The sequence below is a fragment of the Acipenser ruthenus genome, chromosome 48 (assembly GCF_902713425.1).
Source record: "Acipenser ruthenus chromosome 48, fAciRut3.2 maternal haplotype, whole genome shotgun sequence".
NCBI classification, from domain to species: Eukaryota; Metazoa; Chordata; class Actinopteri; order Acipenseriformes; family Acipenseridae; genus Acipenser; species Acipenser ruthenus.
This window is the reverse complement of record NC_081236.1, coordinates 2,036,381-2,108,469: the sequence shown is the minus strand read 5'-3', so window position 1 is coordinate 2,108,469 and position 72,089 is coordinate 2,036,381. Positions and strand designations below refer to the sequence as shown.

General features: G+C 41.6%; 4 protein-coding genes across 5 annotated transcripts in view; all 4 read right to left on the bottom strand.

Annotated features, from left to right (window-relative positions):
• The window catches only part of LOC117967932 (claudin-7-B-like), a 10,583-nt gene extending 6,875 nt beyond the window's left edge, over positions 1 to 3,708 (bottom strand). Inside the window, exon 1 of the mRNA XM_059014464.1 lies at positions 3,136 to 3,708. Within this exon, the coding sequence (XP_058870447.1) occupies positions 3,136 to 3,358 (223 nt within the window). The 5' untranslated portion in view covers positions 3,359 to 3,708. The remainder of the gene's footprint in view (positions 1 to 3,135) is intronic.
• Positions 3,709 to 18,926: 15,218 nt separating this feature from the next.
• On the bottom strand, positions 18,927 to 32,402 carry LOC117404522 (acetylcholine receptor subunit beta). Its single transcript, XM_059014489.1, has 11 exons — positions 32,339 to 32,402; positions 32,003 to 32,136; positions 31,705 to 31,749; positions 30,576 to 30,685; positions 29,104 to 29,212; positions 28,136 to 28,283; positions 26,481 to 26,666; positions 24,213 to 24,436; positions 21,388 to 21,563; positions 19,507 to 19,633; positions 18,927 to 19,140 (listed from the first exon to the last, which is right to left on the bottom strand). The coding sequence occupies exons 1-11, from the start codon at positions 32,400 to 32,402 to the stop codon at positions 19,000 to 19,002; spliced, it is 1,464 nt and encodes a 487-aa protein (XP_058870472.1). The 3' UTR covers positions 18,927 to 18,999.
• Positions 32,403 to 38,936: 6,534 nt separating this feature from the next.
• On the bottom strand, positions 38,937 to 57,521 carry LOC117404620 (acetylcholine receptor subunit beta). Of its 2 annotated transcripts, XM_059014656.1 has the most exons (11): positions 57,411 to 57,521; positions 55,752 to 55,885; positions 53,305 to 53,349; positions 52,225 to 52,334; positions 51,755 to 51,863; positions 50,676 to 50,820; positions 48,348 to 48,533; positions 47,068 to 47,291; positions 43,968 to 44,140; positions 40,648 to 40,795; positions 38,937 to 39,580 (listed from the first exon to the last, which is right to left on the bottom strand). In XM_059014656.1, exons 1-11 carry the CDS (start codon positions 57,460 to 57,462, stop codon positions 39,434 to 39,436), a joined length of 1,473 nt encoding a protein of 490 aa, XP_058870639.1. In that variant the 5' UTR covers positions 57,463 to 57,521; the 3' UTR covers positions 38,937 to 39,433. The 2 variants fall into 2 exon arrangements, with proteins under 2 accessions (XP_058870639.1, XP_058870640.1); XM_059014657.1 differs by lacking the exon at positions 53,305 to 53,349.
• A 13,805-nt stretch (positions 57,522 to 71,326) lies between these two features.
• Positions 71,327 to 72,089, bottom strand: part of LOC117404621 (fibroblast growth factor 11) — a 56,775-nt gene continuing 56,012 nt past the window's right edge. Inside the window, exon 5 of the mRNA XM_059014691.1 lies at positions 71,327 to 72,089. This exon is cut by the window's right edge and continues 292 nt beyond it. The gene's annotated coding sequence lies outside the window, so the exon portion shown is untranslated.

Below are 72,089 nucleotides of genomic sequence, written 5' to 3'. Positions count from 1 at the left end.
ACAACACTGAGTTCTCTACACTAGACTGTATTGAATTAGCTGGCTCTCAGATCCCCAGTACAGCACTGAGTTCTCTCTACTAGACTGTATTGAATTAGCTGGCTCTCAGATCCCCAGTACAGCACCGAGTTCTCTATACAGATTTTAAACTGCATCAAAGACAAACAAGTTCTGATATTGGCTTATAAAAGCAATCTGCTTCCAGACAGAGATGTATTTGCCAGCTCATAAAGACAATGCTGTCTGCGACTGCCACAGCTACTTTATCAGAGGTTATCTGCTCCAGATAGTGTAGGTCACATTTACAGTATAATAATTCAATAACATAATCCAGCCTTATCACAGCACTAGATATACTGTGCAAACACAGATACCCCCTTATCTCACCAAGCGCTTGCAGAACAGTTAGACTCTCGCGACTGGGTGTTCTCAAATTTAAATTGCCCGTTTTCGATTTCTGCTGGTGTTGTACCAACTTGGGACCAATACAGAAGGGTCAGGTATGATTAGGTTACGGAATCCCAATACTCAAAACGTTCTTATCCAACTGCCTGACGGAAGATTAAAATGGGCCCTTTTAATGCAGTGCCACATGTATCTGGTGTTAAATATTTCATTCAAAAGCAGTCTGTTCATTTTATTATATTCAACGTTGGTCATGAACCTCATTGAATTCCAAGTTGCCATTACTGGACAGCTGCTGTGTCATGGCACCACCCTAGCACACAGCTCTACAGATCTGTCCCATATTAACTGACACTAACAGCTCGAGGCTTTACAGTCACACCTAAGTTGCGTTCTTTGTTTGACTAAGAGCATACAGGTCTAAAATCTAAAGCACTAGGCTATACAAACCAAAAGATCATTGTGCAAATTGGGGACACCTGTACAGACTTGTGGGAAGGAAAGAAGGAAGGAGGAAAAAAAAACAGACACACCACGGTAAACTGAAACAATTTAAAAACACGTAGGGCAACATTTTAGCCAACTCTGACACATGATTAGCATTGATTTACAGAACCACAATGTATTTGTATTTAATAATAAAGCCCTCTTTAAAATCAGAATTACAGTGTGTGTAAAATAGATCCACACTTTCATAAAAAAAAAGTTGTAAATTAGCAAACTACTTATTTGCAAAGTTGAGGAGTTTGGCCGAGAAAGACCCATTGTTTATTTCCGGTTTTGTGCACGTATATTTGTTGTGGGGCTAGGTAGGTCAGCCACAGTCGATAAAGATCAGCCTTTAACATGCATTCTGTAGTGCAGAACTACATATGCTCGTTTTTTATTTTTTATTTTTGCAACCCCCATAAGATAATGGAAATAAACATTGCCAGACATGTTTGAACAGAGTCCGTTCAGAGAAGGTTTGTGTTATTATACCACAGTACGGTTCAACACACTTCCTTCACAAAGTATTTAAACAACCGTCTCCTCCACTTTGGCCCACACAACCATTACGCTCTGAAATATACTTTCACTCCTGCCTAATACTTTTGGGCTGAACCCAATTCAAACGTGCTGTGTCACGTTACTTTACTAAAAACAGCCAGCCACGCTTTGCCAAATATCAAGTTCGAAAGCAGACCTTGTTTGTAGTCCAGTTTGTTTACAAACATTTATTAACAGACTTTTCCGTTATCAACGGCATGCACGAGCTCTTAATTACAATGTACATGTGCATTTTGTCTCGTGCTGTGGGTGCGAGCTAAAATTTGCCTTAATTACCTATTCTGCTTAACCGACAAATATCAAAATGCACCCAACGCAAAATTACCTTTACAGCTCCCATCCCCCCGCTTTACAGCCAATTGCATTTAAAAAAAGAACACCTCAGGGCGATTAGTCACAGTGAATTCAGATCGGGAAAGGGCAAACGAAATGACCCGCGTTGCGCAGCCAACTCTGGTGAGCATAGTCACTAATTTAGCAATGATTCGCCATTAATACATAACCAGGTAGCTTAATTATAAACGGTGCCCGTGGAAAGGGAAGAAAAAAAAACAGGTGTGTAATTTATATTATAAAGTCAATTTTATAGTGGTGCCCTTATTTTAAAAATAATTTAAACCATTTCGTTTTAAACTGCATGCCATTTTGTAGAAGGGCGTGGCGCTGTGCCATTAAACGGGAAAATGGACGAGTCAACAGGTGAGGTCACAGCCCCCCTCCCCCGCCCGTTTGAAAAAGGTACCCATTGTTAATATAAATATTAACCATGTAGCAGGGCGGCATTTTAACAAATCCTCTCCAATTACACATTACAAAATAAATGGGAAAACAAAAGAGTTAATCGGCTTTCAAAAACAGGAGATGAGGAAAGACCGGACCTTGATAAGGAAATAAGATACCACGCGTGCCAAGAAACATTTTTAGCAGGCTGTTGGAAACACAGCACCGGTAGTTACATTTTTTTTGTTACCAGGGAAAAAAAACAAAACAAAAAAACATCCGACGGTTCTATTATATTAAGTTTGTACACCTGTGTTGGCATTTTATAGGCTACTTGACCAGAATTCATTCAATCCGTACAAATTAACCGTGGGCCTAATGTCAACCTGAAATTCGACAGTGTAAACCCAAAATGTGCAGTTAACAGACTTTGAACACTTAATTTGGTTTTATTCATTTGTTATATACCCTTCAACTCCAACATCCATGTAGTTGGATGATAAAGGCTAGCAACTTTGTCACCGCCTAAATCAGTACATTTTGTACTCCAAAAAGGCGGTGTTTACATCATGTGTCTCCCCCACGTCACCTGTGCAATAGTTTTGTTCTCAAAAACACATTTATACACCAGTTGTTTATTTAGACATTTATTTTAAGATTATAACTACAAAATAAAACTGTACAAAGCAGCACCATTTTATACATTGTCTAAATTTCAAAACAGGTACAAAAGAAAACCAAGTAGCATTCAAACAACGCGATATCTGTACCCGTTCCAGGTAACCCAGCATAGTCTTATTGAATACTATAGAACGCCCTTGAGAACAAGGCTGACCTTCCCCCCCCCCCCCAAAAAAAAAGTGAGAAATCTATAATAGAAAAACTATGATTTTTAAAATCGTGGTCTACACATTTGCAATGCATTTCAGATGTATTTGTTTTTCAGAGAAGAGTACTTACAGTCCAGCTGGAGAATGGAGTCGTACACTTTGCATTGAATCTGCCCCGTGCTCTGAAACGCACACGACATCCACAGCCCCTGGTACATGGCGATGGCGGTTATAATATTATCCCCTACATAAGCCGACATTTTCCACTGAGGCAAAATCGTGCCGACGATGAGTCCGATCCAGCCGATGACAGCCAGGAAAAACCCTAAGATCTGCAAACCCGAGTTAGCCATCTTGAATGAAGCGCGGACAAACAACCAAAAAGCAAAAAAAAGAGAAATAGGCTCTTTTTTAAAAGCCCTTCAAGTAAAATAAGTTGTTTTATTTATATCGATAAAGACTTCTTCCCGTAAGAAGTCCTTTTTATTTCTTCAGATGTCGGTCCGCACCTGTTGTCAGGTAAATCGTTTAGAAACTTTGTCGAGGAACGCTTCCCTCTTAGTTTACTAAAGTGGTAAAAAATACAACCCTTTGTTCTGGTTAGGCTTCCTTTTTGTCTGTAGCGCGTAAAATAGACCAGTCTCTCTGACACGCATCCACTTTTAAACTGCGGTCCTTTCTACACCTGCCTGCTCAACCACACCCTGAATGTATTAATGATGCGCCGGGGACGCGGGGTTTATTCTGAAGCGCGTACGGGGGCGCGCACGGGAGTTTCACCGGAGTTTCATGATGTCATCATCTCTCCTTGCTCAGTTTTGGGAATGGATGGGGGGGAGGGGAGGGGAGGGGAGGTATCACCTTATCGATATTAAAAGCGACACACCTTCAGTTTTGCAATGCACGTGATAAATATGTACCGTTTTGTTTGTCATTGCCCAAAGTAAACATTAAGAATCCATAGGGAACACTTCAAGAAAAAAATAAATAAAAAAAACGACAAAAACATTGCCAAATCTTAACCACAATTCTTCCCCTAAGGCAGATTCTCACACTGACAATAACACATATTCTCCCAAGGCAGAGGACAGCCATGACCATAATACATTTGTAAACATAACTATTAATTATTCCATACCTGTATATAATTATATGCTGTCTATATAATATTACTGTTTAAATGAATGACTTCTTCTGTTAACTCCATTCATGCAGTAAATAATAGCAAAACAGTGTAACATTGTGAAAATGTAGGATGAAATTAATCTCTGATTAATACTCAAAATAAGAATATTCTGTAGAAAACCCTGACATACTCTATTGCTAGCCTAAATTAAGTAAAACATGAAAACGATACCTTCCTTATAAATGCTTTATTGAATAAAGGAGAAGCTCTGATAACGGAGATGTTACAAAATAAAGCTTAAAAATAAGATTACTTAATTCATGCTGTGAAAACACGTTTTGTTAAAATAGCAAGTCAAACTTAAGTTAAATGTGCAAGTGATGTAAGTCGGCCATTTTATCTTGAGTTTTGTTGTTATTTTTCTAAGGAGCACCTCTTACAAAGCGTTCTAAGTCGAAAAGTTTGTAAGTTAATGAACAACTTCCTTCAAATCAGTGGCTTCTTTCAACAGTCAAAAGTCAAAATACCCCCGCCTCCAAATCAATTGGAGAAATGTCATTGAAACAAAACCCCGCCTCCTTTTCATAGTAAACCAATCAGATTGGAGATGTGATATTCTGCCTGCGGGGCAGATCTGCCCTCAGAACAAAATTCATCCTAAATAACTGAACTTAGCTTAACAAAACGAAAGAACCAGAAACTACAGCGAGGTACCGTTACCATTGAATAAACCATAAGGAACAATATGCTGTGCTATTTGAGTGTGGAGATGAACTGTTTTTATTAGACTAGATTTCACTTGATTTACGCTTTAGTTGTTTAAATACCCATTCGCAGCCTTGACTTGTGCCTTGCTGATACAAATTGAATACTGCCATAACTATACAAAATAAACCTTCCTATTTGAGCCTCAGCACTCTTTCTAAATAGCCAGTTTGCACAGTATTTGTATATTGCCAGTTTGCACATTGTGAATGCTGCTAATTTGCACAGTAATTTTAATATGTATTGCTTGTTTGAATAACTGCCAAACTTTCTTTGACCCTTGTCATTAAATAAAAGCTATCGACACTTTGAATAATCGTGTCTCTATGCCTGGTACTTAACTTGTGACCAACTCTGGGTTACATAAATGATAGACTATAAAAACATGTCTTCAGCCTGGTTTTAAAAGCTGTCACAGTTGGCGCCTCCCTTACAGAGGCTGGTAATTCGTTCCACAGTTTAGGAGCCCTGTAGCCAAATACCATGTGTGCTCTTAATTAAAATGTTTGGAACAGTGAGATAGCCAGAATCTTGAGATTGGAGAGGGTGACCAGGAACATATGGGACCAATAAGTCACTCAGAGATGTTGGGTAATGTTAATACCAGGTTTCATTACGATTTAGTAAACGGTTTTCCAGATCAAATTTAACCGTGGCGTTCAATATCTGAAACCTTAAAGAAACCGAGACGATTTCCACTTCGCATATCTGTCTGTAATAATGACGTTGCTGTGGTGAAATGGAAACCTGAAAGTAAGACATGGAGCTTTCTTTACCTAGTATGAGATTTGTAGCAGTTGTATAGCTAACAAATTATATATTTAAAACAATTCACTCAGGAAGAGTCATTGTCTAAAAAAAATGAAACGTTCCGAACTGTTTTTCCTACAAAGACTCAAACTCCCAGAAGCCACGCACGTGTGTCAGCTGCGAGAAACATTCACCAGTTTTATTAATTATAAAAACATTAAATAAACATCATTCAAAATCAAATACGTGTTTAACACAATGTGTGCATATTTCATATAGGAAAATGTAAACTCTGTGAAGTGATGGTAATACATATTACTAGGATTATTCTTTGTGTTTTGTGTAATGGGTAGACTCCCCCTGCTAGCTTAGACTGGGCTCTGAAAGATGTTTGAAGGCAGTGTATGAGAAGGCTGAATCAGAGACAATGACAAGCTGTTCGTACAGAGAAGGATGTGGCAGAAAGTGCAGGTGGTGCCAGCCTCTGTGTGTGTGTGTGTGTGTGTGGATCTCAATCAGCTCTGTGTTCAGGGATCTGTTGGAAGCTTACTGCAATTCTCAAGGGGACACTTTCTGTATCATGCACAAATAAGATATTGTATTAGTGCTTTAAAAACAAAGCACTCCCTTTCACTGAGAGTGTGAATGTTACTCCAGGTCACAGGGTTAAACTTGGGGGTCCCATGAGGGTCTCCCCTGGTAAAGGCCTGGTGTGCAGCAGGAGTCATACAGTCAGGGGTGCGCAGGTGTGATGTCGCCGGTCTTCGCTGGGGATTCCACAGGGAGCGACTATGGTGCTCCCACAGATTAGAGAGGCAAAACTGGCAGCGACTGTTTCTCCTCACTGCACTACAGCGGACCCCACTGGCCAGGTGCCTAGTGAGCTCAAGCGGGCACTTCAGGGCTGGACTTAGTCCTCCAGGTTCTGGTAGGTCACCTCCGTTAATAAATAAAACCTCTTGCAGGTGTGGCTGGTGTATAAGAGACATTGGTTTTCATTACCCCAGTTTGCTGTTGTTATTATTATTTGTTTATTTAGCAGACGCCTTTATCCAAGGCGACTTACAGAGTCTCCATTGTCACCATTCATGAGCGTCCAGCGCCCAGAAGGGGGGAGCACGAGTGTCCAGCGCCCAAGAAGGGTAAGGCCACGTCTCCAGTGCACAAAGGGGGGGAGGGGGCGAGCATCCACAGCCTAAGAAGGGGAAGCCTGCATTTCCAAAGCCCAAGAGAGAGCCGCACTGGTATCCAGAGACAGAGGGAGACTACCTGCAGCTCCCACCTCCACCACCAGAGGGAGACTACCTGCAGCTCCCACCTCCACCGCCATGGGAGGACTACCTGCAGCTCCCACCTCCACCACCAGAGGGAGACTACCTGCAGTTCCCACCTTCACCGCCAGAGGGAGACAGGTTTCTGTTCCAGCCTCCGCCACCAGAGGGAGACTACCTGCTGTTCCCGCCTCCTCCACCAGAGGGGGTGGAGCCGTTGCCAGTGCACTATTGCCTGGAAATGCCTGCCTTGGAGGTCATTTGTTGCTGACCTCCGGCGATTTGCTGGGGCTGGAGGAGCCAGCCTGAGAGCCGTTGATGGCTCCGCTGACAGCATTTCCACTGTCAGCTAGGAAGATGCCAGGATTGCAGGCCATGGGCCCCTTAAAACCTCTGTTCTTGGCCCAGGACTTTGTATGAGACTTTTGGGATTTTAAGGGGGGGGGGGGGCATTGATGCCATGTGTGCTGCGCACAAGGGGGGGGGGGGGGGGTATGTGACAGGGTACACCCCGCCCCTGGGTGCATATGTATTTTGTATTTGTATTTGTTGTATTATTATGTAGTATTGTTTGGCAGGACAAGCAAGGTGCCGTTATTATTTGTTATTATTTGTTATTATTTGTTATTTTAAACGCCTCATGAGAAAGCGTGACTGTCAGCTACTGATTGTTTAACTGGCTGACAGTCACACAGATTAGTAAACTCGTGCAGACTATGGCCGAGGGGTGTGGGTGTGAAAGAGAGAAACGGTATCGTGTTACTTCAAATCTTTCTTTTTATTTATCATGACTTTTTTCCCCTATCTGTAGTTACTGTATGCGTGTAGCTTTGAAAAACTACTCTGCTGAAACCCGTCCTTCTTCATATATCTATATATATATATCTATATATATATATATATATATATATATATATATATATATATATATAGTTTTTATATTAACCCCATATACACATATACACATACACACAGTAGTATATTTCTACCTATATTTACCCCAGATTTTCTAACCAATTTAGAATGCCCAATCACGTTCCTTCACCACACCAACTCCCCACAACAGCTAATAAAACTGCAGGTCTACTAAACATTCAATAGTGCTGAACTTCTGAAAGAAAAGTCCTCAAAAAACACAGTCCTTATAGTTCAGTGAATAGGACCTCTGATCTTAATAACATTAGTTACCAAACCAGTCTAATTCTCTCTGAGTCCTGTATTATTGCTTCATTAATAAACCAGAGCGTTGCTTCACACAAAAAAACAGGAATTTCAGTTAATTAATTATCAACAATAATGACATCACACTCGCTCGTTAAATGTGTTTCAACATGTAACGTTTTTTATTTTTACTGTCCCCTTACCTTAGTGATCTAATCCTTCTGAGCGGTTCTTATTGAAATTACTCAGATACATTTATTTTAAATTTCAGATACATGTTCAGGAGCGTTCCCCTGTGTTCAGCAGCTGCCATAGACTGCTGTATCACAGGCTCAATCAGCCAAAGTGTGTTTATCGCTGGAGAGCGCCATCTAGTGAGCAGCTGTTTTGGAAGAATGTTTTTTGGTGGCACAGGACACAGGACATCCCAATCCAGGCAACCTACTTGCTGGACTCAACCAACATCGCGGATCTACTCAGCACAGAGAGGGTACCCCATGAGCAGCTGATCCCCCCCAGATGTGGTACAGGGGGTATTCAACCACTAGGTTTACAAAAGTAGACCTATTAGCACTGCAGAAGAACACCAGTTGCCACTTTATATTACACATGGCCATTCCATTCCAGGGTCTACCGACCTACTGTATGCATACCTGCCTCTGCTCTTAGGCCAGCAATACTCAGGTAGTATATTGAGACGAATCCAGTATTTAGTGCTATGAATCTCTTTGAGGCTGTGAATCTCACTCTTTGGGGCTGTGAATCTCTCTCTTTGGGGCTGTGAATCTCTCTCTTTGGGGCTGTGAATCTCTCTTTGGGGCTGTGAATCTCACTCTTTGGGGCTGTGAATCTCACTCTTTTGGGGCTGTGAATCTCTTTCTTTGGGGCTGTGAATCTCACTCTTTGGGGCTGTGAATCTCTCTCTTTGGGACAGCCAACCCTTGGCATCTCTGTCTGGCATATAAAAGCGTGTTAATATTACCTTGGATATTACCTCCTAAATGTCTGCAATAATAACATATTAGGCTACTGAAAAATAAGCAAACCCATTGTTCACTGTATTCCGAATATGTCTGTAGGTCTCCTGTGGTTTATGTATATTTACAGTAACACAGTCCCGTCACAAGATAGCCTGTTTTTAGTTCATTAATTGAAATTTGCTAAATGTCTTATGTAATTCTCTGTCAGAACACAAATCACAAATTCTTACTAAGTATCGTCACAGCCTCAGCGTGGGCCGGTGCACTTTATAATGCCAGGGCTGATTTTTAGTCCCAGTCCGTCACTGTATGTTTATTTCTAGAACAAAACAAACAAAAGACTAACTCCGCCAAGGAGCACTAACTAAACTGTTAACAATTCTATCTACGTTCCGATTTACAAAACACTTGTCAAAAAGACTTAAGCTACACACAGTTATCACAGTTCCCTTTATCTTAAAGTTACACGGCCACTATCCACAGGTCCACACCTTTACACAGGCCTCTCAGATCAGTGTACCTGTTTAAAAACCCGCCTGCTTAATCACAGGCAGGTGTCTCTCATTACTGCCAGGTGTAAATCATGCTGGCTCGAATTCCAACCCTCAAGGCATCCTGGGGGATGTAGTCCTGTTTCCTTCTGGAAACCTCCAGGACTACATTTTCATTTTTCCTCACCCTACTCTATCACAATATACATATATAGTAAACTGGAAGTTCGCCACACAGGCTCACCCTGGGTCTTTTCCCTTCTATAGGCACGACTTAACAGATTGTTATTCCCAGCACGTTTACAAGTACAGGCAGCTGGCCATGATTTACAATTAGGCCAAATGCCAAAACAATTAACACATTTACATATTAAGACGTGTAATAATGTTGACAGGGAACGTTACCTTTTTCCTGCCAACCAAACAGATCTTCCCATGTACAGGGCTCTCTTGCCCTGTTATTATTATTATTATTTATTTCTTAGCAGACGCCCTTATCCAGGGCGACTGCTAAGAATTACATTATTTTTTCCACATTATTTTTACATACAATTACCCATTTATACAGTTGGGTTTTTACTGGAGCAATCTAGGTAAAGTACCTTGCTCAAGGGTACAGCAGCAGTGCCCCCCACCGGGGATTGAACCCACGACCCTCCGGTCAAGAGTCCAGAGCCCTAACCACTACTCCACACTGCTGAGATATATATACACACACACACACACACACACACACACACACACACACACACACACACACACACACACACACACACACACACACACACACACACACACACACACACACACACACACACACACACACACACACACACACACACACACACACACACACACACACACACATATTTAACTGAACTAAATAAGAACAATTGGTATGTTTACAACGTCTGTAGACACCCAGAATGGAACATTCATTTTCTAGAATGCTGCTGTCATCATGCTGTATTTTTCTAGATTCTGGAAATGCTTGTTCCAGCATGGAATGCCTGGAGGGGGTAGGCCAGTGCCAGATTGGTTTGATTCAAGGGACAAACAGAAGAATCAGCATCTTACTGCGACAGAAACACACTTACTTATCTCCTGCTGTCAATCTCGTGTTAAGAAATGCATGTTGCACTACATCAAAACAAATAACACACAGGCCAATGAAACTACACCAGTGCTTCCCCCACGATTGCCAAAAGCACATTCAATAATTTATATATTTTTTCCCCTTGTGTTTCCCCACAGTCCAGGAGTTCGATTTGGAAAAATAATATATATATCTCCAAAAACAATATCGTTTCACAGTCTTTTGAAAAAATAAAAGCAAGCTCAGTTCAATTTCACAATAGAAAATGGAAGGCAGTCCTATACATCATAATGATGTTGTGTGGATTTGAATATGGGACACTGCTTTAGCAAGACAGAACAATGAAACTCGAGTGACTCACAGCTCTCTGGTGACTAGTGAACTCGGCTAGTTTCTGTCAGCCTTCAGTGAGGCAAGAGAACACACCACACACACAGACCCAGGGAGATTGTACATTTGCAGGTTGTTTATAGTGTAACCTGATCCCTGCTAACTCATCTGGCAGATATTTCAGTGGGGAAAAGGTCTACAGTGGTGTCTTGAAATGGTTGGTGCCTTTTTTTAAAACATTTTTTATGGTGTTTTTTATGCTAGCAATCATTCTTAATGGTTCTTATTGCAACTACTGAAATGGCATAGACATAAGTAACATACACTATATCAGACTACAAAAAAGATGGCATTCAGAAAGACTCCTAGTCTGAACGTTTGTCATCGAATTGAAGTTTCTTTTAGTAGTTGTAAATTCCGCTCTGCTGAGTGTTTAATAGTTATGGTGAAGTCTACAGCAGACAGCTAAAACTCAAGAGCAGCTCCTGAACTTATTATAAGATTTCTGTTTTATATTTAATACAGTCACCAGCTTGTTATACCATTGGGGACGATCTCTGAGCAAGGTGGAATTTCTGTAATAAAGTCTATATAAAAATGACATTGCTCAAAGTGTTAAAAGTGGTGCAAGAATGATTTTAAAGGAACACAACATGTTGGTAACAGTTTACAGTATTTTCTGTTCACCCCCCTCCCCCCCACCCCACACACTGGTTCATGGTGCAGTTTACTGTATTTTGTGTTTCTCTCTCAGTTTCTGTATTGCAGGGACTGTTTTTGGGTGGAGCCAGTGACTCATCTTTCACAGTTAAATTCTATTCTTGTCACACAGGGAAGATCAACAAAACTCCCTCCCTCACCCCCTAAGAGAAAGGGTGCTCCCTCCAGCCCAGGGCAGGTTTGAGGCATGGAGACTGAACTGCTCCCTCCCTCCCTCACCCCCTAAGAGAAAGGGTGCTCCCTCCAGCCCAGGGCAGGTTTGAGGCATGGAGACTAAACTGCTCCCTCCCTCCCTCACCCCCTAAGAGAAAGGGTGCTCCCTCCAGCCCAGGGCAGGTTTGAGGCATGGAGACTGAACTGCTCCCTCCCTCCCTCACCCCCTAAGAGAAAGGATGCTCCCTCCAGCCCAGGGCAGGTTTGAGGCATGGAGACTAAACTGCTCCCTCCCTCCCTCACCCCCTAAGAGAAAGGGTGCTCCCTCCAGCCCAGGGCAGGTTTGAGGCATGGAGACTGAACTGCTCCCTCACACCCTAAGAGAAAAGGGGCTCCCTCTAGTCCAGGGTAGGTTTGAGGCATTGTGGCAGTCTAGCTCGCAGTGGTGAGGTGGATGACGTCACGGACCAGGAAGTAACTGACACCAAAACTGTGGATGGGCGGGTGAAGCTGAATGCTATTGCACTCAGCGTGGATTTATTAAGTAAATAAACAGAAACAAAAGATTTAAACAAAACAACAAAACACAAAACAAAAAGGCACAAGGGCCAAACGAATAAACAAACAAGTAAGTGTCGTGCTGGCTAATCCAGCACATTTTAGCAATTGTTTTTAACTGTCCTTCTTTCTCTCCGCTCTCCGTACTCTCCTCTCTACACCCAACCCCGAGTGCAGAGAGCTGCAGGTTTATATACTCTGGCCGAGGGATTAACCCCTTAAGAGAAAGGGTGCCCTTATAAAACTCTAACAGGGTAAATTTCCAGTTTTCCCTTGCTTTTCTCATTATTATACAGTACCATGCATGCTTTAAATGTGCTTTACTATACCTCTCTGTTATTTAAAATGCTTTCTTATACTTTAAAACGCTTTCACTGTGCTTGATTACACTTTGCGATGCTTTTACTATGGGACCCTTCATGTCTTTCTTTCTTGCTTTTGTAAACAAGGATAAACAGAGTCAGGCTACATTTCCTAAAAAGTTCCCCTCTAGTTAGTTACCTGGTGCTGTAAACGAGACAGTTGCAGTAATTATAGTCCTGGTTTTAAACTTGTTTCTCTGCAGGGTGAATACAAAACAGCCACTCCCTGAACAGAATCCAGAAGGCTTTGCATTATTGACACTCACAATCACATGACTGTTGACTATTATATTCAGAGTTGTGTAACGTGTTCTAAAGCGATGGTAGATAAACAAAATCATTGCAGAAATCGACCCTGTCATGCACTACAATTCACTAGAGAGCACTCAATGTGGAGTTTTGAAAGAAACACAAATATATTCATTTTAAAACAGGTCATCAGGTGCTGCACTAGGTTAAAGAAAGTTCTGTTTGCTTGCCTTGTCTTCCAGGAGTCCTGTTAATGCTTTCCCGCCTTGGTCAAGCAGCTGTGTTCTGGATCATGTTACTGGCTGAACGTGTGTCAGTCAACTGGGCACAACACAGTTCTTTTTTTAAACGTTAATGACCACTCACCCTGGGATGTTCACGGGCCTGGCAGAAAGTTGACCGGTTTCATTTTGGCCGATGGGTAAGTTGAGTGTGAGACCCCTGACGTTACTTATCAAATTTTGACGTGATCTGATAGAAATATATATATATATATATATATATATATATATATAAAAACACATTTTAGCTTTATGAAGCAAGCAAGAAACTTAAAGGTTATATAAGGATCTTTTTATTTTATTGTGTTACATGTTCCCACGTGTTGCTACAACTGTTTGCACAAGGTGTGTGTATTGTTATAATTATATGGTTTTTTTACATCGATTTTGAAATATAATTGGGACACAAACACAGTAAAACCTGTAATACCAGAGAATATAATTTTATTGCATTGGCACTGTACTCTAGGTCGTGTTCTGAATAGATTAATAAAACACACCTGGTTTCAAGCAGTGAATCATGTTAATAAAATCAAGCCTGAAGATGAACTTCCCTCCAGGACAAGAGATTCCTCCCACTCCCCGCTCTGCTCTATATAGTTATTGGCCTGGCTTTTGAAAAGGGCTCAGAAGGCTCTGCACAGGGTTAGAAAAACACACCAGCCCTGAACCCTGTCCTGTGTTTCCAAACTGCCATCAAGCAAGTATATGATTGAAATGATTCTGCAGCCAGGAGATAGAGCAACACTTGAAACATATTGTTCCTTCCTTATAGCAGCATGATTAACAGTCCTAATAATCACACTACAGACACAGGAAAGACTTATTCCAGTGTAATCAGTCCAGAGCTGATTTAGCAGGGGCCTGATCGTTCAAACTCCTGACACTTGGTTAATTCAATAAAATACTCCAACAAGGGGAGTGCTGAAACCCAGGACTGTGTGCAGGACATGTGAAAGTTTCTAACTCTGCTCCTACACCATTCACCATTCCAAAAATTGAGAGAGAGAGAGAGAGAGAGAGAGAGAGAGAGAGAGAGAGAGAGAGAGAGAGAGAGAGAGAGAGAGAGAGAGAGAGAGAGAGAGAGAGAGAGAGAGAGAGAGAGAGGGTAAAGTCGCCACACACACATATTCAAATACCCCTGTTATATTTCACGTATTTATTTTAACAGTCATTGTTCGTGTTCAAACATTCTTGTGTTTCGTCTTCATTAAAAAAAATAGTTAAGACGACAAATTAGGCAAATTTAGTGTTTTGTTGAAACCTTTTGTTTTTTTTTGTGTAAAAGTAATTGTTTGTTTTAAGCAATATGACCGATCATTTCCTAGTTCCGTTTATCATCAGCTGAACAAAGTAATGTATTTATTTACCGGTACTTATTTTATACGTTAGCATTTTTCTCACAAACTGCAGCACCACACTGTTTTCAGCTAAGGATAGATCTTAATAACAGATTAATACATACTATAGCAGTATAGCATATCTTATGCAACTTTTGGTTGCTTTTGTAAAGTTTTAAAATTCTGATTGTCTTTAAAAAAAAAAAAAAAGTTAAATTGCTCTGCCCTTTTCTAGCTGTTTGGAGTAGTAAAATATAAAATGCCAAAGTTTAAAACGTTTCGTGGAAGGAAGTGTGAGTTATTTTTGTGAATGACAGTGATATAAGTCATTTGCAGTCGTGTTGCTCCTTTTTCATAAGCCTTCGTTTCATAGCTTGCATGATGTACTGTGTACCGTGATAGTAAGGCTGCCATGGTATTGTTTTTGATGGGTATCATACCATGCACATGGTGAAGACCTCTTCTATGGGGTATATTGCTTAAGTCAAACCTAATATAACGACCATGCTTTTTTACCATGATTAAACTATGAGCTTGTTTCGTTATTATAAAGTTACAATACAGTGTCGATTATTTTACTTTATTATCATTATATATTATTAGTTTATTTAGCAGACGCCTTTATCCAAGGCGACTTACAGAGACTAGGGTGTGTGAACTATGCATTAGCTGCAGAGTAACTTACAATTGCATCTCACCCGAAAGACTGAGCACAAGGAGGTTCAGTGACTTGCTCAGGGTCACACAGTGAGTCAGTGGCTGAGGTGGGATTTGAACCGGGGACCGCCTGGTTACAAGGCCTTTTCTTTAACCACTGGACCACACAGCCTCCTATACAGCAAACTACACACAGTAACATACAGCAAACTACACATACAGCAAACTATATAAAAACTGAAATACTTTGCTATGCTGTTAATGTACATTAATTGAATTGCATTTTATAAATACATTGCATTTTGAATTGTATTTTTGACATGTTATGTAGGATCTCAAAAGGAAAAGTGATGTTTCACAGACTGTAGACACAAATGCTTGGAGCTTGGAGCTCATAATGGGTAACTGGAAGAAAGAACTATATATCAGATGGGTGTGGGTGTGGCTGTGCTCGCACAGACACACGTGTAATTAGTTTATTTAATCTGTGTCACCTGCCTGCAATTAGCAGGCAGGTATAACAGGGCAGAAAAGTTTGTTCTGGGCAGTCTCCAGTCTGTGTGAAGAGAGGCCATCACGGAGAAGAAACCTGTGTGGGTTAGAAACAGGTAGTGCGTCAACCTTTTTGTTTGTGTCTGTAAAAAAAACTGCGTGCTTTGCAACTGGTAAACATTATATATAATGTTGCAAACAAAACTTTATGTTTAATCTCCTTTTTTTTTTTTTACATTTCTAACTCTGAACACTAGGGGTCAGATCAGTACCGAGTAAGCACGAAAGCACTGAGAGAGAGTTTTAGGAGAGTATTGAGAGTGAGAATGAAGCTAATGGAAGTGGAGACGGCATTATCGTCTGAGAAAAAGAAATAAAAAGTAATGAATACCAAAGTGACTGAATAGAGGGAGTTTGCCCGCAATGCTGGTCTCTACCTGCTGCTGTGCTTATCGGTCGTGAGCAACCTGAATGAATCTCTGTTCTTTTCAAAGTTTCAAATGAAAAGAACTGTCAATACTTTCATACAAAACAGAGTTTTTTCTTAACAAAAAAAATAACCCAAAAGGCATGAACATGTTTTAATGTAAGCGTCCAGACTTGTTTCTTTTGCCGAAGAGGGCATTTTTGACAGGATCACGTTCAATACTGCAGTGACGGGGCAGCTGCACAGGGGGAGACAGCGGGTAATGGACTGGGGGGTTCATTAAATGTACATGGTTTCATGCTGTTTTGTGAGCACCAAGGGTGTCTCTGTTTTGATGTCCTTGTATGCTACTGTTTTCTTTCTGTGTCACTCCATCTGCTTGTCGTCGCCTCTCGCTCTCGCTCTCGCTCTCGCTCTCTCTCCTGCTTGCCTGTCAGCTCTGCGTACGTGTGTGTGTGTGTGTGTGTCTGTGTGTGTGTGTGTGTGTGTATATCTGCGTCACTGAGGAGTATCCAGGTGTCAGTGGGGTAGAAGGTGGTTAAGGGAATTAAAGAGATCCTTTGTATTGGCGGGGGCTATATTAAGGCACTGTCCTGCCTCCTCTCGGCAGATTTGTGTTCTAAAAGAGCCTTACTAAAGGAGCGTAATAAACAGCAGTTGTAACTGCTTTAAACCCACACGCTGTGTACTGTCTGGTTTGTTTGGCGCTATACAGAACAGGAGGAAGATGATTCTATAGCCTCACTCGTGCAGAGCCTACAGTGATGAGGCTACCAGCTTCAGCTAGATAATCTCCCTGGAGGCTGTCACCCAAGCCCAGGCGATGGAAGCAGGTACACCAAGACCTGGAACCCCCACAACACCGCACGACCCCCAAGCCAGTCCGATCGACCGGCTGGACCCAGGAAGAAGCCGTGGATAGAGACTGCGAGTCAGACTCCACTCCGAGAGAGAGAACCGCCGCCACCAACCCTAGCGAAGCAAGATGCTGGAGATGCGGGCAACCCAAACACATCATGGCTGAATGTCGCCTGCTTGAACCCAGGGAGAAGACCACTAGAGGGTCGTTGAGAAATGGAGCCCAGCACCTACACCCAGCTGCAGCAGAGTTCAACCCAGGCCATACGGTGGTAGTTTGACGAACCAGAGACGGCACCTTCCTACATGCCCCCGTCTGCATAGAAGGAGTCCCTTGGACTGCCTTGATGACATGGGGGTCACCGTGCTTTGGCGAGCGAACCCCAACTAGAGAAAGTGGGATCATCCGACCTCCCCTTGCAACTTAACCCTCTGGAAGGCAGAGGCTGGCTACAAGTTGAATACGGAGGAAATATCCAGCAACACAAAGTCTGGCTGCAGTCACCACCAGTTGACCCACGAGTGATGCTTTTTGCGACTCCCAGAGACCTGCCCTCCCACCGCTACAGCCAACCCAAACAGAGACTCAGTCTGCAGTGGAAGCCGTCTGGCTTATCTGTGGAAGCTATTGACTGAGTTCCGTGAGCTTCATCGCCCGCCTGGAAGAGACCGGCCAAACACGCCTGGTGCAGCACACGCAGGAATTTAATTTCTCCATCCAGCACAGAGCCAGGGAACACCATTCCAATGCTGGTGCTCTGTCTAGACACCCCTGCCTGCCTGAGAACTGCATCACTGAGGGAGAGGAGAACAGCAGGAGCGTGATGCGAGGGGAGCGAAGCCACCGAGTGAGGGGAGACCTTGGAACAGGACGAGTCAGGAGACTGCGAGCTGGCTGTGGAGTGCAGGGAGATTACCACCGAGCTGCAGCAAGAGCAGGACCCAGACCCAGCTGGTGTTTCAGTGGTTGGCTGAGGGCAGGTGGCGCCCATGGAAAGCGATTACGGCCTGTTTGGACTCCATCAAAGGGCTATGGGCACAGTGGGACGGCCTCGCGCTCCGGGAAGAAGTGCTCAAGACGGAGCACAAGGAGGTTCAGTGACTTGCTCAGGGTCACACAGTGAGTCAGGATTTGAACCGGGGACCTCCTGGTTACAAGCCCTTTTCTTAAACTACCGGACCACACAGCCTCCTATGCTTCATAAAGTGGAATGAAAGCTTCTGAATAATGTCACGTTAACATATTGAATCACACACCGCTTTAGTAGTTTTCCATATACATTGAAGAACTGACAAAAACTGAAAAATGTGACATTTTGAAATCTAACATGAAATACTACTGTACTACTATTATGGCTTCCGCTAGACTTTTGCAATATCATGTTGTAGTTTCTTTGATTACATGATGTTAAATAAAAGACCTAAACTGTGTTCTTTTTTATTTATGTCTCAATCCTAAAATTCTAGGTGATGCAAAAATTTTGGCCATGGTTGAATTGTGTACCCTTGTGCTGGAGCAGTCACGTGCATTGAGAAGTATGTCTGAAACTCCCCAGGTACTGTGCTGCACATCGGGGGCTCCCGTCTGCAGCTGGCCATGCTGTTCAGTCCCAGGACAGGGCTTCTGTTTAGGGGTTTGAAGTTGCCTCTGCCCCACAGGCTCCATTCAATGGAGAGCATGTTCTTAATGCATTGCGCTGGCTGCTTCACCCATGTCACCCTAGTTCATTGTCTTTCACAAGGAGAGTGGCTCAACACACTATGGTCCTTTATCATTTTATTCAACAGCTGAATACATACAAGGATCAAGCAAAAAAAATACACTGCAGGGCTTTCACCTCTGGAGGCCTGGGATCCAACAGTGTTTTATTGAGAGGTACAGGGGAGTGATTGAGGGGTACAGAGGGATGCAGGGTGGTTTTCTGTCTCAGGCAAAGGGGCTCTCAGGGATGTAGTTGAAACTGGCATGCAGGAATAGGGCGAGGGTCCCCAGAGAGGTGATGAGAACAAAGAGCCAGAGGAAGAGCCTGTCCACTACCATCGCTATGTACTGCCAGTCCTCTGTCAACTAAAGAGGGAAGAGTGGGACAAGGGGAAGAGAGGAGAGAGAGATAGAGAGGGGGAAAGGAAGACAGACAGTGGAGAGGGAGAGAGGGAAAAAGAGGGAGTTTGATTTTAATTAGTTCAAAGAAAAAGCTCAAAATGTAAACATTTTTCGAAGATTAAATAGTTTGGGGTTACTGTGTTGTTATACTTTTTCTCAGCATTTTTCTGAGACAAACCTATAGATGCACGGACAAAGAGACAGAGAGACCAAAAGACAGATTCATAGATAGAGAGTTTAGGTCAGATAGCTGGTGCTGGGGAGGCCTCTGACAGGGAGCTAGAGTTAGGAAGGCCTCAGTCACACAGGGAGCTAGATTTATTCTCTCACCGTGTTTTGGCTCTCCTGGTTTTTGAGCTGCTCTGCCATGTACGTCACGGCCTTGATGGCTGATTTGAGGTCAGGGGGCAGGATAAGACAACGACTGTGCCCGTCGAAGTGAGTCTCCACAGAACACCTGCAGGAGAACCGGAGGGGAAACCACACTGAGCCTAGTATTTACAAGCGATAGTAACCCAAACCAATACTGTAGGAGCAGCAGAGAAACCAGGACCAGAGGGCACAGCTAGATATTAGGGGTCATAAGACAGATGGTAGGCAACACTTCTTCCACAGAGAGTGGGGAGGATATGGAATAGGTTTATGAGCCATGTTATTGATGCTGACTCAAGGGGATCCTTTAACAACTTGACAGAGTTATGAGATCAATCAGCTACTGGGAACCGGACAAGCACTGATGGGCTGTATGGCCTCCTCTCACTTGTACAATTTAATATGTTCTTATCTATATGATTGTAAACATGTATCTTTATTTGAAAATATCTGGAACTACACTAGGGAAATAAATCTGCGTTTCCACTTATTTGGACTGAAATTGTCCACACCCTTTTCTTAGAATGCCTTCTTACCAGCAAATCAGCTGCTTCCCCAATTAACTGACATGCTTTCGGCCAATAACAGGCTCTGATGCAGGAGACGCTGCAGAGGTGACCAATTAAGTGAAGCCGTAATAAACTTCCTGAGAATAAGGCATGGAAACTGAGCACTTTCTTAAACCTAGTGTAGAACCATGTTTTGTAATGTGTGTTTCTTTCAAAACTGCACATTTGAGACCTGCATAGCGAATGAAAGTGCACCAACATAACATATTTATAGAATTATTTTGTTAAGGACAACCACTTTACAATAGTGATAAATGTGACTTTACCAAAATAAGAATTAAAATACAGGTTCAAACTATGACTAAAAAGACACAGGGAGAGAGACTTGGTTGGGCTCCAGGGATAATATTGCTAGCGTTAATAAAAAGAGGTATGACATGGATTTTACAGCCTTGGTCTCCTCTAATGATTATTTCTCACACTTTGCCTCTCAGATAGTTGTCACAGAGCCAGTGTTGCAGTGTGTTGTCACTGCAACATTCCTGTCATTGCACAGGCCTAGTGCAGAACAGAGGGGCTCTCCAGCCATTAACAAGGCTACTGACAAGAGGCTGTTAACACAGGCCTATAGGGGCACAGGGACTGTTAATAATGCAACAAGATTATTCAACATCAGTATAATAATATTGCACACCCGCATTAATAAGAAGACAAATGTTTCAGAATAAGACCTTCAATTGTAGATGACTTTCTCTAGTTTCTCCTACTCAATTTGTACTTGAGATAATCACATTGTTGCAGCGTTGTCTTCAATTCTGAACAGATTAGTAGTGCTGTAGGGGTTTTTCCTGCCATGCGTGAGATCTGTGAATTTTCGTTAAACAAGCATATCGCTCTAGAACTTTAGAGTGGTTGGGCTTTTCAATAATTTAGCGTTCATTATTTATCCCTGTTAGCGTGACCAAGATGTAGGGTTTACTGTCAAGATGGCGTACAGGTTATGGTTTGATCTGTAACCAGACCTGGTTTTGTTCTATAACAGATGAAATCAATCTCTCAATTGCTTAGGGTTACCAGATTTCTAGTGTGAAAAAACTGGACTTTTTTTGTTCTTCAATTCACTGACGCTATAGCAACTATGAAGCAGTTAAAATAAGCATATAATAATACAATTACAATGTAATAATTAAATATTGGGTATATATATATATATATATATATATATATATATATATATATATATATATATACCCAATGTTTAATTATTACATTATATAATAATTAAATATATCTTTACAGAGTTGAATCAATTCTTCACTTTGAAGGGTACCTGCTGGCACGGGGCAGGATGAAGTCAGAGTCCGGTTTTCGGATGAAATACTCGTCACCTCCCCGACTGTTTAACCGGACCATGTTCTCTTTCCTGGGCGGCAGCGTCTCTTCTAGGGGGTCCTCAGGCTTCGGTCGCTGCATCCCCAAAAACCGAGGTAGAATGTGGATGAAAATCTGAAACAGGGGCTCTGAGATCAGATACAGCTTCAGAATGGAGGGACTGTGCAGATACTCTGAATCCACAAATCATTCCCTTTCACAGGCTTTGTAATCTGATATTAAATGAAACTGGAGCCTGTTGAACATGTGCTCATTTCACACCAAGAAAAGCTGCCTTCCTCTCATTTCCCCTCATCTATACAGCTGCATTGGCAATCCACACTGAGTGATTTAAGAGTTCTTAGCAGTTGTATACTGGGAGAGGGCTTTCTTTGTCAAGTTCAGAGGTTCAGTCGTTCCTCCACAATCTCACAATTCACAGCAGAGATGTTTCTCACACTGGGAGACACATTTCTATGGAAGTACGAATCAAGAAAAAAAATCAAAATGAGCTGATATCAAAAGGATGAAAGAAAAGCATACAAATAATCTCATATAAAAAATAAGTGGTTTTAGTTTGATCATGACAGGTTCTATATTAAATTGTCAGGTTGGTGTTGATTGGTACTCAATAATTGTGTGAAGAAGGGTAACCGAGGAAACACACTGTGTTGTGTTGAGTCATGAACATGTTTTTAAGAGGTGTTATTCCATAGTGAATACCACTTAAAAGATGTTAAAGGGAATTCTTCATAAAACCTGCAAAGTATCTGAAAATCCCTAATAGAAATAATGAAGAGGGCTGTCAATAGTAGCACTTTGAAAAACTTGTTTTATATCAATCCTGAAGTGGATATAAGTGACAAATGAAATGCAATGGTAAAGTGTTACACACCAGACATGAAAATGTAGGATCCAAATACCAGGTAGGGTATATAGAACTGTAACGGGCTCACCAAGAGAGAGACCTTGGTGCTGTAACAGACTCATCGCTCTCTGAACCAGTGTGATTATTACTCAGATTGCTGGCACCTGATCATACCTTATCAGCACATGCTAAAACCACAGCTGTACTATTACTGTACATAGTGTGGGGGGTGTTTTTTATTTAAGTTTGGCAAGGACGGGGTTAAAATCTCATCTCTGCCAAATCCTTGTTCAGAATGTGGCTGAAGCTTAATTGATTAATTGAGGATGAGTTAAGCCCAGCCACATGCTATAAACAGGGAGAAAAATCCTTTGCTAGGGACCCAGTCTGAATTAAGGTAGCTTATTTTGTTTGAACCTTTTGTTTTGGCCCTTGTGCCTATTCCTTTGTGAATGTGTGTAGTAAAAGTGGGCAATAGCCCTTAAACTGCAGCTTTCTGTGTCTGAGTCTTCCTCCTGCTGGTAACGAGCCTTGCCAGGGACGCTGCCCTGTCAGTAACACACTTAGAATATCGCTTCAAAAGGGACTGAGCGAACACTATGACAGTAAGCAGAGTTTGACTTTATCCGGAGTTCAACAATGAAATGCAAAACAAGCAATAAAAACACAGACGTGTCAAGACAACAGATATGCCTTTTCAACTGTGGAGCTCAAAATGCAGTATAATATTGCAAGCAGCGGCCCGGACAAGCTGCTTTTCTGCATTAAAAAAATCCGAAATCCGGACTAAATTTAAATTGAATGCGTAAAAATACACATAGCAATTGTATCTGCCTCCCCTTCCGCCTCCCCTAAAACTTCTACTAACAACTACATCTCCCAGAATACAATGCTACTAGGAAACTGGATACAAGATAAACCAACCCAACAAACATGATCCAATCTCTGGCTAGCCCTGGCTAGTCTTTGCAGCCAATCGCAGTAAGAATAAGAAATTCGAAAGCTACACAGCAGCCATTAAAAAAGATGCCTAAAATATTAAACAAACTGTTTTATGCATTTTATATTGAAGTTTTAACATAGTTTTAACAAGTTTTTACAGTAGTTCAAAGTAACATTGCAGTTAAAATGGAAGGCTCTTTTTTAATGCCTACCCCATTACCATTAAAGACTGTACAGTATTTAATCGAGATAACTCATGGCTTCAAGGTAATGTTGCATTTTACCCCCTGAAAATCCATTTTACTCTCTCAGTGTTAAAATTAGAAAGTTACTCCCAGACTCAAAACCTTATCTGGAGTGCTGATTGCTAGGGTTCATTTTTAATATGTAGTCTACTGTACTGCACATGTGCAACAAACAAATTATTACAAGCATGCAGTAAGCCATTGACGTACACATTGTTCTGCATGCTACACAGGGCTACTTTGATAATATGTGATATTACACAAGATTATCTCCATTGATTCCCATCGTAAGTATAAAAACCTTCTTTCCAATTGAAACAGGAGCTGCAATGGCATAGTTACACTATCCTGAATGTGCCAGTGAATTGAGGATGACTGTTGGAGATGTAAAACTCAATCTAGTTCAGTACTAACATCATTTCTAATCCAGTTCCCACATCACTTCTAATTCAGTTCACACTGCTTCCAATTCAGTTCCCACATCACGTCTAATTTAGTTTCCATACCACTTTGAATCCAGTTCCACATGACTTCTAATCCAGTTCCACATCACTTCTAATTCAGTTCCCACATCACTCCTAATTCCCTCCCTTCAGTTCCCAGTGGAGCCACTTCAAATTCCATAAAGTTTTAATCAAGTTCCACATCACTTCTAATTCAGTTCACCTCCAATTCAGTTCTCACAGCACCTTTAATTCAGTCCCACATCACTTCCAGATGCAGCCTCACCTTGCGCACCCAGAGGGTCATGTCGTGCGTGCTGGAGGAGCGGTGGTGCAGGTTCAGCACCACCACACTCAGGATCACAGAGAAGGTGACCAGGATCATGGTGAACATCAGGTAGTTGACTATGATGGGGATCCCCAGTGACGTCTCGGGCACCTTGTTGGCTAACAGCAGCAGGAACACAGTGAGGGCCAGCAGCACAGAGATAGACAGTGTCATCTTCTCACCTGTTGAGGCAACCAGAGGCAGCTATGGGAAGCCATGGAGAGCAGATATTTATTTATATCAGTCTTGTGGCGAAATCATTTTTAGGTGAAAAGTTGGTGACAGTATTTGCTAAGCATGCAGCATCTGATTTAAAACAGAACCTATTTACAAAATATTCACAAATGCCACATATTTTAAAATGGGACTAAACTTTGATCTAAATGAGTATATTAATACAGCAGAATTTCAAAAACACTGCCTGAGGAATGTGCTTCTCTGCTCCCAGCTCACCTGTTGGAAGGGACGACCGTGCTGCTGTCAAAAGCAATTGATTACCGTGCAGCTTCTTCAAATGAGTTAAGGGAGCTGCAGTATATTCTTGCTGATATCTTATTTACAGCAAAACAAGATATATCACGGAAATTGTGTTTGTTAATGACAGAAATACTGTCATTTTCATCACATATCCTTATCTCCTTGTAGACAGGGCAGTGGGAGGTCCTTATCTCCTTGGAGACAGGGCAATGGAAGGTCCTTATCTCCTTGGAGACAGGGCAATGGGAGGTCCTTATCTCCTTGGAGATTGGGCAGTGGGAGGTCCTTACCTCCTTAGAGACAGGATAATGGGAGGTCCTTATCTCCTTAGAGACAGGGAAATGGGAGGTCCTTATCTCCTTGGAGACAGGGCAATGGGAGGTCCTTATCTCTTTGGAGACAGGGTAGTGGGAGGTCCTTATCTCCTTGGAGACAGGGCAATGGGAGGTCCTTATCTCCTTGGAGACAGGGCAGTGGGAGGTCCTTATCTCCTTGGAGACAGGGCAGTGGGAGGTCCTTATCTCCTTGGAGACAGGGTAGTGGGAGGTCCTTATCTCCTTGGAGACAGGGCAATGGGAGGTCCTTATCTCCTTGGAGACAGGGCAGTGGGAGGTCCTTATCTCCTTGGAGACAGGGCAGTGGGAGGTCCTTATCTCCTTGGAGACAGGGCAATGGAAGGTCCTTATCTCCTTGGAGACAGGGCAGTGGGAGGTCCTTATCTCTTTGGAGACAGGGTAGTGGGAGGTCCTTATCTCCTTGGAGACAGGGCAGTGGGAGGTCCTTATCTCCTTGGAGACAGGGCAATGGAAGGTCCTTATCTCCTTAGAGACAGGATAATGGGAGGTCCTTATCTCCTTAGAGACAGGGAAATGGGAGGTCCTTATCTCCTTGGAGACAGGGCAATGGGAGGTCCTTATCTCTTTGCAACAGGGCAATGGGATATCCTTGTCTCCTTGGAGACAGGGAAATGGGAGGTTGTTATCTCCTTGGAGACAGGACAATGGGAGGTCCTCATCTCCTTAGACAGGACAATGGGAGATCCTTGTCTCCTTGGAGACGGGGAAATGGGAGGTCCTTATCTCCTTGGAGACAGGGCAATGGGAGGTCCTTATCTCCTTAGAGACAGGGAAATGGGAGGTCCTTATCTCCTTAGAGACAGGGAAATGGGAGGTCCTTGTCTCCTTGGAGACGGGGAAATGGGAGGTCCTTATCTCCTTGGAGACAGGGCAATGGGAGGTCTTTATCTCTTTCTTTTGCTTTTTTTTATAATGAAGTGAATCTGTATTTGCAAATCAAGATTCTCGTCCTTTGACTGATTGGCTCATACGTCACGGAAAGTTCATTGGACACAAGCAGTGAATACAAGTCACTGAAACTGCCAAACAATTACACACTCCTTAGAAGGGTCGGGTCTGAGTGAAGAAATAGCTTTTATATCAAATGGATGAAACAAAGGAAAGACAAATAATTACAGGCAAAATGTGAGTGGTTTTAATAGCAAGCCATAAGATATTTTCTATTAATTCACACTGCCAAAAGACACAGTCTTATTGTCATGGATTGGTACTTTATAATGTGTAGATTGCAAATGATGGGGGAAAGCATCACTTCATGTTTCACAATCAGCATGTTTCTAACAGGTTTTATATGAACACTTGCCAATTTAAAACACTCAAGAGAATGACTTGGAGATCAGAGTATCATCCCTTCTTATCCCCTGTGGCCGAGGTGCCAGTGTGGGGAGGTTACCTGCATCGGGAGGCAGGTAGAACACAAAGATGGAGAGGACACTGATGAGGATGCAGGGCACGATGATGTTGATGATGTAGAAGAGAGGCTTGCGCTCGATGATCAGGTAGAAGGTGATGTCTTCGTACAAGTCGTCTCCCACGTTCTTCCGCGACGGCGTGTAGCGGATCTGCCACTCCCCGTTCTCTGAGACACACAAAACCACGACGTGAGACGACTGCATCGCAGTCTGTTAAAAACATCTTATATACGGGGGTCTGTGACACTGTTCCTGTTATGGCACTTCCCATTCACTGAATATGTCAGCGCCCAAGTCAGGTCCCATATCAATGGAATGTGTCAGCAAATGTAGCAATGACCCATTTTCTCAAATGTCCACACCTGAAAACTATTGAGGTCTTCAAAGCTAGTGTTTGTACATCACAGTGAATCTAATAAACAGTATCAACTCTTCCAATCTATCATCACTATTCACCTGATTAACACAGCACAAACAAGTCTTAAAACAACAGCCAATGCCACTGTAGTCTACTACTGGGAAAGACATCCACGCAAATTGATTCCAATGTTAAATGATTCTGTTTCATTTCTGTTAGTGTCTGGCTAATAAATAGTGAGGAGCCTTGATGTTGAAAATCACTGAATTGAAATTCAATGTACTACCAATATGTGGGGCAATAGTTCTTAATTTTACTCCAAAACATGTTTCTGCATGGTCAGTGGTACAGAATCCAATGTGGTATCATTCGTGGCAGCCACAAACAGGAAGAATGATTGTGCCACACACACATTGGTAGAAAACTGATAATGATGTACCACGTCTAAAATGATTGATTTAGCCCTAGAGATCTTTTTCTTTCGTCGTATGTCAATTTCCTATCTTAGAATGAGTGGCTATGTGTGTATAGTACATACATTTTCAGAACTGTATTTGCACTGTGTTCTTTACAGTAGCCTGCTGATTACCTCCTACAGTACATTATTGAACAAAAATATGATTTTATTCTGATGTCTTTCATATACTAGACTACCACTATTGCACACCCTCTTTACAGGACTTTGAAAGTTGTTTGGACTGGAATTCTCTTTTTTAGTTTTCGAGGGAAGAAGCCTGTGTTTCTTTCTTTTGTTATCTGTGCAAGATCTCTTGGTACATGTTTTTTTCGATGAAAAAATTAAAGCTGTTTTTTTACGTGCAATGCGACTTCATATTGAAGCCCCAGTATGTGTTGATAAAATGGTTGCTTTTTTTTTTTTACAAGATTTTGTACATGTAAGTTTGCAGGTACAATAGAATACCACCTTCCACCCTTCGTGTGAGCTCAATTATTATCGCTGACGGAGGGTTAACATTAAAACACTGTCTGGTCACGTTCTCAGTGAAAACCAGGGGCGGAGATGCATTTTAAGAGACCTGCTGATTTTAACCCTGCTTACTTCCAGTGATCTGAGTAAATCCACTACCAGTATTCCTATAAGCATTGGATTCTGAGTAGGAGTACCAGCGTGAGTAATGGGCTCTCTGCACACCCTTACTTAGAAATGTGTTATATATTAAAATAAACTCTTTTTTTATTAAAAATCCCTGATGTGAAATGCCCTACCAATGCAGAGCGACTGTGTGCGATATTTGTTCTTTGCTGTTTTTTTCTTACCAGTGAACGCGTTCTCGTCAATAATGATTTCCTTGATTTCCTGTTGGTTTTCGTCGAGCGTGTGCTGCAGATCGATCTCTGAGGCGTCGTAGGTGTACGAGCGGAACACCATGGTGCAGTTCTGCCAGTCGAAAGGGAAGAACGTCACCTGGGACAGGAAATCTGTATGACTTAGGTTCTAGAAAAAAGGCAGCTGCAACGCAGCGGGCAGGACTGCATTCCAATATGAATGCATTCGGAATACATTTGATTTTACTAAACAGGCCTACCCGTGCTAACAAAATAATTCCAGTTAATCTTAACTAATATATATTGCAATCATTTTGAAGGTCTCAGATTTTCCTATATGAAGAACACACACATTATGGTAAAGGTGAATTCGATTTTTGAATGCTAATTTATTTGAAGTTGTAAGCGAAGAATATTTATGTATTGGGATGTACTGAGATTGCACTGGGTTGTACTGGGATGTAGTGAGGTTGTACTGGGATGTACTGAGGTTGTACTGGGATGTACTGGGATGTACTGAGGTTGTACTGGGATGTACTGGGATGTACTGGGGTTGTACTGGGTTGTACTGGGGTTGTTCTGAGGTTGTAGTGGGATGTACTGGGGTTGTACTGGGATGTACTGGGGTTGTACTGGGATGTACTGGGGTTGTTCTGAGGTTGTACTGGGTTGTACTGGGATGTACTGGGGTTGTTCTGAGGTTGTTCTGGGCTGTACTGGGGATGCACTGGATTGTACTGGGTTGTACTGGGGATGTACTGGATTGTACTGAGGTTGTACTGGGGTTGTACTGGGGTTGTACTGGGTTGTACTGGGATGTACTGGGATGTCCTGAGGTTGTACTGGGATATACTGGGTTGTACTGGGATGTACTGGGCTGTACTGGGTTGTACTGGGATGTACTGGGATGTACTGGGGTTGTACTGGGTTGTACTGGGTTATACTAGGATTGTACTTACCTCGATAGAGCAGGCACTCCTGTATATTGCAGGTGGTAGCCAGTTAACTGTGCCATCACTGTAGACCAGCACATTTACATACAGAGCAACGTCGAACTGCCCATCGTTACTGACAGAAAAGAGACAGGAAGGCCGCAGTTATGCATTAGAACCAATAACGTCAAATGACATTTTCTAATTCCTCTTATTTTCTCTCACCTTTGTGATGTTTGCCATCATGCTTTGTGGGTCTCGTTGCAATGAATCAAACACTGTCTTGTTTTTATTTCAGATACATCTGTGTTGCTTTGACTATGAGTTCAGGAGCTCTAGTTGCCTACTGTAGACAACAGGAACACAGATCAGCCAAAGGGTCTTCATATTAGTAAGAGTTGAATGGTAAGACGTCTAAGGTTCATGTCCAGCCCTCACCTCTCCATATTATTCAGTGGGCTGAGATGCCAAGCCAAGCTCCTAAACTTAGGTGAACACTCTAATGCCCACCCGAGATGCTACATTAATCCAGAGGGCGGAGCCCGAGGGGTTTATCCAAGCATCCCACCCCAGCTGAGAAGCAAGCGACAGAAGACAGCAGCAATGTGAGGTACGGTTGGAATTGCTTTCATTTCGACAGCTCACGCTGGGGTACACCCCGGGGAATTACACAATACAATAAAATACGTATCACCACGCATAGGCGCGTAATATTAAATAATATCACCGTTAACAAAGAACGATAGAGAAAACTGTAGGATCACACTGAGGATAAAGGGAACATTAATCGATTTTGCAAGAAAATGCCACGACAAAGTTCCCACGTTGTAAATATATCAGCAAAAGATGTTTTTTGGTTTTGCTTTGTACACTGTGAAGGTGGCACCCGATGCGATCCAGTGCGCTCTACCGCCGGGGGAAATTGACATCGACTTGTTTTGGTCATCGACAGCTGACCATCTTGCTAATTTGAACACATTATCTTTCAGGTACACAGATGCAGAAATGCAGCTGTAAACAAATTCAGCTGATGCTGAGCGCAGCAACTATAATCTTGTCCTGTCCGATCGGAGACGTTCTCTTTCAGAAGACAAACTGAAAGAGCTGGTGTTCCTTTATTTCAATCTTGGAATTTAAGAAGACTTTATGTTAAAAAAATATTCCATTGTTTTCAACTTATTTTTTTTTTTTTATTTTTTTTTTTACTTATGCTAGTATTTTCATATTCAGCATGAGAGACCCAATATAACAGCACAATACTTTTGTTAATTTGCACATACTTGTACACTTGCTGGTGTTCATGAGCGCGTGTTTCCCATAATAATCGGCCAGTTATTATGGGAAATATCAACTGGATGAGCCCATTGAAAATGTTATTATAATAAAGCAATGTTTAAACCTAAATTGAAACAGTTATATCAATCTCAACAATTGCTTAGCATAGCAATGTGATTCAGAAGAGGCGAATGAAAGCCCTATTGTGCTGCAGTGGGACTCACTTGTTAATGAGGTAGATATCAGGACGCCACACCCTCCCTGAAGGAATTCTCAGGACCTGGATGTTGTCGTGTTCCGCTGGGTTCCAACTCAACCGGTAATCTGTCCAGGCCTGAGGGGAGAGAGGGGGGAGGAGGAGAGGAAAGGATGAGAGGAGGGAGGAAGAGGAGAGGAGAGGGAAAAGAGAGGCGAAGGGAGAGGATTGGAGAGAGAGGGGTGGGAGTGGAGATGGAGGGTGAGGAGAGGTGAGGAAGGGAGAGGATAGGAGAGAGAGGGATGGGAGAGGAGAAGGAGGGAGAGGAGATGGAGGGTGAGGAGAGGTGAGGAAGGGAGAGGATAGAGAGAGGAATGGGAGAGGAGAAGGAGGGAGAGAAGAGGAGATGGTGAGGAGAGGTGAGGAAGGGAGAGGATAGGAGAGAGAGGGATGGGAGAGGAGAAGGAGGGAGAGGGATGGGAGAGGAGAAGGAGGGAGAGGAGATGCAGGGAGAGGAGAGGAGATGGAGGGTGAGGAGAGGTGAGGAAGGGAGAGGATAGAGAGAGGAATGGGAGAGGAGAAGGAGGGAGAGGAGAGGAGATGGAGGGTGAGGAGAGGTGAGGAAGGGAGAGGATAGAGAGAGGAATGGGAGAGGAGAAGGAGGGAGAGGAGAGGAGATGAAGGGTGAGGAGAGGTGAGGAAGGGAGAGGATAGAGAGAGGAATGGGAGAGGAGGAGGGAGAGGAGAGGAGATGAAGGGTGAGGAGAGGTGAGGAAGGGAGAGGATAGAGAGAGGAATGGGAGAGGAGAAGGAGGGAGAGGAGAGGAGATGAAGGGTGAGGAGAGGTGAGGAAGGGAGAGAAAAGGGAAGGAGAGGAGAGGATTGGGTGGGAGAGGAGAAGAGGGTAGGGGAGTTGGAGTTCAAGTCTTGTAATATGATGTAGTTCCTAAATGTTAATAAACATGAACAATTTAATTTTACAGAATTTCAAAAACAGAACTGACTCCGACATTTCCACTCAACTTCTCCAAAAAACAATCTGGTGCTGGAAAAACACATTTTACTTAGGATCGTAAAAAAAAAGTCTTAATAAACCTGACCATGCGGTTGTAAAGAATGTGTGAACACATTACTATTGCATCATAAATACAACTTACCAAATTCATAAAGACATTTGTAGTCATTTCTTCATTCTTTTCATTCTGCAAAACGACAACAAAAAAATGCAATTTCAAACAAGCTGTAATCTCGATGCCTGCTGCGTGACAGAGCATTTTAATAAAGATTCACTGAATGAGTAAAGCATGGACACTTTCTTTAACACCAGATGTTTTAAAATGAAAATCCATGTTCACTATAACATCTTTCAAAACTGCACATTGGAGACCTATGGTAGCTCATGGGAGTGCATGCAGTCAGTCAGTCAATGCTGTGGGACTCCATTGTGTTTCTCACCAGGCTTATGAGCTGGGACAAGGTCATCCCCACTCGAACCTGCACCCGCTCCCCCACACTCCTCGCCGGACGCACCTTCAGATTATAGTTCTGAAAAAGCTTCGCCAGCAGGTGGCGCTCTGTCTCTGAGCCACCTACACCAGGACACAAGCACACAGGGTGATCAGACAGCATACTCACAGCCCCCTGCATCAGGACACAAGCACTCAGGGTGATCAGACAGCATACTCACAGCCCCCTGCATCAGGACACAAGCTCACAGGGTGATCAGACAGCATACTCACAGCCTGCTGCACCAGGACACAAGCACACAGGGTGATCAGACAGCATACTCACAGCCCGCTGCACCAGGACACAAGCACACAGGGTGATCAGACAGCATGATCACAGCCCCCTGCATCAGGACACAAGCACACAGGGTGATCAGACAGCATACTCACAGCCCCCTGCATCAGGACACAAGCACACAGGGTGATCAGACAGCATACAGCCCCCTGCACAAGGACACAAGCACACAGGGTGATCAGACAGCTGAATATTTACCTGCCTGGTAGAATAAATAGTACAAAAGTAAACAAGCATTTCAATAACATCCACCCTGATGTCTCTGTCTATTGACATAGTAGTTACTTAGTAAATACATGTGTACTTACACATCATTACAATGTTATTACGCATAGTTACAAAGACTTAATGTGTAAAACAAGTTTGAATGATATAACCCTAGCCCCAACCCTAACCCTTTTTTGATACAGTTGTGTACTTACATATACCATGCAAAAGGTTTTACACATTAAGTACATTGTAACTATGAATAATAACATTGTAATTAAGTGTAAGTAGACATGTATTTACTAAGTAACTACTATGTAAATACACAGTAATTAGAGACACTAAAAGAGTAAATAGTGGGGTTGTGAAAAATATAGCGTCACACGTCCCCACGTGTTGCTACAACTGTTTAAATAACGTACCTGTAATTTTCTTTTCTTTGTTTACATCCTGACAACTTGTTGCACTTATAACTTTAAAGTCTGTTTCAAAGCTCTTTTCAAAATGCCTGCTCTAGTGCTCTGCTAGTGTAAGGATTATTGCCCACATTGTCAAACAGGTAACACAGCGATAACGATCCACGATGTGGTACAGAACAGAAAAGCCAGAGCTAATTTATTTATTTATTTATTTTTTAAATTGCTCTTCCTGCAGTGATTTTGCGGACAGATCTCAAACCCCAGTGCACTGGAGCGGCCACTTTGAAAAGAGCTTTTAAACAGACTTTAATATAGGCATGTTATTTAAACAGTTGTAGCAACAGGTGGGGATATATAACGCAATGTTTTTCAGGACCCCACTACTTACTCTTTGATGTAAAGTGTTTCCCATCAGTATGTTGAAAAAGATGATGAATAGTATAGAACTCTCATGACAATTCCATGAGCGATGAGCCAGACATTTGTAAAACTGTAACTATGACATTCAGTTTGACAGATGTATGGACAGACAGACTCCCGTCAATTTCAGACTTTAGCCAATGCATTTGTATAATGCTTGCATTCTCCAAAGATTTGCTTGAAAATATTAGAAATATTAATACTGGAGACAGCAACCTGTCTAATCTGGTGAATATTGCCTGGACTGAATGTATTTATAACGAGGAGTATTGAAGTAGGTACTGAAGTCTTTATAGTTTTAAAAAGAGTTGACAAAGTGAAGGAATGTGTTACCTAACCACATTGTTGATGCTGAATTATCTGAATCTTTGAAACAAGGTGCTTAAAAGTAATTTTAGATTTCAACAAACAACATCCATAATAGATTATTGCATTTAGTTTATTCCTACATTAAACATATCTGAAATCAAAATGCCCCCCTTCCCAAAAAAAAGTTTAAAATCATGTAAAATGTTTTATCGCACCAAATTCAGACAAACTGGGTTTAGTGAAAGCTGTTTCTGAAACAGGACTGTAGTTTGTGTGTAAAAATTCTCTGCATTTATACTGTATAAAGTTTTAAGCAGTGATTAGCTCAATATTGGTATAATCCTATTCTGTTTAAACCCTTATGTGTATAATTCCGGTAACTTCATCACTGCAATATGGTTGGGACACGATTCTGATTCTGTGTTTTACAGCTGTTTCTATCAATGGCTAAAGATCTGGAACGCCTATTATCTTGACTAATTAAGCCAGGCTTGGAGACCCCTGCTCTACAGCATCTAAAGGAACAAAAAAATACAAACGAAAAACCAGGCTCACTTTTTTGGGTATAAAAATAAAACATATTTAATACTGGTATTTTCTCTGTATCTGTTAATTGTATTTAAATGGTAAATATTACTTTAGATCCACTTTTAGATAGACAAACTGCACACACACCAGGCAACTTTCAAGTTAGCACTTGCTACTGCTATGTTAACTGTCTGTGGGGTCCAGTAGGAGACTGTGTGGTCCAGAGGTTAAAGAAAAGGGCTTGTAACCAGGAGGTCCCCAGTTCAAATCCCACCTCAGCCACTGACTCATTGTGTGACCCTGAGCAAGTCACTTAACCTCCTTGTGCTCTGTCTTTCGGGTGAGACGTAATTGTAAGTGGCTCTGCAGCTGATGCATAGTTCACACACCCTAGTCTCTGTAAGTCGCCTTGGATAAAGGCGTCTGATAAATAAACAAATAATAATGTAGCCATTTTTTTCTGATGTTATCTGGAATGTTCATTGTTAACTTGATTTCTTACAATTGCATGAACTCGATTGGTATTGGAGAATGAATGGTGTGTTGGAGGTTACATGGAAATGGGGAATCTTGGTGCTTAACGAGAGATCTACACCGAATCAAACTCCCAATGTGTCTTTGTTTAAAAATCTCCATGGGGTAAAAGAATAAACTACATGGAAGCCCTTTTAAGTTTTCTTTAAATTATCTGTGAAAAATGAAATGTCGTAATTGCATTACATAATATACTTTTGATTCTCAAAGACAGCTCTTAAAAAATGGTTCGTATTCATGTGTGATTAAATATTTAAATTAAAATAAAATAATAATGATTAAAAAATAATAATCAGAGAGAGACAATAAAATCAACCAGCCTAGAAAACCTGAAGCCCAAATCTGTGCTCTACTAGCCTGCTATCTTTAAAATATAATTTCCAATATGAAACTGTTGTCAAACAAAACTTACTTGACACCTACCTGTTGAAGGTGCGACACACATGACACAAATAAACCACACAAAATCCTTCATATTTCCCCAAATAAATAAATAATGAAATAAATTAATTAAATAAACAAATAATTACTGGAATGAAATACCCACCGCAGTCTGCCACTCACAAAAACAGACAACTTTCAGCTTTAACTGCAAACTACCCGAAGTTTCCTGGGGGGGCTGAGGGGTGATGAGTGGGGGGGGGGGGGGTATGTCCTTTCACATAGGCCCGTGGTGATTGGTCAGCTCTGGGCCCTCCTCCGCAGAGCTCTGTGATTGGCCGTCTGCCCTGTGGCCAAATGGAATATGTTAATATTGCAGGCAACCCTTCCACCTGTTTGAAATATTGAGCCAGGAGACAATGAACTATTTTGGGATTGCAACAAAGGGACTGGGATAGACTGAGCAAAGGGTACCGGCAGATTCCAAAAACACAGATCTCAGAGACGAGCAGGCTCCTGGCTTCAAAATGCACTCAGTCACTCACACACACACACACACACAACGAACTAGAAACACAGATCTCAGAGACGAGCAGGCTCCTGGCTTCAAAATGCACTTACTCACTCACACACACACACACACACACACACAGACACACACACAACGAACTAGAAACACAGGTCTCAGAGACGAGCAGGCTCCTGGCTTCAAAATACACTCAGTCACTCACACACACACACAACAAACTAGAAACACAGATCTCAGAGACGAGCAGGCTCCTGGCTTCAAAATGCACTTACTCACTCACACACACACACACACACACACACACACACACACACACAACGAACTAGAAACACAGATCTCAGAGATGAGCAGGCTCCTGGCTTCAAAATGTATTCACACACACACACACACAAACACACAGAGACACACACAGAGACACACACACACACACAACGAACTAGAAACACAGATCTCAGAGACGAGTAGGCTCCTGGCTTCAAAATGTACTCACACACACACACACACACACACAGACACACACACACACACACACACACACAAACACACACACAACGAACTAGACCCTGAAATCTAACATTTATTAAGAGTATATCGTAGACCCTAATATTGATGGGCTACAGCCACCTGAAATGTCTTTATAGTAAAACATTAGACCCTGATATTGATGTGAAAACAGCCAACTGAAATTCCTGTAGGCTGTTTAGTAGACCCTGATATTGATGTGATACAGCCATCTGAAATGTCTGTATGATATTTAGTAGACCCAGATATTGATGTGATACAGCCATCTAAAATGTCTGTATGATATTTAATAGATTTTGATACTGATGTAATATATATCGGGGTACTCGTGGACGCTGTACCAGTGCTGCAGTGAGTTAAACAGACAGCCCCATGTTACATAGAGAAAACTGCATGGGGTAGTGTGTGATATGAGAATGTAATACCCACCCGAGGTGGTGGGATGCTACATAAACCCTGAGGTGAAGCCCCAGGGGTTTATCCAAGCATCCCACCCCAAGGGTGGGCATTCAATTCTCCTTCATCACGCACGACCCCATGCAGTGTTTGTTACACGATGGGCAGGTCAGCATGGAAAGCATGCGAGGCATCCCGTTTTTAGAAATGCTTTGATTAAAAAAAAAAAAAAAAAAGATATAGAAAATATAGTGATGGCAACACATATTTAATTCCCTGGAATTGTTCTGGTAGCTCTGTGTGCTGTAGGCATGTCCAGTCATACACTCCCTGGCCCACACTGTGTGCCCTGTGGTGTACGGTCACTGTGTTGCCATTCGGTCTGGACGTGCTAATGTGTGTGTGTGGTGACATTGACTGCCTGCTATTCCTGCAATGAGCTGGTAATCCTCACTAATGCCTGGAGAAGGGGGTGATGGGAGCCAGGCTCACAATGGCAAACAAAGACTAGAGACAGGTGCCTCCAATTCATGTGACCCACAATTATACTCCATTATACTCCACTTCAAAATAATTGTGGTACTGTAAACCTTGCTTAATATTTCTTAGCAGACGTCCCCCTTATCCAGGGCGACTTACAATTGTTACAAGATATCGCATTATTTTTTACATACAATTACCAATTTATACAGGGTTTTTTTTTTGTTAAGTAGCTTTGGATTTGGTGAAAGCACCGCTTATAAAATTGGTCAATCACAGGTTCCACCAAATTAAACATTTCACATCACCTACTCACTGGAGCCAATGGGAATACATTACACTGGATCAGTAACATCATCACCTACTCACTGGAGCCAATGGGAATACATTACACTGGTTCATGATGTAGAAGCTTAGCAAAGCAGTGGATATACAAACCATTCAACACGATCTACTGCTGTTCATATTCTCACCAAAGCTGGGCTTGAAACACAGTGAATAACATCCATAATGGGACAGCCAAAAATAAGGCACCCATCAGAAGCTACAGGCAAGCGAGCCACGAAGAAAGAAATCCATGGTCCCACATGCGTACTGACAGTGGCAGCGAACCATCCAAATTCAAAATTTTGCTACTTTGTCAAAATTTGCTACCGGTAGCAAAATATGTCATGCATAAGCGTCAAAGTTTGCTACCTTGTCAAAATCTGCTTCCTGGTCAAAATCTGATACCTGTACCAAAATGTAATTTGTAACTATAAACGTTATATTTTTGGTCATTATTATTATTATCATTATTATTATTATTATTATTACTATTATTATTATTGCTGCGCTAGCGACTCCGAAGCCAGCGTCGCATTCCGTCTGGTGTTCCTGTGGGTTAGGGAGGCAAAAACCAACAGGGACTGCTTCGCCTCCTCGCACTACAGCGAACCCTGCTGGCCAGGCGGCCAGTGAGCTGAGGCGAATACCTGCAGTGCTAGCCTTTGTATTCCAGAGGCCGGTAGCTCGCTGACATCCGCCCTAGAGTTCCTGGGTGTAAAAAAGCCGGCTTGGTCGTGGGATCGGAGGTGTGTTTTTCATATAGGAAAGTCTGAGACCTAGGAAACGATGGCACAATATATGAGGTAAGACTTACAGGAATTGTTTTGTCAGCACCGGGTACTTTAGTGCTTCATAAGTGTTCGGTGAAAACAAGACACTTGTACTTTTCCTGTAAGCGGAGTTTCCGTGATCTCCAGTCCTAGGAAAGTTCTTTGTTCCCTAATCTCTTCAACTGGATTTGGTTTTGGCTCTTGTTAATTTTAATTAGGATTTCTTGGCAGCCTGTGGTGTGCATTTTAACAGGTGTGTTCCAGCACCTGCCTTGACGTATCAATGAGTCTCTCTGACTCCCTCCTGTGGTTCCAAACAGAACTGCGGCCAAGTATTCCCAGGTTCAAAGAATTTTTCTTAACAGTGTTTTTGTTTTTTGACAACAGCATTTTTCAATGCATTTTGTTTGAGGTAAATTTTTCATTTTTTCACTTGTAGACACAATTCCCATCCGCACTGATACACCGCGTGAGATGGCATTTTAATTGCCTCCTCTTTACATCTCCCCACAGTGTTTGCAATCCTTTGGAGTGGTTCTGTTGCGCCAATTTTAAGTTCTTATCATTTTAAATGTTTACGCTGCTTTTAGCTTGTCTGGCGAATCTATTTATATTGGAGTGCTTTTATAAGTCAAGGTATCTTTTTATGATTAGTTTCTTTCTGCAGGACAAGTTCTTTATTCAAGATCTTTTACAAGACGTTTGAAATGAACAAACAAACTAAACGGCATTTGCGTCAGAAACTCGGATAAGTAGGAAATGTCTAGACAACTATTTTTTTTGTTTTCATTGTTATTCTTGCATTGAATCTTTATTTACATAGCGTTAGAACAAGGATAAAGTATTTTACACATCAGGCACAATTAATTCACCCCCATTTTAACATGCTAAACGTAACCAACATTTTCAATACAAAACTTATAATGTGAGAAACAAACTGGTCACTCTCACCTCGGCAAGCTTAAAGTCCCATTTGTGGATAATTAGCGCACACACACACTCCTCCTAATGTGAGCAGTAAGAGACCATTCACACTGTATCAATCCGGGCTGCAGACTCTAAGATGATATACGCAGTGGACACAAAAGGATTTAATTCCAAACTATCAACTTCAAACATCTGCACAGCCCTCTTTATTTGATTGATGCAACACTTTGAATATTCAGGTTTATGGTGCACCTCTGCTGTGATTGACTGCAATGACGACGAGCTCTGTACAGCGCAGTGCTGCCCCCTACAGGACTGAATTATATAAGGGGGGGGTCTAGGGGCTGAGGAAGGGGTCGAGGGGGGTCCCGTTGAAGCTGGCGTCCATGAAGATGGCGAGTGTGCCCACCGTAGTGAAGATAACGAAGATCCAGAGGAAGAGGCGGTCCACTACCATCGCTACGTACTGCCAGTCCTCTGTCAACTAGACAGGAGAGACGAGGGAGAGGGAGAGGGAGAGGGGATGGGGAGAGGGAGTGAGGAGGGGGGGAGAGGGGAGGGGGAGAGGGAACAGGGAGAGGGGAGAGAGGGGAAGGGGAAGTTAGAAAAAAGCATGTAATTAACTTTAACATTCAATTGTTAGTCACACAAACGAGTCTCATATGGGATTACACTCAATAGTACTTCAGAATTCATTTTTGACTTTTAGTCTATGAAATAGAAAAATAGCAGTGAGGTCAGAATGACAGGTACTTTCATTTTAAATCATGATATCTGGAACTACACTAGGTTAAAGAAGTCTCTGTTTGCAAGTCATGCTTTCTGATAGTACTGCACTTCCTTGGTCACCTGGAGAAACTACAATATTTTTGCCGTTTTCCCTGGCTTGTCTAATGGTTATACTCTGCATTTACCATAGTTAACAATGTCTTACCATACCTCTCTGTGCTTTACAATGCTCCCCTATGCTTTACCACACCTCCCTGTGCTTTACAATGCTTCCCTATGCTTTACCACACCTCCCTGTGCTTTACAATGCTTCCCTATGCTTTACCACACCTCTCTGTGCTTTACAATGCTTCCCTATGCTTTACCACACCTCTCTGTGCTTTACAATGCTTCCCTATGCTTTACCAGACCTCTCTGTGCTTACAATGCTTCCCTATGCTTCACCATACCTCTCTGTGCTTTACAATGCTTCCCTATGTTTCACCATGCTTTTACAAGGAATTCACTGTCATGCTTTCATCCAATAACATACCCCAGAGGACGCAGCTGAGGGGGAAAGACCCAGGAAGTGCAAACAGATAATCGAGAATAAAGCACAGAAACTGAGCACTTCTTGTAACCTAAAGTAGTACCAGCTATCATGTTTTTAAATGAAAATACAGGTGTGCTGTAACATGTGTTTCTCTCAAAACTGCACACTTGAGACCCGTGCAGCTCATGGAAGTGCACAAGGAGTAAGGTCTTTGGAATGGCTGTGTTACTTGAATGAAGAGTGGAAACTCTTGAGAGCTCTCATTCTCATCCCTGTGTGCGGATCCTCACCGCTCCGTCGTCCTGCTCTGCCTGGAGCTGTTCTGCTATGTAGGTGATCGCGTCCACAGCCGACTTGAGATCTGGAGGCAGAGTGAGGTACTGACTGGGCCCGTTAATGAAGCGTCTCATGTCTGAGGTCTGGTTCTCATTCTGGTAACTGGAGAGAGATATATATATAAACCATATAATCACACAAACAGGAACGTGGGCTCATACTCGGATACTGTGTTCTGAGAAAATGCAGTTAATCCTTTATAGAGAGAAGCCAGACTAATGCCAGGGCTTAGAGGACTGAGCTGTGATGAGAGGCTGAATAGAGTCTGGAACTAAGAAGAATTAGCCAGGCATGACTGAAGTCTTTAAAATCTTAAAAGGAGCTGACATAACCCTAACCAATACTTTAAGAGCAGCACAGAAACCAGGACCAGAGGACACAGAATTTTAGTGGACATAGGACAGAGGGAAGGAGACACTTCTTCACACAGAGAGTGGTGAGGGGATGGAATGGGCTACCTAGCCATGCTGTTGAGTCACTGGGATCTTTTAAAACCCAACTTGACAAAGAGATCCATCAGCTACTAGGAAGCGGACGAGCTTAGATGGGTCGAATGGCTTCTCGTTTGTACATTTTCTTATGTCCTTATATAAGCCCTTATGACTGATTAGCTCCCCCTTGTGGTTGAAGTAGAAATGCAGGGAGGATATATGTTTATAAACATAGCCTTAATATCTAAGGGTCCCCATATTTACCTTTTCAGCTGTTTTGGTGTAATCCCTTTTGCTATGAGTAAAGTATTTTTTATTGGAAAATGAGTTATCGGGTCCCAAAATAAAACCAAAATCTCTCTACAAGATTGTAGCTTTTAGACTGTGTCAAGTTCAGTAAAACACTTGCAGTACCACAGGAAACCAGTGGATGGTGCCATTACTCCATCTACTGCTTCACAGTCTGAAACTGCTAAATTTGTATGAAAAAACTAATGAAATAGCTAGTTTCCCAGTATGGTTTTCTAATATTGTTTACATATTTAAGAAAGGTGTTACTTCACGAGTAGAACAGGATCTGTGTGTATTCCTTTCCACCTTAAATTTGTTTGTTAAGTCACTTTTCATTGCTTATTAAGTCCATATTTTGTATATTTTAATTCCCTTGAAGGCATGTTTAAGTTGTTCGGTATTAATTAAATTGGACAAATCGTGTTAATTACTCAGCACAACACGATGCGTTCCCTCAGTTTCCCTTGCTTACACAATTATTGAGTGCTAATCCATACCAATCTGGCAGTGCGATTTAATATAGAACCTGCCGTGATCAAACCAACTAAAAAACAGATATTTGATGATGTGTCTTCCCTTTCTTTTATCCAGTATTGTTCCCCTTTAGAGTTATACTGCTATGCACATACTGTGCATAGTTGGGAATGTTTAGAGGAATTGGCTGCAGCTATCACTTATATTTGAGCATCAAAAGAAACTTGAAACGTATCACTTATATTTGGATTCAATTCACTAGATGTGATCGAAAAATGACAAAAATGTTTTAGAGCAGGTGCAGTGACTTTTGTATTGTGCTGATTAACAACTGACATCACGAAGAGGCTGCAGAATGATCCGTCGATCTGGGGCAGGTGTTGTGACTCTTGGTCTCCCGGTTCGTGGCTCTGTCATTGACAGAGTGTGTCTGCTTATACCATCTCGCCAGGTTTGAAATTGCTGGCTGTGGGCACCCAAGACGGGGATCCACAGTACGCTGCCCTAGTCCAGCCTCCAACACGCCGATCGCACGAAGGTGCTGCTCTCTGGACAGACGTGGCATGTTGTTTCTGTGATTTTCTTTATTGCTTTTATACAAGCTTGCAATTCAGCAGCTGAAATCGCTCCCTATCCAGCGTCCGATCAGCTGTCTCACTAAGTAGGTGATTAAGTGCATGTGCTTCAGTCACAGTCACTCAAGCATGTCATGGTCAAGGATGAATGATCGAGTGATTAAAAAGAAACCAAAAACATTTCGTTAATGTCCATCATATATATACCTTATTTTTTAAAAAAAAATAAATGTGTTCTATTAGTGATAAGTTTATTTTGATGCTCGGTATTTAATAGGGGTAGAACCGAACAGAAGCTTGCAGTTTTTATTTTATTTATCTAAAGGAAATTGCAAATTTACTGACAACCCTTACAAAATGTACATTCTGATTCATGATTGCATCACGACTATTAGATCGCCTTTTAATACAAAAGCAGTTTCAGTGATCATTGTGTGTGTTTAAAGTTTAGTGAGAGCTGGCAATGTCAGTATTTGAATTCAGCCATCCACCAGCATATACAATGACATTTTAGAACAAGCAGTTTTAAAAAATAGAACGCAAGCAGTATTACAAAACAGTAATTCACAAACAGAGCACGCTACTGTACTCTCATTACATTCGAGTAACCTGTAGCTGTCCTTTTTCAGACAGGTAACAAACTTACATTTAAAAAAAAGACTACGGTGAATGCATGACATGGAACACGCTTCAGCAGTGCAAACCCTGCGTGTCACACGAATCATCAGATCATCTCACTCGAAAACATGCATCAAAGGAGGGAAGGAGTGGGTTCGAGAGCTGGATCTTGAGAGAATATTTCAAGCTGCAGCCTGACCAAACCGGAAACAAATATATCTATAAAATGTAAGCCTGAGAACTAACTGTATTTGTAACTGTAACTCGCTACCTTTTCAGAGTAATAAATGCTTGTAGCTACTTTCAGTTTTGTTCAATGGTAATTCCGTTTTCAAAGTAGCTTCCGCTCGGCTGGTCTCACACTCACCGGTTCTGTTAGGGGAGCAGGGGGCTGCAGTGTGACTCAGCGGTTCTGTTAGGGGAGCAGGGGGCTGCAGTGTGACTCAGGGGTTCTGTTTGGGGAGCAGGGGGCTGCAGTGTGACTCAGCGGTTCTGTTAGGGGAGCAGGGGGCTGCAGTGTGACTCAGCGGTTCTGTTTGGAGAGCAGGGGCTGCAGTGTGACTCAGTAGTTCTGTTAGGGGAGCGGGGGCTGCAGTGTGACTCAGCAGTTCTGTTTGGAGAGCAGGGGGCTGCAGTGTGACTCAGCGGTTCTGTTTGGGGAGCAGGGGGCTGCAGTGTGACTCAGCGGTTCTGTTAGGGGAGCAGGGGGCTGCAGTGTGACTCAGCGGTTCTGTTTGGGGAGCAGGGGGCTGCAGTGTGACTCAGCGGTTCTGTTTGGAGAGCAGGGGCTGCAGTGTGACTCAGCGGTTCTGTTAGGAGAGTAGGGGCTGCAGTGTGACTCTGCGGTTCTGTTAGGGGAGCAGGGGGCTGCAGTCTCACACTCACCGGTTCTGTTTGGGGTGCAGGAAGTTGCAGTTGGGTTTGCGGATGAAGTACTCGTCCGCAGCTCTGTTCACACACCCCGGAGTCTCTCTCTTGGGGTGCAGGCCCAACTCCAGGGGTGTCTCTTTCTTGGGCCGCAGCAGACCCAGGTACCGAGGGAGCAGGTGAATGAATATCTGAAGAACACAAGAACATTTTCAATAAAGGAGGCAATTCGGCCTATGCACGTCTGGTTCCTGGCAGCTGATTGATCTCAAACCTTTGTCAAGTCGGATCTTAAAGGATCCCAGTCATTCAGCATCAATAACATGCCTAGGTAACTCATTCCACCCCCTCACCACTCTCTGTGTGAAGAAGTGTCTCCTTCTCTCTGTCCTAAATCCATCTAATCTCCAACTGTGTGTCCTCTGGTCCTGGTTTCTGTGATGCGCTTAAAGTATTGGTTCAGGTTAACTTTGTCAGTCCTTTTAAGATTTCAAAGACTTCGATCATGTCCCTCTAATTCTTCTTTGTTCCAGGCTAAATCGATTCTGTTTTTCCAGCCTTTCTTCATCGCTCAGTCCTTTAAGCCCTGAGATTCGCCTGGTTGCACTTTGTGGGACAAAGGGTACTGACATTAGGATATGGGTGGAATTAGACTTGTTCCTTTTCAATGTTAAATTTTTAGGGGCTCACAAAGTAGTCTAATACATCACTCCCCTTTTTGAGTAGCCTGCTTATTTTTTAAGGGGCTTTGCTACTCAATGCCATCATTTTCAATCTTTTTTTGTGCTTCTGAGCAACAGCTGACCAATGCAGCCAGGATGGAGATATCCAAACTAAGGAAAAGCAATCCTACCCGATGCTTTCCTTTTGGTGACTTTGGATACCAGTATCTCCGCTCCACTCAACCACGGTGTGTCGTCAGCTCAGCTGGTCAGAAACGACTCAAAAACTGAAAGGGGTGAAACCTGTTGCATAAATGAAGAGGTTTCACAGTGTTCCAATGGAAAACCCCAGTCAAATACTCTAAAAGGTGAGTGACTTAATAGTATTTTGTGAGTGTGAATGTAAGGGGCACTAGGACCCTGAAGAAGCAAGTGCCACTGTCGGCCATTTTTGTAGTTTTTATTAGGAAACCATGCCGTTTGTAGGCTGTCTGAATGTAGCAAGACCCAAGGTGGGAGTTTTGACATTGTTATTAGATGGCATATCTGAACTGAATGTACTACTACACACCTGATTTTTTATATCAATGATTTTCTTGCTAAAATTATTAATAAAATCATCACAGTTGTTGATGAAGGAGTATTTAAAGCAGGCTCCCTCGTTAGATTTGTTAATTTAGCTAGTCTCAAAATGAAATGGAGGATTTTCCTTATTTGTTTCAGTAAGATTTGAGTAGTAGGCTGAACACAGTGCAGCCCTGTTCAAGCTGAAGACAGTCCAGTCCTGTATTTTAAAAGATTATCTTTCCAGGCGAGATAACAGACCTGCAATTTGATGCCTTTCCATCTTTGTTCTGGTTTCCTTGAACCAATGAGAGAATATTTTAAAAACCACTGTCCTAGTTTTCAATGATGCTGCAGTATCCAAGATATTAATTAAAGTGCTGTTATAATTATCAACTAACTCTTCAGCCGACCCTAACTGACTAAGAGCTGGAGCAGACAGGTCTTCCAAGAACATACCAGTAGTTGATGAATTATAGGAAGGAGATTTAATAGGTCATTTGGTGCTTGACAGAACTAGAGAATGATATTTAAAAAACAGCAGAATGGTCTGAAAACACAAGCTCAGTAATTAATAGATTCTGAATATTTAAACTACGGGTGATAACTAAGCCTAACGTATGGGCAGCAGTGTGTAGTGGTTAGGGCTCTGGACTCGGAGGGTCATGGGTTCAATCCCAGGTGGGGGGACATTGCTGCTGTACCCTTGAGCAAGGTACTTTACCTAGATTGCTCCAGTAAAAACCCAGCTGTATAAATGGGGAATTGTATGTAAAAGTAATGTGATATCTTGTAACAACTGTAAGTCGCCCTGGATAAGGGTGTCTGCTAAGAAATTAATAATAATAATATATATGTTCATGGTATGGGTAGGGCCAGCAACATGTTGAGTCAACCCAAGAGACTCTAGCAACATCCTAAAAGCGCTAGCAAGGGGATGGCAATCCACATCTATTAAAGTCTTCTGACAGCAAAATCCTATCAAGCTTAACAATCATTGTAGATACAAATCCACCAATTTGAGATAGGAAAAGAAAATTGCATCTAGGTGGCCAATAAATAACGGATTACAAACAGCAAAAGCTAGTATTTCAAATGAAGGATAGCCTTCAATGTTATCATGATTAAGAACAAACTCTTTACCAAAGATAGTAGCAATACCTCCTCCTCACCATTGAGAGGAGGAGAACCCTGATGGACACGCCTCTGCTATAGGACACGCCCTCTGAGAGGAGGAGAAGCCTGATGGACACGCCTCTTCTATAGGACACGCCCCTGAGAGGAGGAGAACCCTGATGGACACGCCTCTGCTATAGGACACACCCTCTGAGAGGAGGAGAACCCTGATGGACACGCCTCTGCTATAGGACACACCCTCTGAGAGGAGGAGAAGCCTGATGGACACACCTCTGATATAGGACACACCCTCTGAGAGGAGGAGAACCCTGATGGACACGCCTCTGCTATAGGACACACCCTCTGAGAGGAGGAGAACCCTGATGGACACGCCTCTGCTATAGGACACGCCCTCTGAGAGGAGGAGAACCCTGATGGACACGTCTCTGCTAGCTCTGCATTCTCATTCTGTTTCAACCAAGTCTCTACCAGGGCTAAAATATCTAGATTTGATTCTAAAATAAAATCATTAATTACGACAGATTTCCTAACTAAAGACCTTGCATAATGCCAAGCGTAGGGTAAGAGGTTCAGAGCTATCTGAACGATCACAAGATGTCGTAGTGACAATTTTAATGAAATGATTCTCAGGACAAGAACCCCAGGAAGAGGCTCCCAAACGACAATGGAGGGCTGTCACTACTCAATGGAGCCATTCATCTGTAAAGACTGGTCATTTAAACTGAGGTGATGAAGCCTCTCTTCTCCAGCCTCACCTTGCGCACCCAAAGGGGCATGTCGTGCGTGCTGGAGGAGCGGTGGTGCAGGTTCAGCACCACCACGCTCAGGATCACAGAGAAGGTGACCAGGATCATGGTGAACATCAGGTAGTTGACTATGATGGGCACTCCTAGGGAGGTCTCAGGAACCTTGTCAGCTAACAGCAGCAGGAACACAGTGAGGGTCAGCAGCACATTGATGGACAGACCCATCTTCTCACCTGGAGGGGACAGGAGGACAAAGTATTGGAATCAGTAAAGTTATCAGCCACAGCTAGAAAGCAATTGTGCTAACGAAATGCACATCCGTTCACTGTATGGTTTTCAAATGTGTGAAACATGATATGTGCTACGCTAGGTTAAAGAAATCTCTGTTTGTAAGCCATGCACTTTGTAAATTGAAACGCATGTTTAAACGATGGACGGGGGCATGTCAAGAAAATAAAACACTGGTATATTAAATTAAATTTTTAAAAAATCACTTTCTTTTCTTTTTTTGTTAAATTTAGAATCTCCAATTCTTTTAACCCCCGATTTTCTCCCAGTTTGGAATGCCCAATTATTATTATTATTATTATTATTATTATTATTATTATTATTATTATTCTCCTTCACCGTGGTGATTCCCCACACAGCTCAGGGACCCGAGGCTCAGTGGGCGTCCTCCGATCCCACGAGCCAATCTGCGTCTTTTTACACCCAGGAACTCGAGACCGGATGTCTGCAGGCTACCTGCATCTGTAGGACAAAGACCAGCCCAGCAAATTTCCACCCCCAAGTTCACTCGGCGTGTAGGGGTCACCGCAGAGCGGTGAGGAGAAACAGTCTAAGCTGGATCACACCTCCCCAACCCTGGGAGTGCCAAAGCCAACGCGGCGCCCATCGGGAGTCCCCACAGAAGACCAGCTGCTTCGCACAACTAGTATTGGAACTTGCAATCTGGTTGTATGACTCACCCTGCACGCTGTGCTGCAGTGCTTTTACCAGGTGAGGCATTGGGGGACCCCCTAAAAAAATCACTTCCAATTGGATATTAAGCGTTACTTCACATTTACTACAGTACTAAGCAGTACACAGTACCATTTTTTTGTAATGTAGAAAAAGCCTAGATACATCAGGAGAAGCAGACCTATGCTTCTGTGGGTGAATGAAGAGCTATTCCAAGTGTTGAACAGAAACAGCGTTTGAATACATCCCACAGGTGGTGTTATAACGTTTCTAGACATGATGCTGGCTCTTTAGTGAACGGTAAACCGCGGGGTCTTTCTGAGTTGCACCTGCGTCAGGAGGGAGGTAGAAGTTGAATATGGCAATGATGGTGATGAGAAGGCAGGGGATGATGATGTTGAAGACGTAGAAGAGAGGCTTGCGCTCGATGATCAGGTAGAAGGTGATGTCTTCGTACAAGTCGTCTCCCACGTTCTTCCTCGACGGCATGTGGCGGATCAGCCACTCCCCGTTCTCTGAGGGGGAAAAACCAATTACCTTTGAGCAAGCAAGCATCACCAGCTGTAAGGCACCCCATGCAAACCCAGTCAATCCAGGAAATCAATATGTATTGACATGATTTCCTAGGTCTCAGACTTTCCTATGTGAAAAATGTACACATGATGGTAAAAGGAAATTTGATGTTTTTAATGGTAATTTATTTGAACCCATTAGTGCAGAATATTTATCGATCGCTCCTTGAAGGTACTTCAAGGCTAATCAGGTTTGCAAGGTTGCATGAAGGAACTAAATCGACTTTGAAAACACGTCTGTCATTGGAAAAGCAGTGATTAGGGCCAGCGTGTTTGCCTTCTGGGAATTCTTTTAGAGAAAATAAATGCCCAACATTTAGAATGTTATTTTTTTCTGGAGAAATATATATATTTCAAAAGAAGCACTCAGGTCTAAGAGTGAAACGTTCTCAATTGTTTTTCCCATGTATATTTCCCAGCATTTTAGCTCTGTGTACTTTAACGGAACCAGCACATTGCATTGTTCCTAATTCTTGTCTAAAATTTCTGTATTGTATAATGTCACATTTCCACCTGCCCCGTAAAACCAGTGTGTAAAACTCATCTCGTTCCCAGTATCACACTGGGGCCGGTTGCACCTGCATTCTACAATCCAATCTGCAATCATTACACACAAGTCAAACCTGAATGCATCACAAGTCTGTATATTTGTTATATATTAGTGAATTCAACCACCTCCAATATTTCCCTGACAGTATAATATGTTCACAGCCCTCACACTCTGCCTACATATTTATTTTAAAGAAGGCGTGTGAAGAAACTAGCTACTTGTACTCATTGTTGCCTTATCGGCAGGTATTCAATAAATCCATTCATTGACCTGTTGATTTGAAGACAAGAAAAACTGTCCTTTCACATTCCCAATTGAGTACTGATCAATGGCAGTTCACAATATTTTACCCTCGGTACACCAGTATGACAGAAACACGTCAGTGTCAGTGAAAGGATTTATCCAATACCTGCCAATAAATACTTCTTAAAGACAAGGGGTACGAGTATTGAGTTTCTGCGCATCACTATTTAAAACCCGCCTCTCTCGTCCTTCTTATTGGACGCTCGTTAGGTAACTTCCACAATGAGGACGGAGAGATCGAGTTCTGCCAGCCCGCATGGGCAGCAGTGTGGAGTAGCGGTTAGGGCTCTGGACTCTTGACCGGAGGGGGTTCAATCCCAGGTGGGGGACACTGCTGCTGTACCCTCGAGCAAGGTACTTTACCTAGATTGCTCCAGTAAAAAACCCAACTGTATAAATGGGTAATTGTATGTAAAAATAATGTGATATCTTGTAACAGTTGTAAGTCGTCCTGGGTAAAGGTGTCTGCTAAGAAATAAATAAATGCTAACTGGTGCTGACAGACAGACACACAGACAGACCCAATTGAAATGGATCTGCTGCTGATGGAAATGGACGACTTGATTTCAGCTCAAGTCAGTCCCAGTGGAAACGTGGTTTTATGGACGTGTATGAATTTCTTGCAGGAGGACAGTACAATGGTTACACTCTGGTGTACCGGGTAAACTTGGACAAGATTTATTTGAGAGCTCTTATGAGGCCACAGGAGAGTTTTAGGTCCCAAGGATTTGATAACAGAAACAGAGAATGAGACACAAAGTCATACTAAACTAGTAGTGTTGGCAGGTTAAGTTATTTTGCATAACATGTTTGAATTTCAAACCTGAGTAGACATTAACTGTAGAAAGAGGCATTGTCATACAGTTAACAATGATCAGCGTGGATTAGGGGAGCACCGAATAATTGACTAATCCAATAGTAAAGGGACAGTTAACCTCACAAGCTGGTCGTAGAAGAGTCATGTGATTCTGAAGTAATTGGGAAGTGTTTGCTATGGAGGTGCGATTCATTAACATAAATGACATTTAGAAACATGAATAAATAGATCCAAGAAGTTTTAAAATATAGCCGTCAAACAGAAACGTGTCACCATACAGTACGTTCACAAACAAATCCGTGATTTGTAAATGCTTTAGTTTTGAAAGTGTCGAATGGTTGGCGTGTTCGACTAACCCTATCCCGGGTTACGTTTTAGTATCTCATTCAGATTCCATTGAGAGTTTGGGCCTCACCGCTGAAGCTGCTGTCGATAGTGACTTCCCGGACCTCGTTGCCTTTCTTATCGAGCGTGTGCTGCAGATCGATCTCGGAGGCGTCGTAGGTGTACGAGCGGAACACCATGGTGCAGTTCTGCCAGTCGAAAGGGAAGAACGTCACCTGGGACAGGGAACAGAGGGGGTTAGAGGAGGGACAGAGTAGGGAGGGAGGGGAAACTGTACCGTGCCAAAACAACCTGATTACAATTTTTGTGAGTAATTTGTTAACATTATATTTTCCTACTAAGATCTACGCAGGCATAGATAACTACAACCTACAATGCAAAAGACAAGTCTGTTATTTCCCTGATTTATTCTGAATGAGTGATAGTGACAATATGACACATGCATGTTCATGAAAGAGATTTCCAAAGCCCACACACATGTTTGGTTACACTTTAAAATAATGGTGCACGTTTCTCTGAATTCTGTGGAGTTCCACTCGAATTCGTTATGAATTTGTGGCCTTTTTTTTATCATATTCCAAAATCGTTACAAAACATGTGTTACTCCTCCATGTAAACCCATAAAACTCCTAAGAAGATGATAATGAATGCACTGCCATTATTTTAATATAACCTGCCTCCATGATATGTTTGCATACCGTACTCTAAAAAAGTTTTTGCGTAAATTAAATGCAGTTTAATTGCCAACGCAGTCCTTTGTATTGTTAGTGTGCTTGTGCAAGTTACCTGTAGACCTCCACAATATCAGTTGAAAGCATCACTTAGCGTGAGACGTTGCATGGGATGAGAGTTGCCGATGTGTTTTACCAGCTGCTATGTACCCCACCAAAGAAGCACCTGTGTGCCAATAACTTTGCCTTACATGCTGCTAACAAGATCAGGCCAGTAAGTCTCACCTACTGTGTATTGCCATCATTTTGTAGGTCTCAAATTTAGATGAAAACGCATGCATCACAGTAAAGGTGAATTGGATTTTGGAATGGTAATGATTTTGAAGCTCTTGAAGAATCTATTTGTTTTAGGGCAGTTCGGTATGGTTAGTGGCTTGGATGCTCTTTGCACACCCCTGCTGAGCTGGCTCTCCAGTACCTTGATGCCGCACGTGCTGCGGTAGATGGCAGGGGGGGTCCAGGTGACCATTCCATCGCTGTAGACTTGTACGTGAACATGAAGAGCCACATCGAAAACGCCATCATTACTGGAGGAGAGAAGACACAGAGAAATCCAATTACAAACCAAAACCCCTGCAAAGGAACATGGCTATTAATAATACAACATATTTTCAATATACAGTCTGTTATACTAAACGACTCAGTGAAATAATTATGTTGGGATCATTTCAATACTGTGCAGCAACTTAATTACATGTGAACCTTTCCCAAAGGCATATGAAGGGGGGTAACAGTCAAATGCCTGATGTGATATTAACCAGAGTGATATTATCAGGAGCCCCCACTGTCTTCTGTTTTGGAAAATAATAAACAGCATCAATTCCCAGATGGTTAAGTGTGTTTAAACTGCAGTATTCTGTGAATGAAGCCGACCTTGTCTCCACTCACTTGTTAATGAGGTAGATATCCGGACGCCACACCCTCGCTGAAGGAATTCTCAGTACCTGGATGTTGTCGTGTTCCGCTGGGTTCCAACTCAACCGGTAATCTGTCCAGGCCTGAGGGGAGAGAGTGGTTGAAGGGAGAGGATAGGAGAGAGAGGGGTGGGAGAGGAGATGGAGGGTGAGGAGAGGTGAGGAAGGGAGAGGAGAGACGTAAATGAATGATACAAACACACACAAAAACAACTAGCTGCCATTTTTCAAAACTCATTGTTTGATAGGAAATACAGGTCTAGGGAAATTTATTTTAAAGCCTTTTAAAGTGAACCAGTGAGAATGTTGCTCGTGCTAATAAGAAAAAGAATCTTTCCACCTTTGTTAGCACTCCTTTAGAGAGGGTGTAATAGGAGTGTGAGTGTTGTCTGATACACGAGGAGAGACACAGGAGAGCTGCAGGTGAAACGCCACATCCAGGGTTATTTACAGTATTCACAATGATTTTCACAGCTCCTGTTCCGCTTGTGCGTTGAGGCTACTAGGGTACCAGCAATGATCCCATGTGACTGGCTAAAGGATCTCCATCACTCGGACTGTCGTGCCTCAACAGCATGAAGGTGTGTTAGAGGCTCCCTTTTTATAACAAGAAGCTCCGCTAGGACACACACATTGACGCACACACACTGGAACACACACACCGGCTGGGACCCACACACACCCAGACACACACACACACCCAGACACTGGAACACACACACTGGGACCCACACACACACTGCAACACAGACACTGGAACACACACACACACACACACACACACACACACTGCAACACACACACACACACTGGGACACACACACACACTGGGACACACACACACTGGGACACACACACTGGGACACACACACACACACTGGGACACACGCACACACTGGGACACACACACACACGCACACACTGGGACACACACATACACACTGGGACACACGCACACACTGGGACACACACACACACGCACACACTAATATTGCTAGTGCATGCTTTAATGCTTTAAAAGCTCTTTCAGTTCTTCAGACATCCAGAAACTCACCAGATCCATGAACACATTGGTGGTCACCTCTTCATTCTTCTCAGTCTGCAAGGAAATGAAAGCGATGATGGAAACACATAGACTCATTCAAATTTTATGAACAGTTTCAGTGCCTTTGACTCTGGGTATTGTACGGTCTCACCTAATGTGTCAATGGCAAGCAGTCTCCTGAACTATGGTTGGAACTAGCGATAGCACCGAAAAGTCATCTAGACTACAAAATGACAGTCGATGGACTACCAGAACCTGTTAGCAGACTAATCACACCTTTCAATTTCAGAGCAGCAGCATCAGCAACACAGTAATGTTTCTGTGTGTTTAAAGGTTTATACTAGTAGCAAACGAGCAAGGTATGCTGCTGTTTGAATTAAACGGAAATTGTGAAGCGTGTGGTTTCAAAAAAGTGAATTCTGAAATAAGTGCAAGTGTAAGGATTTTTTTTTTTAAAAGCTGAATAAAACTATTTTAACAGAATGAACTTAGTTGCAGGAAGGACCAGTCAAGAGTTGTTTCTTGTTTTTTATTCCTCTGAGAAATGCCTTTGCCTTTGTGCTTGCTTCTAAATATAGAATATGAGTTAGAGGGCAAAGTTTGCCCATAGTAAAATAACTGAAAATGCAACTGCTGCTACTGCAACCAAGTCATTTCTTGCTAGTTTTTAAAATATTTATTTACTTTAAATACTGGGGCAAGTTTTGCACTTGCTTCAGATCGGGTACATTATTTTATAATAAAAAAATATTGTAGCCTACTTCGCTAAAGTAAAAACAGGCATCTGTTATTTTGAAATACTACTGTTTCAGATTATTACTTACAATACCAATGAGGCACAAAATCCACCCACTGCGATGTTTAGAAGAAAAATTAATGAAACGTTCCTGAGTTGATTTGATGTGTGAACGAATACAAACATCACAACAATAGAGATTATGTTGAAAAATATAATGCTGCAATACAACCAGCACGGGATACAGCACAGGTGAAGCAACATGTTTTTTGTGAACACTGCAGGGTTTGGAACACTTTAAGATAACTGGGCTATTTCTAATTGAAGTTTCTAATTGAGAGGGCTTGACTTCAAACTGGTCCAGTTGACCACACAGCTTTGTCTAGCCTTGAACTGACACTAATCAGACTAGCAGTCTTAGAGATCATGTTAACACAGGGTTTCTATTTAAAACTAAACCAACCAGCCAGGGGATTGACAGCCTGCGACAGCTGGGAGCAGACAGACCTCCCTCTAGATAGACCTTCAACCTGCTCCGAACCAGCGATCCAGAGCAGGGCAGCTCAGATAGTGCTGGACAGACCTGACCTGCTGGTGCTTACTTTATGTTTCTGAGATCTGAGCAGATCACAATCCAGCTAAAATGTCAGTAACATACATCCTGTACAAAAGAGGAGAATGCCATCTGGTCCATTAAAGCTCATCCGGTTCCTAATGGCTGATCGATCTAAGAACTTGACAAAAGTTGGGTCTTAAAGGATCACAGTGATTCAGCATCAACATCACGACTAGGTAACCCATTCCATGCCCCCCCCCCCTCTGTGTGTCTCCTTCCCTCTTAATCTCCACTTAGTCTCCAGCTGTGTCCTCAGCTCCTGGTTTCTGTGCTGTGCTTAACGTATTGGTTTGGGTTAACTATGTCAGCTCCTTTTAAGGTTTTAAAGACTTCAGTCATTGGCAAGGTATACATTGAGTTTTTCATTCAAAAGATATTTGTAAACAGAGGTATTTCACAAGGGATGTGACGAGAGTGTGGTGATTTATCTAGTTTCCACATCCTCTCCCTGTGCCCTTTGCCGACATTCAATGTACTGGGGTTGCTAGGCAATCATGGACCAGGGACCACGGTTATTATGGGATGTCACGACTGCAGCTTGCTTTGAGAGCACTTTAAAAGGTCATTTAAAAAAAAATGAAATATAATTCAAATCTAAAAGTTAGCGTTTTTTAATTCTGGCCTGGGACCACTTATTTGAATCCCTGCATATGATGCCTCAGATTCTAATACCCTCAATAACGTGTGCTAAAGAATCGGATTATAATTATAATTATTAGCTCCATTTATCTAAAAATGCAATTGTGGCATACAGACGGACTCTAATTCTCTCATTGTACTATAGTTATAATTCTTGTTTCATTAAAATTACCAATTGGGCAAGCTCTAGGTATGTACAAATGCAAGTGGGACATGAAGGTGTACTCATGTAGTGAAGCATCCACTGTATGCAGGAAAATAATAATAATAATAATAATAATAATAATAATAATAGCCAGAATTACTTCAAGGATCCCCAAATCCTTGAAGTATTGATTCACCATCAACACCATGGCTTGCTATGTGTTTCTTTCAAAACTCCCCATTTGAGCCCTGTGTAGCTAATGGCAGTGCACAGTAGCCGGGATCTGTGGGATTGTGTGGCGCGAGGCTCTGAGTTCTTACCACACTGACGAGCGAGGCCAGGGTCATGCCCACCCTCACCCTCACCCTGTCCCCCGTCTCCTTCGCTGGGCGCACCTTCAGGTTGTAGTCCTTGTACAGTTTGGCTGTCAGGTTGTTCTCTCCTTCAGAGGCGTCTACAACCAGAAACAATGAACAGCCATATTAAACCACACATCTCAGACAGCACGAACATATGATCTGTATTACCAGCACTTCATAGATCTATCTTTATCCTAAACTGCCGTGTGCAGATGTATCAGAACACCCCCGTTGCTTCTGGAGTTTTGATTTGTTGTGTGTATGAAATCAAACCACTGAAACTGAAACTGAAAATCTTGGAAAGCTGTCAAAATCACAACAAACTGCCTCGCAAAAGCACAGGATTACTTCCTGTTAGGATTTCTCTATCAACCTTGCGTGCTGATTTGCTGATTGGGTAACTGAAGGGAAGTGGCTCATTTTGTTTTTTTATATCAACAAAATGAGGTATTTAAATTAATTGTAGCTAACAAAATAAAGCCAGAAATCCATTTTGCACTTCCATTAGCTAGTGGTGATTGGCTTGCTTTCAAGGAAGTTTGTTACTGCTTTGCTTCCTGGGTCACCTCAGCAGTGTCTTCTGGGCTACTGGCTGAAAGCATGTCAGTCAATAGGGGGAAGCAGCTGATTGGTTATTGACAGGAAAGAAGCCAGTGAAGGGGCGGGGGCCATTTCACCCTCCAGGAAGTGCTTGCAAACAGTGATTTTTTTCGCCTGGTGTAGTACCAGGTATCATGTTTTAAAATTAAAATCCTACTTTGAATCAGTCCTGTGTTTTATTTTATTTGCTGGAGGTAGCAGGTACCTGCTAATGCCACTTTGGTTATTATATGACAGCTGCTTTCCACCCAATTTAATATCACTTAAAAGCACGAGATTGGAGGACACGTTGCTGTATTTAAATATCCAGAATTACTATGTATTTACATAGTAGTTATTTAGTAAATACATGTGTGCTTACACATTGTTACAATGTTATTATGCATAGTTACAGTGTACTTAATGTGTAAATATTTTTGCACGATATAACCCTAACCCTTGTGCACTTACATATATCATGCAAAAAGATGTCCACATTAAATACATTGTAACTGTGCAGAATAACATTGTAATGATGTATAAGTACACATGTATTTAATAAGTAACTACTATGTAAATACACAGTAATTATTAATGTAAAGTGTTACCAAAGTGTGATAGAACAATATATTGTAGCACACAGAACACTGTTAACAGCTATTATTGTTTACTTTGTAATAAAATTGTATTACTCAGTAATAAAACACAGTGGAAGCATGGCAAAGCATAGGCAAACATTGTAAAAAAAGCCATGAAAAAAACATGGGGAAACTGAGAATTGACTGCAAATGTACTCTAAACTTTTACAATGGTTATAGTACTTGAGTTATTTAGTATATTTATTGTATCAACACTGGTGAGTTTTTAATACCTATTTTGCCAGGTTACTGGTGAACGCCTAAATAAAGTCAACTCACCGTTTTTGATCCCTTGAAATGATATTAAAGGGAGTGCATTTTCAAAGCGTTTTTGTCGTTCAGTTTTCCTCCCTCCCTCTCCTATTAGTCCTTCACTCAAATACAAAATACAAAACTCACTTACCAGCCAAGACACCAAGGCAGGACACCACAAGAATAATTGCCAGTGCCTGCATCTTGCGGCCCTAGTTTTTGTGGACGAGGTGCGATTGTAATCCAGCGAGTTCTGTTTCCGGTTTGTTTGTGTCTCTTCCAGGGGGTGTGGAGCACACACACTAACCTGTTGCTGTCAGTCAGAGCTCCTGCACTCCAGTTACACAGGCAGACTCAGTGTTGACATGCTGAAGGTTTATCTGGAGCACCTGTTTCTAGCATTCTATGTTGAGCAGCTGCTATAAAACACTATGGATACTGTATATGAAAAGAAATGTAATCCAAAGACTCCAAAGACAAAGGATCCGACTGGAAGTCTTTCTCAATGTCATTAATTAGAAATACTAAAATAAACTTAATACATTAAATAACAAACGTTTGGATTAGAAGTCCTTCTCCATGTCTTCAAATGACAAAAAAGAACAATTAAAAACATTGAAGGAGACTGCTAGTCGAAATGTTTGTCGTTCAATTTAAGTTTCTTTGAGTTTTTGGATATGGCTCTCTGTGCTTTACAATGCTTCCCTATGCTTTACCACACCTCTCTGTGCTTTACAATGCTTCCCTATGCTTTACCAGACCTCTCTGTGCTTTACAATGCTTCCCTATGCTTTACCATACCTCTCTGTGCTTTACAATGCTTCCCTATGCTTTACCAGACCTCTCTGTGCTTTACAATGCTTCCCTATGCTTTACCAGACCTCTCTGTGCTTTACAATGCTTCCCTATGCTTTACCATACCTCTCTGTGCTTTACAATGCTTCCCTATGCTTTACCAGACCTCTCTGTGCTTTACAATGCTTCCCTATGCTTTACCAGACCTCTCTGTGCTTTACAATGCACCCCTATGCTTTACCAGACCTCTCTGTGCTTTACAATGCTCCCCTATGCTTTACCAGACCTCTCTGTGCTTTACAATGCTTCCCTATGCTTTACCAGACCTCTCTGTGCTTTACAATGCTTCCCTATGCTTTACAGTACCTCTCTGTGCTTTACAATGCTTCCCTATGCTTTACCACACCTCTCTGTGCTTTACAATGCTTCCCTATGCTTTACCAGACCTCTCTGTGCTTTACAATGCTTCCCTATGCTTTACCAGACCTCTCTGTGCTTTACAATGCTTCCCTATGCTTTACCATACCTCTCTGTGCTTTACAATGCTTCCCTATGCTTTACCATACCTCTCTGTGCTTTACAATGCTTCCCTATGCTTTACCATACCTCTCTGTGCTTTACAATGCTTCCCTATGCTTTACCACACTTGCAGGGGTAGTTAAAACAGCAATTGTTGTATTTGTTGAATTGTATGTTATTAGTTATTTCAGTAGTCTATGTATATCTTCTAGGATTGGGGTCTGCTCAGATCTCAGAGATAAACTAAACAGCAGCAGCAGCAGCAGCAGCACGGCTGGGCCAGTCCTGGGCTGGACTCTTTATAAACGAGTATATTACTGAAAATAACAAAACCAATCGACAAAGAAAATAAATACGTTTGAATGAAGCAATTCAGAACTACTAAAAGAAACGCAATGCATGCAATGACAAACATTTAGAAGTGTCTTTCAGCGTCTTCAAAAACAAGAAAACTCAATATTCGAGCACTCAGAACCAATGCACATTTCATAACCAGGAAAACTAAAACGTGGTATTCTTTTCCCAAGGGTAGAAGATATACAACTCTTGTCCTGATAATGCTAGCATATAAAGCTCTGCCATGTCTCCAACTCTCAGCTGTGATTATATAGCAGCGCCCCCGCTTTACTCTGATGAGTTATGAGTTTTCTCTGCGCTGAAGAGAATCTCTGCATCTCAATGGAATAATCCCAGAAGATATAAAAAGGGCTAATGGAATTGCCTTTGAACAAAATGACGCGGAGGAGAACTGCAATAGCATAAAACTACACTGACACCCACTCCTCAATAAAGAGTGATGGAACTACACTGACACCCACACCTCAATAAAGAGTGACACAGCTACACTGACACCCACACCTCAATAAAGAGTGACACAGCTACACTGACACCCACACCTCAATAAAGAGTGACGGAACTACACTGACACCCACACCTCAATAAAGAGTGACACAGCTACACTGACACCCACACCTCAATAAAGAGTGACGTAACTACACTGACACCCACACCTCAATAAAGAGTGACGGAACTACACTGACACCCACACCTCAATAAAGAGTGACGGAACTACACTGACACCCACACCTCAATAAAGAGTGACACAGCTACACTGACACCCACACCTCAATAAAGAGTGACGGAACTACACTGACACCCACACCTCAATAAAGAGTGACGTAACTACACTGACACCCACACCTCAATAAAGAGTGACACAGCTACACTGACACCCACACCTCAATAAAGAGTGACGGAACTACACTGACACCCACACCTCAATAAAGAGTGACGGAACTACACTGACACCCACACCTCAATAAAGAGTGACGGAACTACACTGACACCCATACCTCAATAAAGAGTGACGGAACTACACTGACACCCACACCTCAATAAAGAGTGACTGAACTACACTGTCATCCACACCTCAATAAAGAGTGATGGAACTACACTGACACCCACACCTCAATAAAGAGTGATGGAACTACACTGACACCCACACCTCAATAAAGAGTGACACAGCTACACTGACACCCACACCTCAATAAAGAGTGACAGAACTACACTGACACCCACACCTCAATAAAGAGTGACACAACTTTCCTGTAGAATCCTAAGTGCTGGCACTGAATTCCATTCCATTCAAACCATTAGACAATAGGACTTTCCATCTCTTCAATGTGACATTTAATTCTAGACCGGAAACTGTATATTTACTATGAAAGTTGTTTCACCTTTAATACACTATAGTTGAGGTGGTTGCATGTTCATACGCACAAATATCTGGAAAAAAAGCTTATCCAATTATGACAAAACATGGTTTTAACATTATTTAGCATGAGTTATTGAGAGTATGTGGTTATAGGGATAAATAGATGTGCCTCGCTGTACATCCTTCAGTATGTCACCCTTTCTACATGTTATTCCACATACAGTAAATCATTTTAATATACTATGATAATAACACCTCATTTGCTTACAAATGGCATGCAGTTCTTAAATACCACTTATCCAGTTCTTATTCTATGCTGTTCTTAACTGTTGGCCGTCAACATTTTCATGATGCTGATAGCTCTGATTTTGAAGGGGATGTATGTTGCTGGCTTACTTGCTTGTCACTGCTGTTGCTCAATACTATTGCAGTGACAATGATTTGACTGTAATTAAATATCTTGTTTTTCAATATGGGTAATTTGGCTGGATTATCTCATTTAACCTTGACGCCTGCCTGCTTCTCTCTCTCTCTCTCTCTCTCTCTCTCTCTCTCTCTCTCTCTCTCTCTCTCTCTCTCTCTCTCTCTCTCTCTCTCTCTCTCTCTCTTTCCAGCTCGGGGAGGGAGCTCCTGGAATTGAGCTATCTGCTAATTGTCTTGCCACTGCGAGCAGCCCCTGCTGAGACCCAGCTGTTACAAAGAGACACAGGGAGTATGACGGCTCCCTCCCTCAGACTGGCTCTGCCTTTGCAGTGAGCAGAGGGCAAAAGAGGGAGAAGAAGGGGGAGAGAGGGAGGGATGGGGGAGGGAGATAAAGAGCATGGGAGATGGGGTGAGGGAGAGAGGATAAGAGAGGGGAGGAGGGGTAGGTAGGGGAGAATGGACAGAGTGGGGGTAGACAGAAGGATAGGGGAAGGGAGGAAGGTGAAAGGAAGAGAGGAGAGAGAATAGACAGAGGAGAGAGAAAAGGAGGGAGAGCAAGAGGAGAGGGAGAGGGGGTAGAGGAAGGTGAGAGAAGGGGCAAATGAGAGCTGTGTGAGATGGGACAGAGAGAGAGTGGGAGGGAGAGGAAGTGAGAGGGGGACAGTGTGAGAGATGACGAGAGGAAGGGAGGGAAAAGGGGAGAGTGAGAGAGTGAAAGTGAGAGGAAGTGATAATTAATGTTGCTAGCGCTACTAGGTGTAAAGAAATGGATTTCAGTCATTGCACTCCATTAAAGGGGTCCAGTGACTCTGTTGCTCATGCTAATAAGAGTTTTGAACCTGATTTGAAATCCTCAATTAGTGCTACAGTATTTTAAAGGGGTCCAGTGATAATGTTGCTCATTCTAATGAGAATCCAGGTATGTTTATAAAGCTGCTCAGCCCTCCTGTGAGGTGACAGTAAACAGATGCTCCTCACAGACAAAGCCTGGCTGCTGATTTATGAGCTTGCTTGTCCATTCTTTGGATTGTGTCCATTTTAATTATAGGAGGTATGGCCCCATTCAATCCCAGCTGGCTAGACTGCAGTTTCAAGCAAAGGACGACCAATTAAAACCAATAAAGGGCTGTTATATAACTAATGAAATCATTCAATAAATCTTAGAAGTCATGCAGTCACTATGAGTCTAATATGGTATAGCAAACATGTATTTACATTTTTATGAAGGCTTCTTGAATTAAATCTCTAGCTTAGAAAAAAGTTGAATTGAAGTTACTAAAATTATTATTATTTTCTTAGCAGACACTCTTATCCAGGGCGACTTACAATTGTTACAAGATATCACATTATTTTTTACATACAATTACATTATTTTTTACAGATTATTTTTACATACAATCACCTATTTATACAGTTGGGTTTTTACTGGAGCAATCTAGGTAAAGTACCTTGCTCAAGGGTACAGCAGCAGTGTCCCCACCAGGGATTGAACCCACAACCCTCCGGTCAAGAGTCCAGAGCCCTAACCACTACTCCACACTGCTGCCTGGTAACCTCATGCTAAATGGTAACCTCAGTCACACACAGAGCAGGATGAAAGGGCATGAATGGAAGTAAACGTTTAAGACAGAAGTTAGGAAGCCCTAACACAGTGGAAACATGAAATCCCAGAGTCAGGGGAAATGGTGACCTGAATGGCCTCTTCTCCTTCCCAATTCCCAGCGCTGACATGTAATTTGATCATTTTTAAACTTTGCTTACCAAGATGGTTCCTTAACTTGCTGTGACATACTTGTAATTGCTAAATGCTAACCCCAGTCCAATAAACTAAAGGTAGGGTGGTCAAACGAAATTTTGGATTTCAACAAACAAAATACAAAAAAGATTATTGTTGATTAAGTGTTGAATTTAAATCAAGGGAAGTAATGTTACAACTTTACAATGCATTAGTAAGAACTCATCTAGAATATTGTGTTCAGTTCTGGTCACCTCGTTACAAAAAGGATATTGCTGCTCTAGAAAGAGTGCAAAGAAGAGCGACCAGAATTATCTCAGGTTTAAAAGGCATGTCGTATGCAGACAGGATAAAAGAATTGAATCTATTCAGTCTTGAACAAAGAAGACTACGCGGTGATCTGATTCAAGCATTCAAAATCCTAAAAGGTATTGACAATGTCGACCCAGGGGACTTTTACAACCTGAAAAAACGAAAAAGGACCAGGGGTCACAAATGGAGATTAGATAAAGGGGCATTCAGAACAGAAAATAGGAGGCACTTTTTTACACAGAGAATTGTGAGGGTCTGGAACCAACTCCCCAGTAATGTTGTTGAAGCTGACACCCTGGGATCCTTCAAGAAGCTGCTTGATGAGATTTTGGGATCAATAAGCTACTAACAACCAAACGAGCAAGATGGGCCGAATGGCCTCTTCTCGTTTGTAAACTTTCTTATGTTCTAGATTATTACATTTAGTTTGTACCTAACTTAGAGATATCTGAAATCAAAATGCCCAACAAATGTGTTTTAATCATGTAAAATGTCATTTTAACACACCAAATGCAGCTACTTTTTCTATCAGGTGTCAATCTTGGATTTGAGTTATGCCTTCTGCTTTGAGCCTTCATAATTAAGAAATAAAACATGTGTGGTATACCTGGTCTTAAAAAAGTTAGAAAATAAACAGTCAGAAGTCAATTACAGCTGAGTTTGATGTTGCTCAAAGAGCAATTTCCCAAAAGAACAGGGAGAAAATTCTTGACGAAGCCAAGACATATATACAATTTGTTTGTTATAAATAAAACTTTAACATGCTATATTTAAAGCACGGCAGGACTGCGCTTGTGAAGTAGGCTTATATACCTAATAGGTTGATGGGAACGTGCCGGTAATTGGCTTGTAGTTTGACCAATGAATAAATGTGCTGTACTAGGAACTGCATTAATGATACTATAGATTTCCTGAAAACCTCACAAGCTTTCTATTAATTAGGCTATAAAACCTGTCATATCCCATCCTGTAAGATACGATCCCCTCTATTAACCGATGGACCCCTGGCCTGTGTCGTTTACACAGGCTGCTACCAACTGAACACTACTGATGGAAACTGATCAATGCCCATTTTTATTGGGGGTCTAAAACAGTTAATTCAGCTCTTGGCAGGACAGAATGGATTCAGTGCCAGATTGCGTTTGGGAATTCAGTTTCACTTTTGCTGTCACTTCATGTAAAACAAACTGCCCAGATTATCCATGTTCAATAAAATAAAACAAGAAAGCCAGGGATTCCTAGAATAACAGAATTTTTTCACCTCCAAAATCAGTTTGTGTGCACGGTTTCTTGTTGTTTCTGTGTCTCTGGTTAACATGCATGTTGCAAAAAACACGGTAACTGCATTTTGGAATGTGATTTTGTAAATTGCCAAACACTGTATGACAGTGCTTTGTTTTCACTGATTTTGCTAGTATAGTATACATGCAGTATCGCTGTACTTTCATGCCCCGACGTTAATGAGGCAACTACGACATAGTATAACGACTCCCTCCCTGAGATACGATATTTCTACTTACGTGATGGACCCCTGGAACCAAGTTATGTCAAATGTGCATAACATGCACCTTATGACTTTGATTTTCCACGCCTGATTACAGATCTGTACTATCTTATAATGTGCATAACATGCACCTTATGACTTTGATTTTCCACACCTGATTACAGATCTGTACTATCTTCAAACTGTATAAACTGTTCTGCTTTTGGTCGGACTTTAGTGTATTATTAATGCTCTGAGTTTTCATTTTTTTCACTTTTCATACATATATTAACAATACAGACTGTAGAATAGTTTGATTCAGAGTAGTGATTCGTTCTAGTTGCATGTGTACCGGTAGTATAAATACATATTTACATTAATAAAGATGCTGCCGATCATTTCAGATTCTTGCTGGATTCATCATCTCCTGTGTGCTTAAAAAGGGGTTTTAGACAGCCTGCTATATTGATTTTATTTCAATAACTATAACTCCTCCCGTTTGAACGAGCGTGAATAATCCATTGATGTCAGATCATAACTCCAAACCATGTGCAGTTTAGCTGCGCTCGGACAAAAAGACGATTGTCTTTAAAGCTTAGTCTTTAAGTCCACAGCGCCCCCTGCTGTTTCGTGTAATGTGTTTTCTGCTTTCTTTTGCCACCTGGTGGCAGGACTGATGAAGTGCAGCTGATTCAAAACTGGTAAGATGAAACAGGATTGCAAAGGTGCAACGTTTTTGCGTTATCGCACTGCGAGAGTCTCACGACAGGGGAATCATGGGTTTTCTGCTCACCCCTACTAGAAAGTCTTACCTGGGAGCAAGCCAAGATAAGGTATGTTTAGAAGGTCCATCTCAAACAAAATGAACTTAACAGACAAATAAAAGAGGCAGTCTTCAGAAATACAATCATACAAATATATTTTTATTCAATAATATTCCATTGTACGTCTCATTGAGCTGCGTAGGGAGTAATGATAAATATTACATACAATTCCAGTCAGAAATGCAGATGGAGGCAGGGCTATTTGGCTCTTTTTTTCTGATAAATTGCTTGTTCTTTATTTTGATAGTGTGTGCATGCATTTATAATTTGTCAGTCCACTTCTGTCCTTTCAAAGTTTGACACAGTAGATGAGTCCCCCCTGAGAGTCCTTCCAGACAGACTGCGTGTTGCAAACACAGTACTTGCGATATATTTGGTGTCTAAGAAATGTTTTCCAGTTTGTTGATAATCCCGGAACTTGGATCCTTACACATAGAAACACCTTTTTATGTCTTTAAATAGGAAGACTTGTTACGATTTAATACAACACTTGGAAGACTGTTTATTAGTAACTTGGATTGCAATCCATTGCTTCTGTTTCGGTATGGTTTGTTATTAGGTGACTAGTTTCAGGATCTGGAACACCCTGCTTTAAATATCTGCTTAAAATAGTAGAAGCTGATTGAATGAGGACCAGCAATATGATACTTCAGCCCAACCTGTATTAAACACCACTGTAGACACCACTATAACATACAGCAACCTCAATCCAGAGGTAAAGTAGGATACAAAATGATGAGCTAAAATCTCTCAAATCAAATCAGCCCAATAAAAGGATCTACAAGGTTTTGTCTACAAGTGGAATATGTATTATGAGTGGCATCTTCAGTCTTCAAAATGTTGTTTAGTAATATGAGATCAATATTAAAAGATGGTGTTGTTTAAAGAAGCCGCTTGCATTAAAAAAAAATGGTTGCAAAGTATGAAAAAGGACCTTCAACTGATTGCACAAGCGGGTCTACATGGGATTCAATACAGATGGACAATAGACAAGCTTTGCAAATACCCCTGCTATGGTAGTTCCATTAAAGGTGAAACAACTTCCACAGTTAATATTTCATTTTTGGACGTCGCTTGTAGGCAAAATCCAAACACATCTGGAAAACAGGGTATTAAATGGTGATGAAACATGCTATATTACATGTTTTTGGAATTGTTGGGAGTATCAGATTGTGGGGACACACTGAGGAGTCTCTGCACATCTGTATGTTACATTTACATTGTTCCACCTTGAGAACATAAGAAGTTATTCCACACACTGTGCTGTAAACCAGTCACCTGAATGCACTTTACCATGATACCAACACATCAATAGCTTACCCTAATGTCATCAGGTTTCATTAAACTGTTTGCTGCTGTGTCCTCTTCTATTCTGTTCTGTACGGTTGGTACAGGTCATGGTCATGTCATGCCATTGCTAGCTGTAGTGTTGAATGTACAGCCATGGGAGGGATGTTACTGACAGACTGCTGGGCGGCTGTGGGCTGTGCATAGTAACCAGCTGTATAAACAGGGCTGGTTAGTGTTTGAGATTGTATATTGCTCTGCATAGCCTTGTAAAGTGAAGTAGGTTTTTTGTTTTCATTTCCAGTTCTCCAGTTTGAACCCCAATTGCCTTTTCATTGAAGGTCTTGCAATCCCAGTAGTACCCAGCTAATATGTAGAACCATCATGTGGCAGGTCTCACATTTTCTTATATGTGAAAGACTCACACATTATCGTGAACTTTTACTTTGTATTGTGTTTTAGGAGTTAGTAAAGAATCTTCATAGGAATCAAAATCTAAAGCATTTCTCCTATTTCTTTCCTTTATAAGAAAGCTAACTCACAGCAGCTTTTTCTGATCCTACGTTATCATAGAATGTCATTAATAAACTTAAGTTCAAATTCCACCATAGGCTACCACTGATAATGCAGCATTTACACCCCAGACTACCATTGACAGCCTGGCATTCAAAATCTACCATAGATTAGCATTGATAGCCTAGCATTTATAATCCACCATAGACTACAGTTGAGAACCTAGCTCCAAATCTACCATAGATACCATTCATAGCCTAGCGTTGAACATTTTCCATATATTATCATTGTTAAACTAGCATTCAAAATCCTTCCACAGTATTAACGATAAACTAACATTGAAAACACCATAGGAAACCACTGAAAACCTAGTTGAAAATCCACGATCACCTCATTGATAATCTAGCATTGAGGAGTCACTATAGACTGTCATACAGTATTGAAGATTCACTTCACAAGTAATAGTTACCAACTACTCTGCTGTCAACTAGACAGTCTAGTGCCCCATTTCTAAACTAGCATTACAATTTACAGACCCTCAATGATAATGCATCCACTGCCACTCAGAGCCTAGCACTGATGAGTCACTTTGAACTAGAAGGTATTGAAAATCCACCACAGACTGTCGTTAGCAACCTGCAAAATCCATCATATACATTGAACTACAATTGTAAGTTACCAAAAGCTTTTTAAAAATCCATAATCCAGTTTTGCATATTCACCATATGCGATCATATAGCATTTAAAATCTACCGCAGAAACACCATTGATAGTCTAGCATTCAAAAGCAACCATACAGCTGTGGTCAAAAGTTTTGCATCACCCTATAGAATTAACCAATTTTGCTGCATAAAGTCGAATGAAACCTGCTGAATAATGTTACGTTAACATATTGAATTACATACATATACTTAACGTTTTAAAAGGTGACATTTTTTAAATCTAACATGAAATACTACTGTACTACTATTATGGCTTCCGGTAGACTTTTGCGATTGTATTTTGTAGTTTCTTCGATTACTTGATGTTAAATAAAATCTAAATTATGTTCATATTGTTTTTTTTTAATGATGTCTCAATCCTAAAATTCTAGGTGATGCTAAACTTTTTGCCAGAGCAGCACACTTCCATTGATAGCCTAGCATTCAAATTCTACCATAGACTACCATTGATGAAGCTGAAACGTCCTCCACAGCTAAAATCCTCACTACTGCTTAATCAGCAGCTCCTGGAGTTGAATTGCTTTCAAGAGAGAGTCCTGGGTTCTGAGAATCTGTACAGTGTCTTCTCACAGTGTGAGAAGCTGTTCTCAATATGGCTTGTATTCTGGAAGACATTGTAGTGCTTTTTGGAGGACGATGCATCAAATAGTCAGTAACCTGACTTTAACCGTTACCATGTATAGGGCAATATTTCAAGATCCTATAGTATTGTATTGTATTTGAAAGTATTTGGAGCTAACAAAATAGTTGCATATGTTTTCTCCACCATGCATTCATTATATAGGACTCAAATCTGCAGTTTTGAAAAAAACACATGTTAAAGCACACATACATCTGGATATCTGGTACTACACAAGGTTAAAGAAATCTCTGTTTCCAATCCATGTTTTTAGACTCTTGCACTTCCTGTGTCACATGGAGGGTGAAATTGTCCCCTCCCCTTCACTGGCATTTTTCCTGTCAATAACCAATCAGCTGCTTCCCCTGTTGACTGGCATGCTTTCAGCCAGTAACAAGACACTGCTGGATGAAATGAAGGAGGTTAAGCAGTAATAGCCTTCCTTTAAGGCAAGGCAAGCAAACTTGCATTAACCTAGTGTAGGACAGACACCTCTTTCAAAACCATGTAGCTACTGAAAGTGCAAAATGGGTACGATGGACAGAATAATTTTGTTTAAATTATTTTTAAAGGGAGATTTACAGTGCACTTTTTCATTAGCATTATGACAATAAATCAAAAATCATAATATTTCTCACCATTTGTACCCGCTCCTCGTGGCTGTAGGATAAGTCTGGTATTTGAATAGATCAAGGTAATGTAGGAGGAAGGCATGTGTAAACATGACTACAATGTACAGAAGGGAACGTTGGGCCAGATTCAGCTATGTACAGTAATACTAACTAGTAAACCAGAACTCAGTAGCTATACATGAATCCAGTCATACAGTCATAGTTAATGTGCTAGACACTGTCATAGTATACCTCATATAGAAATAGTTATTGCATTGTCTATACTGTCAAAGTATACCACAGTCAGGCTATAGCTATTGCATTGTATACTGTAATGGTGTACCACAGCCTAGCTATACATGCAGTTATTGGGCTCATAGTGCACCACTAACAGGCTATAGTTATTGCATTATATATTTTAATGGTATACAGGAGCCAAGCTATAGCTTGTTCACTGTTTACTGCTATAGTAGCCCTTACACAGGCTCCCCAAAGAAAAAAAGCACAGCAAAGTGTACTAAAGCATTGTGAAAGCATAGTAAAGCATAGCTAGGCATTACCTAGCCCAGGTAAAACTATGGTAAATGCATTGTATAACCATGGAAAAAGCGTGGGGTAGAACTGAAAAATGACAGTGCTAATTTAGTGTGTTAAACTGTTATGAGGGATACCACAATCCTATCACTGTCTATATATAGCCATAGCATACCACAGCCAGGAGTTATTACACAGTGCACAGTATCTCCATACTATACCATAGTTATGGACCAGAATACTTGCATACGGTTTTGTAATACAGTAATCACAAACCACAGCAAGCCTTCCTAGTATACTGAAGATTTCTATAATATATCACACTTATTATATGACATTCCAAATCATCATTGTTACATCACAGCACACTGTCAGAGTGCACATCAATCTGGTATAATACCCCAGCGCACTATTACAAGCTAGCTGGTCCTTACAGTGGAAGCAGTTTGCATAGGTACAGTATGTGAACAACACCATTGCAGTAGGGTTGGACGATAATCAAATTTCCAATCACCTAAAACTGATCATGATTATCACGATTAAATCACATTCTAACTCCTATTAATTGTAACATTCTCCCCACTTAGTTCTTTCTCTGTTCTGTTTGCTTTTTTTAAAATAAAGCCATTGCACTGTAGAGGAGAACTAAGTTCCTTTTCCAATGCACGATTTAATTACACTCGAAGTACATTGTCACAAAATAATTCCAGTAAATCTTATCTCATATATAGCTCAATTTTGTAGGTCTCAGATTTTCCTATATAAGAAACGGACACATTACGGTGAAGGTGAATTCTATTTTTGAATGGTAATTTATTTCAAGCTGTTAATGAAAAATACTTATCGATCGCTCCTTGCAGATACTTCAAGGCTACACTTCAACGTCAAGGGGTTGAAGGAACTAACACTGAAAACACATCAGTAGGTTAAAAACTTTTAAAATATTTATTCCAAAAATGTGCTATTAGATAAGATTTACTGGAATGATGTAGTTAGTTATATGTACTGTGACATCCTATCAGCATCTACAGGAAGAGACAGGGCACCTCATTATGAGAGCTGCTGATCCTTTTCAGTGGTCAAGCACGATTCTTGCCAATTGAATATCATTATTGCTAATAATTTTACTGTGCGATAAATAATCAATCTCGATCCCTATTAAATGTGACTGCATTTGCGAATCCAGCTCTTGTAAAAGGAGGGAATTGTCGGCTTCAAGTTTAGGGGAACATGATAATCATACGTTTGAAAAAGTGTCTTCCTGTATTCTCTTCACTTCCTGTGCTGTAGGTCACATATTTGCTGCTAGACCTTCAGCGCAGGAAGTGAATGAGGAAGCAGTGTTTGCTTTTCTAGTCTATGAAATATCTGAGTGAGCTAGGTAAGTTACATCTTTAAACCTTGGTTAGCTGTCCTTTAAGGCAGACATTAAAAAAGTCATGTTTTGATAATGGTTAGTTTGTATATAGTTCAATTAATTTAAAAAGCTAGACTTCATTTTGAGCTGCAGGTTTTGCTGGTTGGTTTATACAGAGGCTTCATTCTTTTTAACATTTATTATTCAGAGCTTACGAAATGCAGTAACAAATCCCTAACTGAAATCCCATCAAGCCTGTTCATAACCTACATATATATATATATATATATATATATATATATATATATATATATATATATAAAAATACTAATTCATATGATGTTTCCAGCACTGAAGAGTGAAGACGGCAACTCTCGCTTAATGAAAAACTTCTATCCCAAAGTGTCTCTCAATTATTCATATTTTATTAACAACAAGGTAAAAATAAAATCGAAATAAAATAAAGCTTACGCGTTTTGACATCCTTCAGGACAATATGTCGAAATGCGTAAGCTTTATTTTATTTCGATTTTATTTTTACCTTGTTCTTAATAAAATATGAATAATTGAGAGAGACTTTGGGATAGAAGTTTTTCATTAAGCAAGAGTTGCTGTCTTCACTCTTCAGTGCTGGAAACATCATGCAAAGTATTTTTCTTTCAATTTTCTTTTCCTGGGAGGAAGCACCTTGTGTGTGTTTGAATTGATTGAGGAGTCTTTGTAGCGCCTGCATTTTTATTTTCTTGCCTCTTCACTGGCTGAAAGCATGTCAGTCAATCAGGGAAGCAGCTGGTTGGTTAATGACAGATGGAGGGGGTGGGGTCCTAGATCTGAAGGTGTGTAAACAGCTTTCTTTAATATGGTACCAGATACTATTTAAAAAAAATGAAAATGCAGACTTTCTTTTTAAAACTACACATTGCTGCATAGTGAATGGAAGTGCACAAAGATGTAAGGAATTCGTTCACAGACACTTTAAAATATAACAAATTGTATTCAGATATCCAGAACCTCTGGAAACCTGGTAACTTTGTTTTATAAATAGTCACCGCCCATCTCAAACAGCTCTTGATTATTGTGGATTATCTGAGGAATTCTTCTTGGTTGATCCATGCATTGGAAGATGACACGGCTCTCCAAAGCTGCTTGTGAAATCCAACGTGAAATCCAGATTCAGGTCTCCAAATACCATTCCTTGTGTTTCCATTGCTTAAAATACATATATCCAAAATAATTTAGGCAGTTTTCTTTAAATACAGGATTGTATGTCCCCATCTCAGCTATCAGCTTCACTCTTCCCCCCTCCCCACCCCCTCTGGCTCATGAGCCCTTGATCTCCCACGTGGGCTAGTAGACCTGAGACACCCCTCCTCTCTCTGCTC

What these genes read in the sequence shown, in the direction of transcription:
- LOC117404522 (XM_059014489.1), bottom strand. Translation starts at nt 32,402, where the DNA reads ATGCAGGGGGCTGTGATCATGCTGTCTGATCACCCTGTGTGCTTGTGT. An exon ending in CAAATGTCTTTATGAATTTG is followed by an intron (nt 30,686 to 31,704) that starts GTAAGTTGTATT and finishes CTCTCCCCTCAG; the next exon opens with GCCTGGACAGATTACCGGTT. An exon ending in ATCCTGCCCCGTGCCAGCAG is followed by an intron (nt 19,634 to 21,387) that starts GTACCCTTCAAA and finishes GTTCTCCTGCAG; the next exon opens with GTGTTCTGTGGAGACTCACT.
- LOC117404620 (XM_059014656.1), bottom strand. Translation starts at nt 57,462, where the DNA reads ATGCAGGCACTGGCAATTATTCTTGTGGTGTCCTGCCTTGGTGTCTTG. An exon ending in TGGCCTCGCTCGTCAGTGTG is followed by an intron (nt 53,350 to 55,751) that starts GTAAGAACTCAG and finishes ATTTCCTTGCAG; the next exon opens with ACTGAGAAGAATGAAGAGGT. An exon ending in TGCCCCTTTGGGTGCGCAAG is followed by an intron (nt 44,141 to 47,067) that starts GTGAGGCTGGAG and finishes TGTGTTCTTCAG; the next exon opens with ATATTCATTCACCTGCTCCC.